A 72,089-nucleotide genomic window follows, 5' to 3' on the forward strand; every position below is an offset into this window, starting at 1 on the left:
ATAATGATATATGACGTAAAGGATACCAACTACTCTTGCGAAGTTGACCTCCAAAATAGCAATTGCTCTTGCGGCGAGTGGCGAATATTCCGCATGCCATGTAAGCATGCATGTGTATGCATTGAGAAGGCTGGTAGATCACTGTACCACTTTACTGATAATTGTTTCCAAACTGAAATGTACAGAGCAACATATGCTAAAACTATTAGTCCAATTCTTGATATCGAGGAGCCCTATAGTGCCTCAGATGAGATTCATATTCTACCCCCAATCAGAAAGACTCGTCCAGGTAGGCCAAAAAAGAAGAGAAGACCTTCGCAAGGAGAGTTAGTACGTCATATAAAATATGGACGTTGCGGAAAGCTTGGGCACAACAGAAGAACTTGTAATGTGGCCATCGACTAAATATTTTGGAGATTAGGTGTAATGTATGGAGATCTGAATTTTTTATTTTTGTCGTAGTCATGTGCTTCTTATTTTGTTGTGGAAGAATTTTGTACAAACAATTGATGTCAATGAATTGAATGGCATAGTTCTCTGGTTGCACCGACACACTCTTACTGTTGATGTTATTGGAGAAATATAAGACACAAACTTCAAAAAATTCAGATGATTGCGTATCTCTATACCGATTGGTAGTAAGCAACCCTTGGCATACCATGGCACACATTTACAATCCATGGCTCAGTATCAGGTTATGCAACTTGTCAGACATAAGTACTTCTCAGCATACAGTAATCCCTAGCACACCGTTTATTTTTAACTACATTTCTATTGCCTTTTTTATGGTCCTCCTCAAAAAAATGGATGATGAGGTCAGACGTAACTCTCCCCTTCCTATGCAGTTCTACCTCATCGCCCGTCGCACTTAAACCAAGAATTAATGCAAAATCGCTCCCTACAAAAGGAACTAAAACCTTACCAAACCAAAAACCCTCCTTCTCGTCATCCCAGAAGGGGAGCAAAGTGTCCAAGACAGGCCTACTCTGTTTAATATATGGAAGACCTAGCAAATGCCCAAAAGGTGTGCCGGTGATCCTAACCTTCTGCTCATGAGACATTAACGGGACTAGGGTGACAATAAAATTGACAAACTGGCTGAAGTAACACCTACCGTTGACCATATTTTTTGAGCCAACAGCAGGTGCTTTGCGTCTAGTCTGAATTGGAGCCATCAAAAATGTCTACAATACAAATATATTCAAGCACTAATTGTGAATAAAATCAACTCAAATATAGAAACATATAATTGAATAAAACATAGACGGGATAATGAATGATTTTAAAAAACTATAACAACGAACAGAAATGGAACCAAATAATCAGGCTTTTTGTAGACAAAAATCTCCATTTTGATATCACAGCGTCTCTTGTCTGATAATTTCTCAAATCCTAAACATTTGCACATTTTTAAAATAAATGCCCTACAATACTATATAACAGTTTCTTGTTAGGAAAAATAATTTGATAAAGAATGATGAAGGGTTTACAAACCGTCGAAGGACTGGCAATACGCCTCGAAGAGGGTTTGGGAAGCAATGTGGAACGAAGCGCTGTCGACCAACTATTCGGGTGAAGTCGCGAGCGTCAAGGAAGGCTTCTGGAGTGGGACTCGACAAAATGTCGTCGACTCAGAACTCTCAGTCGGAGACTTGCCAGAAAATAGAGTCGAGAGAGGAACGGATTAACAGGACAAGGGAGCAAGAGCGATTTGCCGGTGGAAACTTGTTTACGATCTTAGGGTTTGAAACAGGGGACTAAAAATCAACCAAAATCGGTGAGGAAGATGAAAAATTTCGTGGGGAGATAGGATTACAAAAAGGAAAAAATATGAAACCTTAACGATGAGAGCTATTTTCGTGTGAAGAGAAGAGTGAAAAATGGGAAGAGATGAAGCTGAATTGGTTAGAACTTCAGGGCTATTTTCGTCTAAAATGGAAAGCCAGAAATGGGATGGACCGGCTGTTACAAAAAGAGTCAACAGGGACTAAAACTTATAGTCTGGTCCAACACTGGACCGGCCATTAATTACCCCTATAATTTAAGGATTTATATTGTAAATTGCATCTACAATAACTAGTTTTATCATGAAATCAAACAAGTTATGGTTTATGATATAAAACTTTCTTCCATTTAATTCATAACAAGGACTTAAATTTCCTAATGATAATTCACATTAAGAACTTGCTTGCCTACAATCTTTAAGTTACACCAAATCATGTTGCATAACTTAATCCAAATTAAGCATTCATTGCTTCTCAACCCTTTGACAAAAGTCCACATTAAAGCGGGATCTTCTACTGAATGTACATATGTCTATTCTATTGCTAAACTTGCAAAAGTAGTAAGCTTTGAAGCTAATTTATTTCAATTTGATCACAATATTAGAAATAATAAGCCAACATCCCTTTCTTTAATTTAATTGATGTGTTTTGTGTTACTACCACATTCAAACATGAAGAACCTTGAGTTTCGACTAGTTAAAATCTTATGAACATTTATTCTAATGATATTGCATCGCTTATCTTCTTTATTTTAATAAGTGTACAATTTTATGCATAATATCTAAAAGTTCTTCTATTTCAAACTTGAATTCTTGTTATATGTAATGATCCAAAAAACTATCCCAAAAGAGCTAGCTGGAAATTGTTATTTGGATTTCTTAGTCATTGATTATTGCACATAGTAATAGAGTAGACCTGGCCTGGCCTATGGCCCATATGGCAAGGGAATACTACAATGCAGGCCTTTTAGGGCTAAGCACAAGCCAATCATGTTGTTTGCAATTAATTTGTATTTAGATTCTATCATGAGTCTAGCAAGGATGTAGAGGCTTAAATGGTGAGACTGCATTAGGATCTGATTGGCCATGTGTTTAGTCCCATAGTTATTGTGCTCCAAAGAAATTTTAGATACTCGTTGTCCCAAAATGGTTGTGCTCTAGAGAAATCTTAGGTACTTGTGAAAGGCCAAGAAACCAAAATAATACTTTTAGCTTATCCTTTTCGCTGAGGTCTTAGGTCATTAATTAAGTCTAAGGATGAAGAACACAAGTTTATAAATTAAGCTCATTAATATGCAAAAGGAGTATCATCTTTCCTATATTCATACTTGTATTCCACAAGAGACTTAAGATATAAAAAAGAAAAAATCATGGATCATGCCATTTTTACATAAGATTCATCAAATTATGTGAGAGTCAGCCTCAAATATTTAAGCATTACCTTAAAAATATAATGAATACATAAAATTAAGCTTTTAATGTTAGATGGTTCACATTTGTATTAACAAAAATTGATCTAGTTTTGTAGTGATTTTATCTAGTATTGTCCTGATTATTTTAGATCCAATCAAATCTTTTTTAAATATTCAAACTTAACATAATAAGAAAATATATAAAACTACATGACCAATCTTGACCCAAAAAATCCAAGTGAAAATAGGTCAACATTTTTCTTTATACTCTCTTAGATATAAGGTGTGCAAGACATGACTACATATACAAATTAGTCAAGTCATCTAACATAATCTACACACTATGTTAATTGATTTTGGAATGAGGACAAGTTAGATATAATTTTTATTCAAAACAGATTATGTCAGAGCATTTTTTTGGCAGATTGGACTTTTTTATCTTTGTTAACCTCTATGAGATTAAATAGTCCAGATCTAGCATAATTTTAGACCATCGTAAGATTATGTATTGTTTGTTTAGGATGGTTTCATCACATATTGAAATTTTAAAACTAGATATAATAGACCCAGCAACATAATAATGGTGAAGAAACTTGATATTAACCAACCTTTTTACTTATAAATTAAGAAGTATTTTTTTTCTTGTTTTCAAAATTATATAATTTTATTGAATAGAAAAATTTTCTAGTATCTAATATAGGTATTTATATATGGTTACCTATGCATGTTAAACAAAATGTGAAAATCCAAGATAGCTTTAAAGCAAAAAAAAAATTAATTTTCTATCAAAAAAAAGTAAAATAAAAAGTAAAATTATAACTTAATGTTTGCAAATACTAGCTAGCAACACATACCAAGCACATGTGATGTAGTAACACTAGCTAAAATAAACCTTCTTTATCATGAATTAGCATTACAATGACTATACCCTTCGAGTGAAGCATTCGATTATGGCCGCTCATCCTTAAAGGCCGGGTTGAGAAGGAAGAGAGAAGGGTTCCTCATTTTAGAAGGCTATATCAGCAGGAGCCTGTCAATGCCGAGGAGGCCCGCTACCGTGCGAGTGCTGTCGGTGGCTAATTTCTATTTTCCTAAACTTATGAATTAAAAATATTTGAAAATAATTGTACTTGTTGTTTGATCTATAAATAGAATACATAAGTACATTTGTCATGCCTCCGACCCGAGATCGCGAGCCGGGGGTCGTGACAACCGCTGTATACTCGTAGGGAACTCTTCCCACAAGTATATAAGGCATCTTATCGTGATATCAAAATTAGGCAGCCAAAATAATTCAACTAATAATATGCAATCTTTATTTCATTAACTAACACAACTTACAATGTCTTACAAATTTAACATTAGTCTATATGATTTAAATAACTCGGATCTAAGATACTTGCGCGACTGTTCTTCTAATTGCTTTCTCTCATATTGAAAATCTCAGTAGGCTAGTTCTCTAAATCTATAAAAAAAATTAAAAAATCGTATAATGCGCTAAACAGCCTAATAAGTAACGAATACCTTAACTACATAATTTATATAGTAATATAAATACAAATTACAATGAATCGATATAAATACATAATCAATTCTATTTCAAAACACAAATTTATCGAAATCTGTATCTTTCAAATATCCGTTTATATGATCATAAATCTAATTCGAAACAAATCATATTCAACTCAATAGTCTTTAACTACAACTACACTCATATCGTGTGGCTAGGCCAGAAATATAATCACATTTATATCCTGCGGAGTAGGCCAGAATACTACACTTATATCCTATGGAGTGGGCCAGAATACCGCACTTATACTATACGGAGCGGAACAGAATACCGCACTTATATCCTGCGGAGTGAGCCAAAATACGGCACTTACATCCTGCGGAGTGAACCTGAATACCACATTTATACCTTGCAGAGTAGGCCAGAATACCACACTTATACTCTGCCGAGTGGGCCAGAATACCACACTTATACCCTATGGTGGGGCTAGAATTGCCAATGTATAACCTCCAATTGGCAGGGTTCAAAACATAGTCACGCTGAGAGTTTCAAATCTGATGCACATTAAAATTCTTTTTGTAAAATAATAGATGTATCATAATTTAATCAAAATCTGCATATACGATGCAAGAACCGTAAATATAATAATAGTCCGAAAAAATATTACTCCAATTAATTCTAAAAATCCTTCTTAGAGCCTAATAAATACTGGGCTGATCAGAGCTGCATTCTCCTCCCTTGAAACACCCCCTTAGGGATCAGTCCATACCCTCCTCCTGCTGCGCCTCCCTACTGAATCCTCCTAGAATGGAAGAACTACTCCAAAACCCTTATGATGGCGTCCGGCTCCTCAGTCATTTGGCCACTCGCATTTTTGATTCTACTGATCATGTTCCTTTGCCTCCGGATGATGGTCGATTGGTGGAAGAATCTTGTGTTCCGATCCGCTGCTGCAATCCACTGGATCCTGGACTTATGCCTCTACAAAACCTTCTACTGTCTGAGAAGAGAATGGTGACTCGCCAGATGCCTCCTAAGCTCCCCCTGCTCCTCCTCAGTCAGGCCCCCTGCTATTCTTCAAGGGTCTGTAGTTGTGCAATGGTAGTCTCAGCCTCTTTAACTCTTCTGAAGATGTTGCCACCTTCCCTCGACTCCACCTACATAGACTACCTTGGCAATAGCTAGTTTCCGTGACATTCTGTACATGGGATCACCTTGCACATGCCGCTTCCACACCTCCTAAATCATATCCCACGAATGAGGATAGAATAACCATATCTTCTCAAAATAAAAGGACTGTGATGCACAACAGGGGTTGTGGTACTCATCAGGGTGGAGCTGTGGTTCAACGCAATTCAGAGCAGGTGACATATCCGAAACTCCAAGAACCGCTGCACCCAGCTCACTGTAGTGAGGCCCGATCAATTCTCTCCTAGACATGTGCTCCGCTGACTCTGTTGTTGCACCAGGTGAACTACAGACCAGAGAAGCCATAGTCAACCAATCAACTTCCTAGGAGGAAGTTTTGGAACTCCCTAACCTCAATTTTGTTAGAAAAGACCTTCCCACCATGCTTCTTCTTGGGACCGTCGATGTAATTGAAATCCTCTACCACCAAGGTTGGGTACCCTGCTACACCAAACTTGTCACCTCACCCCACAACAACCTCCTCTTCTTGTAATATGTATTGGCATAAACCTCAGACAGGACCCACGAAGGCTCTGCACCTTCAGAAATGACCAGAGTGACCAATTGATGACAATTGTGGAAAGTATTGAGGTTGCATGACCCTACTCTCCATATAACTATAATGCCGCCGGACAGCCCCTGGGACTTCACTGCATAGAACCCGCAGGCCTGGACAAACATTAAAAGCAAGGAACATGCCAACTTTGAGAGTACTAAACAAACTAACCATTCTTTTTTTTTTTTTGAAATAATCAACCAAACAGAACTTAGCTTCGCCACTGCAAGTTCAAAGTAGTACGGTTTGTTCCGCTACAGCAATAAACTAATACAAAAATGATATATTTAAAAAAATTACGAAGCTGAAATCCCTCATAACCACATGACAATGGCTGTTGAGGATGAGCTAATGCCATTGCTTAATCATAAGTTAAATGTGGCTGGCGTCTTTTGACCTGGATGAAAGGGTTTAAAAATGTCTTCAGCTTAGACCAAGCAAATGCTAAATGATTTTATTTGCCCAAAGAAAAGACTATTCTAATGCTTGGGGCCATTGTCTTGCATTCATAAGCTGGAGGAAGCTTCCCAGGCTCGTTTCATTTCTACAGTACTTCCGGCTTGCTGCCGTTTATATGGTCCATTATGGGTTTGGAAAAGGCTATTATATATAATATTGATAATATAATGGGAATAATGGCCCTTATTCACCAACTATTTGTTCAACAAGATAATATATTTAGTTTTAAATTCAAAATTTTGTGCCTAGAAAATAGTTCTCCATTTGATCAAGATTCATAATATTTTTTTCATTCACTTGATAAAGATCTGGACGTATAGAAGTATTATATATCTTTCCATTTTAACCATTATTTTCCTGGTACAATGACAAATAACAACAATTGTATATATTAAATACTTTCTAAAATTTAGACTTATATCCGATTAAATAATCGTTTAGTTTACATTAAAAATTTAAGTTATTTTTAAATGGAGAGGAGGATGTAGCTATTATGTCATTTAAAATTATTTTAGTTAATTTTAAATTTTTTTATAATATGATACTTGGATCCAATTAAAATTAACGGTTTGACGAACATTCTATTAAGTTATAGATTAAAATATCAAATAAAAATAAATATAATAAAAATTAGCAAAAAGAATTTAAATTATTTAGTAAATATATTTATATATAGTTTGCCTAGGGAAAGGAGGGGGGAGGGGAATTAACCCCACCTGCGTAGTAGTCCCCACTCGGCCTCCTTTCCACTAGAAAATATTCGATGCGAGTAGACAATATACTCATATTTTCTCCGATCCGTGGTTGCTCACATGTGAGTATGTCACCCCAGCGCCACCTTAGTGCCAGCTGGACCAAATAGTGGTCCCATCGAGCATGTCTAAGGCAGGAAGCATCCGGTCTCTACATTTAATCGATGTCCGCGCGTTTCGAATCTGGACCGTGCTGGTGAAAACTAAGTTCCATTTTAACCGTGCTATCATCTTGGTGTATATAGTTTAACTCTATCCAACAATTTAAGTTGGGATGATGCAAGCATTTAAGTTAGTTTATTTTTAGCGACCTGCACGCGGTAGGTTTGCTATTTGCTTAACAAAAATTGTCCATCATCTGACGAGATATTCTGATATTACAACATCAGATGATGTCGTGTTTTCACAAATGGATGGCCCGAAATTCTCGCATCAAAACTATCGTATGGTGAGGAGGAATACTGCACAGAATTTGATTCCCCCACAAAAGGTCGATCCCTCCCGCCGTCGCTAGGGACCGCTTCCACCCCACCCTCCATTTCTTTTCCGTAAACAGCAGCAAAAATCCCCATCCACGGCCTTCCGAGCCCCACCGGCCACTCCACACCATCTCATAATCAGCAAATAGAAAAAAGAATCCCCCAAATTTCTCTCCTTTTCGGACGTAGGGTTTCCAGCGATGTGACCCCCCGCCTCCTTCCCCTCCTTTCGGAGCCGCGCCGGCGAGAAGAAACCCTCGAAATTATAGGGCCGGAAGGGCGGATATGTTTGCTCCGTCCGTCGGGGAGATGGCTAGGGACGCGGCGGTCGCTGTGGCGGACGCACAGAGCGCGCTCAAGAAGAAGACGGCGGTGTCGAGGAGCTGGATCCTGTTGGATTGCACCGGGGAAGGGACGATTCTGGATGTCGACAAATATGCCATCATGCACCGGGTTCAGATCCATGCTCGGGATCTGAGGATCTTGGATCCTCTCCTCTCGTACCCTTCCACCATCTTGGGACGGGAGAGGGCCATTGTTCTCAATCTTGAGGTGATTCTTGTACTGAATTACGTTAATTGTTATTTAATTTTATATTTCTGGGGAATTCTTTTAGGTTTTTTGGGGTGCTAATTCGGTTCATTTGCCTTTATATTCGTGGAACCAGCACATCAAGGCAATAATCACAGCAGAAGAGGTATAAATTGAAGCTTATTTTTTTCCATTTATCAATGCAAATTTAATGTTTTGTTGACAAAAGAGCACTTTTCAAAAATCCTTTTTTTTTTTGAAAATTTGCATTTTAGTGGCTATAAATTAACTCTTTTCTTGAGTAAACGTTGCTCTGTAATGTAAAATTCTCTACTTATGGAGAAAAGGAAGTTCTTTAGTTCCAGGAGTCGTTATTTGATACTTACTATGCTAAACTTCACCTTTATAAATACAGAAAAGCATTAACTTGTTGCTACGGGATCCCGAAACCACCAGCCACCCCGACCTAATTCATGATGAGCCTGCCAACTTCTTGGTGAGATGCCTATGGGTAATAACAACCAACATGTCAAGATCCAAATTCGAATGGTTGAACTATTTACTGCACATACCAAGTCTAGACTGAACTACACCCGCCTCTTATGCTCTTGTTGATACCACTATGCTTTCTGAACCCTTTGCTAGTCAATGAGAGCCTATTTTTGTCTTGTTGAACCATGAAAATGGGTCTGTCCTTTTAGCGCTGATGGGATTACCACTATTTCTGGTCCAAAGTGGAGATTTTAGCATCTTTGTTTACTATTCTAGCCTTGTTCGCTTAATTGCTGCATCTTTTCTCGCTGGGCTCAACTGACCAAAGGATAGTAATTAACAGTAAACGGTTGCTTTTTCCAATAAATGTTGGTTATATTTCTTTATGCTATTTGTACAACTAGTTTATGGATGAGTTATCTTGGGGTAGTCAGCCTGGCTCGGAACCTCCGTGCCTATAACTTCGTTTCCCAAAAAATTTGTGCAGTGGAAGATCCTGAATTTGCAACTTTCTACACCAAAAATAGTAAAAATAAAAGAGCAAACAAGCTTAAACGTTAAGTAACAAACTTTATCCATTTAATATGAGGGACATTTTGAACCATATAGCTGGACATAAGAGAAAAGTTGACTTCTTTTTTTTTTCCTTCTTTTGGAAAAATTCAATACTCTTCTGTCTGATGACTTTTTACTGTAGAATTCTAAGTCTGATGTTTTTGGCATTAGGTGTTACTTAGGGATCCTATGGATGAAAATGTTATTCCAATAGTTGAGGAGCTTCGCAGGCGCTTACCTCCTGCAAATGTTCACCAAGTGCTTGGTGATGGGAGAGAGAACTTGAGTGGGCAACATGAGGAAGCTGCGGAGGAAGATGGTATGTTGTTCATGCTTCAATTCCTTGTCAGTTCTGAGTTTGTCAACTTGCATTGATTATAAATATTCCTCCTAGCACTTGCTTATCTGCAAAAATCCTCAACATTTTGCCTCCTCTGTTTCCCTCTCTTTTTTTCACCTCTTCATTAGAAAGCCAGCTAAATAGAAGGTATATGACTCATGATTGTACAGTTTAGTTCACACATGTTCTGTGCCTCATCAAAGACCTCTCCAGAAGATGAACAGGATTGTCAATCTATAGGATGACACAATAAGTTCAATGAATGTCACAATTGAATGTTCCATCACAATGTAATACACTATTTTAACTGCTTTTTGGGAGAACCAAGGCCAAAATATCAAATGTTACCTTGATCAAAGTGCAGCAGCCTATTGATCATTTGTTTTAATACTTTTAGGATAGGACGCAAATGAAAAGAAATGTTGGTACTTGTCATGAGATATAGGAACACACAAGTCTATAAAAGTCTATTTTTAGGTTAATTGTAGCAGGAAGATAGATGCTAGTAGGTGCAAACAAGTCAAGCTAGCTTAGTAGCAGGCTTCTTAGGCTCAGGTTGCCATATAGAATGTCTGATCAAGTTCAGCTTGGATTCAAATGGAGCTTAACAAAGATGTTCAAGCTCAGCTCGCATGAGATCTTTGCTGATCCGATCTTCTTATTTATTTTTGCAAGCCTTTGATGTTCAGGCTTAGCTTTTATCCAAGATTTAGGGTTTTTTTGAGCTAGGCCTGTTTCCTAGCTGAGCGGAGCCCAAACAAGCTGTTACCTAGTTGATCCTATGCTGTTCATGAACAGCTCTGACCATATGTGGTCCTGAGTGCTAGATAGGCAGTTCATATTGCATAAAGATTCGTAGGCTATTGCTGAAGTAAGAATTTTATTAAAAAAATGTGTTTATGTGTTTTTGAGTTTGTCCCTACTGGACTCCACAATGATAGCACCCTTCCTTCTCTTACATTTCATTTCTTCTGTTCCTCTGCCTTAACTATGATCTTGATACTAATTGATGTAACTCTACCTCTTTGTAGTATGCAATTGCATGATCATATTTCATGATTCTCTTCTTGCCTATGGCCTTCTGGGTTTAGTAAAGCACCTATTGAAGTTGCCTCAGCTAGGAATTCAAGGGTTGGTGCTAGTTGAGACTTCATCATTAAAAGTTTCCTTATCTATAAATACTTGATCCATATAGCTGACCCATTACAAGTGAGGATGACTTGTTTGTTCCGATTGTAATTTCCAAAACCAAAAGCCTTTTATGGTTTATTTTAGAAAGTCACAAGAAAGTTTAAGGAAATATATTATGCCTAATATTTTTAAGATCATTTCTATTGGAGATTTATAATTATAAGAAGTATCTGAAGTCATGGTGTTCTAGGTTAAGGGTTAAGTTTTGCCATGGTACAAACTGTAGAAAGGTTATGTATAGGTACCTTTTGGCAGCATTTTTTTTCTACTTTTAGAAATAGAAAACTATATTTTTTTCTTTTTTAAAAAATAAAAATATGCTTGATATGGTCAGTTATTTAAAAACAAACATGACATGGTGGAGACAGTACCATTGCAGCGGAGGCAATGATAGAGACAATGGTGTAGTGGGTGCTACAACGATTATGGTGGTAGTGGCAGCAATGGTTGTGGTGAGGACACGAATGATGTGGCAGAGGTGACGATGATGGTGGTGGTGTGGTGGAGGTGGCGATGGTAGCGATAGTATCCATGATGGTAGTGGTGGCGTGGCTATGGCAGTGGTAGCAGTGGGTAGAAATGGTGGCAATAATGATGGCAGTGGTAGTAGTAGTAGGGGAGGCAATGGTGGTAGTCATGGAGGCGGTATTGGTAGTGGCAGTAAAAACATGAGTATCTTGTTTTGGAAAATATTGAAATAAAAAATTTCTTACTTTCATTTTTTTTAGATATAATGAGAGTGACTTCTAAAAGTAGAAAAATAAAAACAATAGTACCAAACATATTTTTTTCTCAATTTCCATAATTTTATTTTTAAAAATAAAAAATAAGAAATAAAGATGATGCCGAATATGTCCTAAGTTGACTTGGACTCCTTTTATAATTAGGGGTTGTTCATTAAAACATGGTCTATGTAAATGATGAATTTGCAAGTTAATTTTGGGGGAAAAATCAATCAAGTTTTATTTCCTCATGTGTTTTACTCTTGTTCTTCTGTCTTAATATTCCTTGTGCTCATAGGGAAGGTCAAATAGTCATGGTATTGGTCATACTAATCCATTTGTTGACTATTTGTCCATCTCATGTAACCCATACTGTGAGGACCCATGTGCATGTATGTTTAGTCCTGCATAGGGTATGCTCTAGGGAGGTCTTGCCATTATGGATACTTAAGCAAGGCAGAGACCCCTATTAATAACATTTTGGCTGGCATTTTTGAGTGAGGTCCTAGGTTGTTAGAAATTATTTGACCTAGACCATGACCCATATGTAGCTGGGGAGACTGCGGCTTGGGTCCTTCCATGGTAACTACAAGCCAGTCATGATGTTTGTGATTAGGTCTTTCCTAGCAAGGATGCTAAGGCGTAAATGGCCTTGTATAAGGACTCATGCATGCATGTGTTTAATCTCACATTAGGTGTGTGTTGCGGAGGTCTTAGGTACTTGAGCCGGGCCAAGAACCCGAATGAATGACCTTCTAGCTAGCCTTTCCATGTTACATTAGTTGGGGAATTGTATCACTCAATGGTGATGTAGATGAAGAGGTATATCAAGCGTTGAGCTTTTAGGTTAGAAAGAGAAAACTGTTTGCTTTCAAAGGCTATGGTTTGAAAGGCTCATTAGTGCTGCCGCATAAATTGGATACATGCATTGGCAAGCTGGATTTTTGGTACTTATTAAGCATTTTAAGATCATAAATTCTACTTGTATATCCGGACAATATTGTGCTTACAATAGCATAATTTTTTTAAATCTTAAAGCTGCACAGTGGAAGATTTCTTGTCTAGAAGTTTAAAATCAAATGTTTTTGTTCCTTTAGATAATTGCTAACCATAGAAGCTGTCAAATCAAAGAAAAATAACAGTCATCTCCTATAGGAACGATGTGACGCTGGATATTCTATGAAAACATGATATTCATGACTTGACTACATGTGGAAGCTGCTACAACAAAAAAGTCAGTTTCGATGGAAGCGATTTTTCTTTCTATCTAGGGGAGAGCCACTTTAGGTGTTGTGCTTCCATGTTTGGTAAGATTGATACCTCCATGCCCAGGACATCTGATCTTAACATCTATTGTTAATTTTTAGTGAGTACTTGCACAAATTATTCTGGTTATGTTGAGAAATGTCCAAAAGCCTAGAAACTCAACTTGGATTAGATTTCTGTGTCTAATTGAAGACTTGGTTGAGTTTTGATGTAGTTCCCTTGCAATTCAGAGCATTTAAACAATATGAATTTGCTCCAAACCTGGATTAAGAATTGACTTCATCTGGTCAAATTGTTTCTTCTGCTACTTTTTATGATAAATTGCAAAAGAACTTGTGTTAGCTTGATCTATTATTCTTTGAAACAGTCTGTGGAACAGCAGAAATTTGTTGGAAGAAACAGAAAATTAAGTAGAAGAACAGTTTCTGCGGAACAGTACAAATTTGTTGAAAGAAACAGAAAGTTAAGTAGAAGAAGAACAAGGGGCCTGTGGCCTTGTTTTTCTTTTGAAATTCGCATACAACTGAAAAATCACCAGAAAACAGGCCTGAAACAGCTACCTTGCCTTCCTGATTAGATTTCCTCTACTTGGAAACAGATCAGCCAAAAAAAGTCCTAATAAGGCAATACAAATCCTAAATCTACTTCTTTTAAGTAAGATTTGTTATTCATGGTTATTGTAGCATCAGCGAACATTAATACCAGTACTATGGGTCATTGAGTCAACAAATAAAGTTTGAAATCTTCTAATCTGCCTTTGACTCAATAAACCTACTTTATGATTAAACAGTCAGAAATAACAAAAAGAACAATATAAACAAAGAATTAAATCTGAAGATGATTGTAATGATTTGCAGTCCATTAATGCATCAAGTCCCTGGCTAGTCTTGAATTTCAGGACTCAATAAACTAATATAGTAATAACAATACTTCTTAAATAATATATAACCCATTTCTGAAGCCAGTGTTCTGTAGCTCAGTAAAAACTCAGGATTGGACAAAAGTTTCATGGTTCAAATCAACATTTACTTGTCCACAAAGCCATCCGACTTATCTTCTACCATACCCACATTTTCATCCCATTAAAATCTGATACGAATCTACCATTTTACCACTTGTGCACATGTATGCATGTATTTTATGCATGCATGCATGCATCTATGAATATGTATATGTATGTATGCATGTATGCATGCAGAAATTGATTTGGCAGGTTTAGTCACTACCATGGCCAGTGTTGGGATGCAACTCATCATGAAACCTGCTAATTGGGTGCATCTTCTTCCTAATGAGTGGGTTGTGGAGGAATATGAGACGGTTATGCAACATGAATGGCAGGCAGTGATAGGTAACTGTAATGGTGTGGGAGGCAAAGGTGCTTATGAAGGATGGTGGGGATGGACTTATTCATAGTGAATTCATTTGGCAAGTTTAGTCGCCACTATGGCTAGTGTTTGCACACAGTATTGTGGAGCCTGCTGGTTGTGTGCACTTCCCTAGTGAGTAGGTTGTGGATAATGATAGGTAACTGCAATGGTGTGGGTGGCAAAGAAGTTTATGAATGATGATGGGGTGGACCTCTTCATAGTGGATTGCTGACATGGCAAATGGAGGGTGGGAATAAGCCAAGGGAGGTGGCAGCAGTGTCTACAGGGTTGTAATGAATGATAGTGGAGAGGGTGGTTGGGGGGGGTGTGACTGGTGATGTTTGTATGGCTGCCAATAAGAGGGGGCTGAAGATTTTGCATTTTCGAGGTATATAAGTGACTTGGTGGTCAGCATCGTGGTAGTAGTGTATGACAAAACAGGATAGCTAATATAGCAATCAGGATTAATATTCCCTTCCTAATTAGTCTTCAGGGTTGGTGTTATCAACACCTTGTTTCTTTTTTTAATTGATACAGCTATTTTAGATCACTAGAATCAATAATTGATATATTTAATATGTAATTAATTAAAACTTAATCAGCCATTTTATCATAACATGACCTAACTGAGTTGGAGGATTCAGTTTAACCCGAATAAAAATCCAAGTTCTTGATTCAGCCAATGCATAAGTTGGGAATCAGGAAGTGTTAGCCAAACACTGAATCGATTTGAAATTCAATCAATTTGAGTTGACTCAGCCATTCCAAATTCTGATTTGGTAGGAGCTTATTGCATTAAGGTACTAAAGCCATGCTCGCACATGGTGTTCTATTTGCTAAGCATTGTGGTTTTTAAATAGATCCCCATAAAAATGAATATTGTCGTGGACTTTATGATTAAAAAGTCTAGGTTGGGTTACTTCACATCCGCTTCAGGGAATCTTTTCTAGCGGAGGACCTAATCACCTTAATACAGCCAAATCAGGTGTTAAAATGGAGAACCTATGGACTTGCAATCGAAATGTGACTGTGGGCCTACATATTGTCTCCACCACCTTCTTCACCTTGTAGATTATAGTAATGTCCGTTAGTGCAGGTCCGTGTAGCGTGCAGCACATGAACCATAAAATATGTGGCCTCCTGATCATCAACATATCCCCAACAGCCTTGTACTAGGTCCATTATCGGCAACCACGTGCATGACATGCTTCTCCACTATCTGATCAGTTACCTTCTCCATCAAGCTCAGGATGTACAGGGTGTTGTGCACCTTGTCGGAAGTATCAACTAACTTATAAAAGGATGTCTTTTTGCCACAATATATCAAAAAATTAATAATGCTTTGCCTATTGGGTTCTATATGGCCATCATGCATTAATGTCACATTGTGAGAGTCCTACTTGATATGGTACGAGGCGATCCATCTCTCTAGCTCTTCTTTGTTACTATCAAGCATCTCATATAGATATCTTTTGGCCCAAGATGATGAATACTTTGATCGGTTTTCTATATCGAGTTAATAGCATAATAGTAGCAGCTATTGTCTACGGCATTTGTAGGTATTTGGCTATAGTTCTTCACTAAAGCTGATCATGAGCTAGGCTTGGGCACTAAAATTGTCAAATTTTACATTGGCCGGCCCGAAGCTCGATTAAAAATGAATAGAGTTTAGGCCTGAGGCTCGGTCCATGATCAACTCTACTCTTCACTAGTCTTTTTTCCTATCCTTGATGAGTATAGAATCAATCTTTGCTATTTTGAGTCTTTAGTGGGAAAGATACATGAATCTAAGTCATGAATGGTAGTCCTTGCTGGTATATATTTGGGCTTATTTCTCGTCTTGGTAGTAAAAGTCCCAAATATAGATCCTATTTGGTTGCCACCCTTGCTAACTTCCTCTCTCATCGATTGGCTCCTCTTATAGCCTGGATCTGTTTTGACGGATTGGGAATCAGAACCCTCCTCGTACTTAGGGTTGGAAGTGGGCCGGGCCGGGCCGGGCCACACCCCTACACAAGCCCGGCCCGAAATTTTTTTCCGGGCTTCGGGCCGGGCCGAGGTCCGAACAATTTTACAGGAACGAGGCCTGAGCCCGGTCCGAGCCCGGCCCAAGCCCAACGGGCCGGCCCGATTGGTTTTTACTTTCTAGTTGATGTTGGTGGAACACTTGAACATGGATATGGGTTATCTAATGTATGTACATTTTCCAAGTTCAGTTAAGGTCTTCAAGAAAGTGTAGACATTGTACATCTCAGCACAAGCATAAATAATGTGTGGAGGCGTGCATACACATGCTTCGACAAATATGTAGTAGTATTGTAGTAAGGAGCCCGTACCTTTGGATTGCATTGCTGACCAGGACAAAAGTATTGATCAATAAGTATGGGGACCTCCACTGAGGTAAAGTTAATACGCTCAAATGACAGATCACCTGCACGGCTGCATAGAGGACAATTTCACAGAGGTGTATGTGCAAATACAAGTACATGAAAACATACAAGCAAAAATGTCGACAAACAAACAACCTACTCAACTTAAATCAAATATGAGATGGACCAAGTAGGCAATCAGACAGATCATTAACAAAATAGCATCTGATGGTTTGAAGACAACTTGAAAAAAATTCATTCCATGCAACCAACTGCAACGATACAACTGCAACCAAACAAAAGGATTCCATCAAAAACAGGAGGATAAAAAAAAATCATCGGCCTGAAGTCGTTGTTCCCTGCACAATAATATATTCATCATATCCATGTAATAGAGAAACCCCCTGAAGTCGGCTTCAGGCCTGCAGTTCAAAAACATACAACTCTCATAAAATTTTGCAACAAATAACCATGATCCACATGAAAATACTCCATCAACAAACATACTTGATACTTGATACTTTAGGTATGAACTAGATCTGATGAGGGTATTGTCATTCAGTTCTCCCAAATTGCCCACTCCAGGAGTCCAGGGTGTCGTCATCTACATTCAACGTTACAGAACTCGAGCAATTTGCAACTGTTAACACACAAATCAATCATAAATGTTTAAATTATAAGTACAATAAGCAAATAAAAAATATTAGATAAATTTAAAAGATTTATATACCTTCATCATATTGTTCACGAAGCCAATCTTGGGTACAAACTAAGGCTTTTACGGTAGAAGGGCTCAAAGAGCTTCGATACTGATCCACAACTCTACCACCAGTGCTGAATGCCGACTCAGATGAAACAGTGGAGACTGGAATAGCTAGAACATCTCGAGCTATTCTTGATAGTATAGGATAGACTGTTGCATTGCTCTTCCACCAAGCCAAGATGTCAAACTCCTTATTCTCCAAATCAGGAAGCACATCATCATCCAAATAACTATCCAACTCGGATCTTTTAGAGCGTTTTGAAGAACTCTGACTTCTAAATTGAGCAAAATTCATACCAATTTTTTTTTTGGAAGAAACTGAACTTATATCACCTTGTCCACCAAAATTAGATGTTCGCTCACTTGAACTCATAGAGGGCTGCATTCTTGTTGCATCTACATACTCATTATACAATTTAAAAAGACAAGCACGAATATCATCAATCTTTTTCTTGCACTCCTCCAACTCAAATGCCTTTTGATAACAAAACTCTACAAATATCAACTTTGATCTGGAATCCAAAATAGAAACAATTACCAACAAATTATTGCACTGAGACCAATATTTGTTAAACTTCTTTAGCATCTCATTTGTTAATTGCTTCACTGTTTCATCAGTATCGATACTTTCATCCATCAACAAAGCCCTAATTCCCCAAACTTCTTTTAGGTATAAATTGGATGTGGGATACTTACAACCAGAAAATACTTTAGTGGAATCAAGAAAGGCTTCTAAAAATTTAAGAATTATAGAAGCCTTTTTCCGTTCATCATTGGTGGGGCATACACATGAATGCTCAGTTGCATATCTAATAAGAGCATCTTTATAACCAAGTGCATCATGCAACATTTCATAAGTAGAATTCCATCTTGTAGGAACATCTAAAGTGAGTCCTTTTCTAGCAGGAAGTCTCATATGTTGTACAATTTCATTAAATGCTTGCATTCGAGATGGAGATGCAGAAACATATCTAGCAATTTCTCTTATACATTCAATAGCTTCATGAATGATTTTCATTTCATCTTGAACCATAATATTTAATATATGTGCACAACATCTAATATGACTGTACTCCTCACTAAACAACATTGAATAACAAAAGTGATCTCGGAGCTTTCTCATTACAGCATCATTTGTGCTGCAATTATCCAAAGTAATAGCACATATTTTACAATCCAATTCCCATTCAACAAGACATTTTCTTACAGCATCTTCAATTGCAAAGCTGGTGTGAGGGTATGGGAGTTTCTTGAAACTAATAATCTTCTTATGTAGAACAAAATCAGAATCAATATAATGTGCTGTGAAAGAAATGTAACCAATTTTCTGATTAGATGTCCAAATATCAGTAGTGAAACTAACCCGAGAACTTAGGTTCTTGAATACATCCTGCAATTTTTTCCTCTCTTCCTGATATAAAGCCATACAATCATGTTTTACAATCTTACGACCCATAATTTTGAATAATGGCTGAAGAGATCTCATAAAATCCAGAAAAACAGTGTGCTCAACAATACGAAATGGAAGCTCAGCACATATGATAAATTTTGCAAGAATTTTTCTACTCTCTTCTTGATTGAATTTGAAAGCCTTTATCGGATCTTTTGAACTTGGTAGTAAGAGCAACTGATTAGTCGGATTCTTTTGATACTTCTTGCAAACTTTTTCTAGATGGCGTTTTAGATGACTCGTTCCTCCTTTAGTGCTCCCACTTAAAACTTTTTTACAATATTTGCACTTAGCTATTGACCCTTCAGAATTTTTTTCCTCAATAAAGTGATTCCATACCCAAGATCTTTTTCTAGAATTCTTGTCACAATCATTTTCAACAGTATCTTCATTTCCATCATCCTCATCCTTTAAATCTTCAACAATCTCATTTTCACCCATTTTAGAATGAGGCATTAGTAAAAATAATCTGCCCAAATAGAAAAATAAAAATCTTCAATCAGCCAATATAGAGAGGTACTGCAAAATGTAGAGGAAGCCAACTCAAATGTAAAACATACATAAGTGCATTTGTGCAGCCAATATTGAAGATAATACTTTGACAATGCAAGGAATACCAAAACTAACAAACAGCAATAGGAATACCAAAACTAAATAGCCTGGAGCAGTCCAAACATTGTAGGGGCAAGAACTTCAAGGCAGTCTCTGTTTACAAGTTCATCATATCATCATATGTTACATTTCAATGCAGTCAAAACAGAAAAGTATATTAAATTAATTGAATCCAAAACTGAAGAGTTTCAGTTTTGGTTTTGAATTTTTCAGCTGAGTTCATTCTTCAATAGGCAGTAAATCCTGGTGCCCATTACAAATATCAATAGCTAGTTCATAAATCATGATCACTAACATATAAAAAAGTGGAACTCATCTCATCATAACTGTTACTTGTAACACTAGGAATCACTGTTCCATCATAACACATTTTTCTTCCATGCGCTCAGCTTACTCTTCAAAGACTTGTTTTTCCTGAAATTCACCAAGAACCACCACGAAAATCATTACAGAAAGCCAAAAGCTGGACTTTTAATTTTCTTCCCATGAGGAATCAAATGTTTAAAGTTTAAACTTCAAATTGCAATCTAGCCACAATTGCAACTATTGTAACAATTCTCTTCAGCAGGCATCATAATTAAAAGCATGAAAACTTCCAATTGCTATAACATAACAAAGATGATCAACTTGCCAGTTCAACTAAAAATTTACTAACTCATTTGAAAATTGAACCCATAAATAAATAAACAAATAAATAATAACAAAGCACTATAGTCTATAACCACTTATGCAGCAATCTATAGCCATCATATGCATCAACATTCAACAAACAGAGCCGGGTAAGAGGGAGAGAGAGAGAGAAGAGAGAAAGATAGAGAGAGAGAGTTGGGGTGGGGGGAAAGGGGGTGTATGAGGCGTTGGCGGGAGAGAAGAGCGCACGCCGGAGCAGGAGGTGGGAGGTTGGGCATCGGTGACGGTGAGGGGCGAGAAATCCGCTAATCATCCCAGGAAAACATCAAAATCAGAAGTAGGGACCCTAACCTGAGAGCCGCCGACGACGAGCGGAGAAACCCTAGCACTCGACGAGCCGCCGCCGACGAGCCTCCCCCGCTCTCGTCTCGCCTCTGCACTCGACGAGCCGATGACGACGAGCCTCCACGCCTCCACCGGACCCTAGACAATGACGACGACGAGCCTCCACGCCTCCACCGGACCCTAGATGACGACGACGACGGTCGACGAGCCTCTGGCCCTCTGCAAATCGCGATTCGGCAAGACGGCAACCTTGATAAAATCCCCAAATCTCGTAAGCCCTAAACCGGTTACCAACTTTAAGTCTTTAACTTACCCAAATGCAATTCGGGTCGTGATTTTGGGCTTGGTTCGGGCTGGCATTGGGCTCGGGCTTGGTCCGGGCCCGGGCCGGGCCAATGGGAAACCCGAGCCCGGCCCGAAATAAAATTGGGCTTAAGTTTGCAGCCCGAGCCCGGCCCGAAATTCATTGGGTCTAGCCCATAGCCCGGCCCGCAGGCGGCCTGACCCGATGGGCTTCGGGCCGGCCCGATCCCACTTCCAGCCCTACTCGTACTATGAGGGCCCAAACTATGCCTTGTGTCTTGCAACCTCCTCCCTTTGCTCTTGATCATTCAAATTGTCCTGTATAGCAACTTGAATCTGGGCTTCCAGCATGCCATTTGGATCTGACACTTTATAGTTTATAGTCTCGCAGATTCTTGGGGTGATGCGATGGTAGTTCAGTTATCCGATGATCAATCTTTGCTTATTTCTTTACCCTTTTCTTGCCCTCCCTAAAGTCATAAAAGCAAGGTCCGCCATCTTGGTACCGGACTCCGTACCGGTGCCACACTAACACAGTGTCGGTACGGTATGGTACGGAATATTTTTGGCGTACCGACACTCGGTACGCCATCTGTATCGAGTATTGGTACCGAACTAGTACGATGCGATACGCCCGCATTGTCCAGTTCGGACCGGTACGATATACCTTGTATAAAAGTATTTCTTTATCAACTGTTTGATCTTTTATAGACATTTTACATATAGTCATATCAAGGTAGGAACCAGTCAAATGCTGTTTCAATCTCGTTACCTCATCTCCCGTCTACTCTATATCATACCACTTGCACCTCCAATACTACTAGGTTAAGATTAAGACCATGCTCCCAATTGATGTTGATATCCTTATCCTTTTTTCTAAATTCATTTTTGCGAGTTTGACAAACACATTATAAACAATCTCATTCATTACCATATTTTCATGATTTATCATTGAATTAATAATTATTTAATTTATTGAATATTTAAAAATTAGATAATTTACATTCTAATTGAAAAAATGGTGGAATACTTCTAAATTATATAGATAGAATACAAATTCTTCATGTTATATAATCCTTAAATATTTTTAGTTATTTTTAAATAAAAATAATTTTAAATTTTAAATAGTTATTAAAAATTAATTTTAATTTGGACTAATAGAGAACCTACCAAGGTTACTATATACATTTTTTATCCCATGGCTAAATCTTAGTCACAACTTATTTTTAAAATTTATTTAAATTTGATTTTAGGTTTGGGAGTCATAACTATGCCCAAATTTAAATAAACTACTATTAAAATAAGATAGCAAGTAACATGCACACCCCCAAATATGCTATCATTTTTAAATTTTTTCAATATTATTTTATTCATTATTATTTTAAAACCTAAATATATTTTTAATTTAAAACACTATATGATGAATAAAAAATTATGATTTTTTGTTTTCTCTTAGATCTACAACATATCATGAAATTATGCCGAGATACAAAATTTTGACATGATTTGCCTTTGCTTGATTTTACCATTTTTGGCTTATTTTAATCATAAAAACGTGAAAAAGGGGAAGAATGAGGATGACGGAGGGGATTATTCCTGATTTGGCTTAGATTTGGGCTCAAAACTCTCTTCCTTAATTTTCTTCGCAAATGCCACCCTTCTCTTCATGATTTTTGAAGAAAAGAGTGGAGAATGGCATCCTAGGGCTCCCTTCTCTTTTGGTAAGGAGATGCCTTGAATTGACTTGAAGCAAGTCATACCGAGGGAACTAGTCAATTCTACTCGATTTAAAGCAGTTTGGGTTGGTTCAAACCGAGTCCTAACTTAACATGCCAAAGCGATCCAATTTCACTCTGATTCAATTAAGTATGCTGCCAACTAGGCTGTTAGAGTCGGTTTGATAGATGTTGGGGTTAATTGAATGCAATCAACTCCATTTGCTTGACCAAACTTGGCGGTTTTCCTCTTGACTTCTGTGGGGACAATGCAAAGCTCGAGGTTGCATTTTTTTACATTTGCCAGAAAGAAGTGGGAAGCAATGCTATTCTTATAGTGAAATCAAAGGTCTATTAATTACATGCTATGTGAAGAAAAGAAACTCCTACATATCTACACATTAGCTTCAAAGTTGCATTTTGTTTTTCTTCTCTATTGATCTTAAATTAGAATATTGTGTCAGACTAAAGTTTTATCATAATAATCTGTAATCATAACTCAAAAACTCATCTATGCCATAAAAGGACCTCATTAGTCCTAACAATTCATTTCTTAATCTAATCCTGTCATTTCTATAAATTCTGCAATTTTATATTGAAAAGGAAATATATTGTAGATCCAACCACCAAAGTCTGATAATTTTCTGAACATTATTGAAATCTCCCTAGTGGAACACTTATAAGCGTTCTGTTAACAATACTTCCTGTTGAGACTTGTGCTTCTAGATTTCCACTTATGTGACCTGATAGCTAAGTTGAGGTTGCATTTGGCTGTTGTCATTCAAAATTAGCCATGATACTTGATAGAATTATGAGTAAGCAAAGAGCCGATGAGTCATTCATAAAATTCTATTAGGATGGATAAGGCTTGTTAATTGTGGCTACTGTTTATGCTTGGAAATTTGTATGAGTGTAAAATCTGATTAATCTGCAGTATGAATTTCTATTCCTGAAATAGTTTTTTACTCTACAGTTTAGGTACATTTTCTAAAGAATTGAATATCTTATAAAATAAAAAATGCTAGTCCACTTCTGATTCCTTTCTCTAGATATACTACTTTTTGCTTAAGCTCTTATTTGTTCTAATTTTAATGCAATATAGGGTCTCCATTTGAATTTCGGGCCCTCGAAGTTGCTTTAGAAGCAATTTGCAGCTTTCTCGATGCACGTACCACGGAACTTGAGAGTGCTGCTTACCCGGCATTAGATGAACTGACTTCCAAGGTGAGCAAAAACTTGCATCTATGTGGTCCATCCTTTTATGTTTTTAAACAAATATATCAGTAAGCTACCAATCCTGATACTCATGAGGGTTCACTTTTTCTAAGCCACATATCCTCATACAGTCTGTTTGTTTGTTTTGGACAATTATGCCATGGAGGCTAAAATGGAGTAGTTTGTTTTGCATATAGTGATATAAGAAATTGCTTTCAGGCAGGGTCGGCGGAACCATTCCGAATTTGGCGAGAAGGCCATCTTGAGCCGTACCGGTGGCTCACGGGTACGGTTCTGGCAACGGAAACGAAATCCATTGCCAGAGCCAGAGCCAGAGAAGGAAAAGAAAAAAGAGAGTGAGCAAGGAAGAGAGGGAGGGGGAAGAGAGCGGGACGCCAACGGAGGGTCAGTGAAGGCATAGTCCCACATATATTATGATTACATGAAAACTATTAAAAGTAATTACATGTTAATGACTGACCTTGTTGATGGCATGTTGCATGAACATGGACATGAGATTTGAAATCATATTAGCCAGAGTGCCTCATTTGACATGAATAAAGGAGAGAAAGGGGGGGGGGGCTGGCAGGGGCAAGAGCGAGCGAGCGGGGCAGAGAGAGAGAGAGAGAGAGAGAGATGAGGATAGGGAAAAATGAAGTTTCATTAAAATATGTGATTAATTTAAAAAAAAAATATAGAGTCGAAAAATCGAAAGATCATATGAATGAAGCTGTTTTATCTTTTGTATAATTGGAAATTACTTCTTTTGCTGATAAACACTCTTGTTAATAACTGATTCATATTAGCATAATGTTATCACTCTTGATCTCAATCAACTTAGCAGTAGTGAGCTGTTTGACATGAATGATGCAAGGTGTGACACTTGTTGATTGATAATATTGCATTCTTTTTTTTTTGGTTATGAGCTAACTTATTACCAATCTATTTATAACTGTGTGATGATGTCACTCTCTATTTTTAAAGTTTTAGTATAGTACTTATTTGATTTCTATGTTGAAAGGTGTTAAATCTAGTGGTGCAATCTATAATCGATTACTATAGGTATACATTGATTTCATAATAATCAATTATGGTGCGATTGATTAGACACTTCAGCAAATACTCATCATTCTAAAAGACCATCATAGAGGTATGTGAACGCAAAACAGAACATGATAGATATCTTATTAATGAAGCCTAATAATGAAATACTAGTGCAGCAAACTGAAAATAACTACAACAGAACAATAAAAAAAATATTGCCAGTAATCTCGGATTTCAAGGATGTGATAGATGGCAACGATAGTAATGATGATGGGTGGAGATAATGATTGATGAACGAAGAAACGTGGGTTGGGCAAAAGATGGTGATAGAACTAGTCGGATAATTACCTCTGCGAGTTTGGTCCCTCCAATCCAATGAGAATCTTCAGACCGTGCTCCACCAAGATATCGAGATGAAGGACGACGGGTTAAGAAGGTGGCTCCAAGAAAAAATAGGTCAAGAAGTAGGATGAAAGTGGAAGAAAAAGAGTCTCTCAGGGTTCGCGTGAATAGTGTTTTTTTTCTGTGCTATTTTCTGCAGATTTTTGCGTATTTTTGCAGATTTATGTTGTATATTTTTTTTTTCTTTTCTAACTTTCCTTTTCTCTTTTTTCATACATTCAACATGCACAATTCTATTTTCAAGACTATCATCCATCCTCCTCCGTTCCTAGAGATGAGTGATGGCTGTGGGCATTGAAGAAAGGCCAAGGCTCAAGTCATTAAGTGTGGTGGCTTGGGGTTGGGTTAGGCTTCCTATTACATCTAGGTGGACCTTTTTTGCTTGGCAGTCCTAGTACATGACTCGAGTGACAATCCAAGCCTAAACATGGCTTTGGATGAAAAGCACAGAAATAACAAAAAATAAAAATTATATACAAGATAGAGCTTTGAGACTACATCATCTAGTTAATTGATAATGCTTTTTTAGACCTTAAAAAACTGGAGAAACATATCAATCATGAATTATGAAATTGTTGATGTGCTATATATCTTATCATTTTTTGTTAAACTAAGGACATTGGCAGGTTGCATGTCATATATCAAATGCTTTCACAAGAAAAGGAAAAAAAGAGAAATGGTTACTATTATGCCTTTCCAATGATATTGTTGTGAAAATATGTGTCCACACTCCTGAATTTTCTTAACTGTAGATAATTATATCATATTGCACAAAGTTCTTATAATTCCTAGATCCTTAACCAAGTCTTTTGAATAAGAAAAGGCTTCTTCAACGTCATCATGGTGGGTATCATTCAAGAGCTGTATCAGTTGTCTGATACATAAACAAATCCTTGACAATGTTTCTTGTAGTGTTCTTTAGCTGGATGCAAGTCCAGGTAACACTGGTCTATGCAGCATACTTTCCTAATAGGATATCTGAAACCTCCTGAGATATAATAATCGTTTAATGAATTTAGTCCAAAAAGTTTAATTTATGATATCTCAAGCAGCATTTATCACTATGTACCACTGGTTTGCAGTAGCAACCAATAATTATCAAGGAAATTGAGAATCTATGTGGTTTATCAACTGAACATAATGCCTGCAAGTTTTTTATTGTATCTTAATCTGTGTATTCCTATTTATATACTTCCTTTAATATATGACACCTCAGTATAATTTGGGGTCAACCATTTGTTTGTGGGACACTTTGTAATAAAGAAAGAAAAAACATTCTAATTTGCAGACTCAATTTTTCTTCTCTTTGCCTTGTTTGATCCAGATTTTCATTCATTCTCTATCTATTGCTTACTTTCCCAATTAAATGCTATTTCTTCTCTTGGGGAATTGATTATCATTTGCAAACATAATTTGCAGATTAGTAGCCGTAACTTGGACAGAGTTCGGAAGCTGAAGAGTGCAATGACTAGATTGACTGCTCGGGTTCAAAAGGTGTATATTCCACTTTAGCATGTTTGTTCCTCCTGACTTTCACTAGTAACTGCTTCTTGGTATTCTTCTATAGATGAAGAAACAGTTTTTGCTACATCTGTTTGTGGTCGTATAAATATCTACATCATACAACTTTGTTGATGTCTCTAGAGGAGAGGATTTGGGTTGCCTTATCATTGCTTATCTATATTATTACTAGAATAATGCAGCAGTACTCTACCCATCTGTCATTTCTCAGCAGCATTGTCTAATAAACCAATCCCAATGCTCATGAGGTCTTTTGTCTACTGAGGAATGTTGATAAGGCAACATGCATTTCTAGCTCCCATCACTTGGACAAAAAATTTCTGCTAGGTGATTTATCATATCAACAGTGCTAACCAACTATATCTTACTGATTGTTGATCTGCGATTTGTTTTTTTTTCTGGTAAACATGCTTGTCCCACCAATGAATTCATCCAGGAGATCAGAACAAGAAGGTGCAAAACTTATCTAAAATCCCAAGGCTAAAATTTTATTCAAACTAGCAACTACTATCAAAATATAGGAAGTCTTTAAATCTATGCATTTAACACAAGCAATTTTATCAAGTCTCGATCAAAATTCCGCCTAACCAGCATTGACGTCCATAATTCAAGATGAGTTTCAGAGTAGACGAGATATTAAGCCATTTGAAATTCAAATTCAGAAAGGAAAGCTCCAAACTCTTGAACTTGGGCTTCAAAATAATTTTATTCGATTTGACTTTCATGGCCTGTCCTTGAATGGGCTCGTGGCAACTTGTAATTGGTTTAGGATATTCACTTAGAAGTCAATACTGATAGGAGCTATGATAATGAGGATCCATCTATCTAGCTGACTCTAAGAAGGCTTGGATAAGTGTTTAAGTTGTACTCACACATCCACATGTATCTATATGCACCTACATATGTGTATTCTGTTGAGCGGAGCCATACATGTGATTTTCAAAATTTGAGCTATATGAGTTTAGCAACTTGATCTTTGCTTCTTTCCTTGGAAATAAATCTTATGAAGAAGTCCTCAAGCATAATATTTCTTTAATTATATTACACAATGGCTGACCGGTGCTCATTATGATGCTTATGTATATTTTCCTTAGTAAAATTGCATGAGTTCTATCTTCATCGCTTCTTTCTGTTGCTTTATCACCAAGTTTGCTGCCGTTGCCAGGTAAGAGATGAGCTTGAACAATTACTGGATGATGATGATGATATGGCAGATCTTTACCTGTCAAGAAAATTGGCTGGAGCATCCTCCCCTGTCAGTGGTTCTGGTGCTCCCTGCTGGTTTCCTGGTTCACCAACAATAGGGTCAAAGATATCTAGAGCAAGCAGGGCAAGTGCAGCAACAATACATGGAAATGACAATGATGTTGAGGAGCTGGAAATGTTACTAGAGGTCATGAAAACAGTTTTCTAAATCATGCCTGTCCTGAAAACAAAATGAGAGAATGCAAACATGAATGGAAAATCCTGCTTGTCATAAAACAAAACGAGAGAATGCAAACATGAATGGAAATTCCTGCTTGTCATAAGATCTTTTTCTAAATATTACTTCTCTATATTATGCAGGCATACTTCATGCAAATTGATGGCACGTTGAACAGATTGACCACAGTAAGTAATTAATTGAAATATGTGATTTTTATTCAAGTGTTTCTTAATCTGAAATAATTTGTTCCTCAATTGCTTCAAAGTCCATATGGTAAACTCGATATGTATCCACCAATACGTTGTGCTCTCCATGGTAGCACCTCTTCATGATTGATATAATTGGTGTAAATATACATTATGTCTTTCCTGAATGCTGTTGTTGCATTGGTGCTAAACACTAGACTATTGGACTATCAAACAATATACTTAAGGGTTTTTTGCATAGATATCCTTGCAAATATGGATTATTTGTAAGCTCTTATTATGGACCAATTATCTTTTCATGCTTTAGTGGTGCTAATATGAGCAATCCACAGTAAGCTACATGAAGATTTCTCAGGTTGTTTCCGGCCTTTAAATGGTTTAATTGAGTTGGATGATCGCTAAGTTATTAAGATAATGTAACCTATGAACCAATTTTCTGTCATTTAGTGGTGCCAGTATTGATATGCGATCTTGGAAATGAATTGAGTGGGTGTTCAAGGCATTAAGTGAATGTCACTTGATGTGTAACTCTGATGGCAACATTGACATATCATGGACGTAGGCCTTTTTTATTCTGAGAATCATTTTATACAATTGTTGTTTTGGTAGGAGACATATTACACAAAGAAATCATGTGAATTGATGCATCTTTAGCTGAAATTTTATCAATATTTCTTAAAAGAAATAATTCTGTTTCTGTTTTGAATATGCTCGCTACTTTTAGCTTAGATGGTTTACATATAACAGCATGTGATTAAGCTCTGTAATTAATTATGAGCGTGTCATTTCTCATAGTATTTTACTATGAGATGCTGTATATGAAGAAGAAAAGGAGAAGATAAAATACAGAAGAAAATTCTAACAAATGTGATAAGGCTTGGAAGTCGAATATGTGGAGAAGGGGTTGGAGGAGGATAATAAACTACAACAAATGGTAGCTATTAAGGCTGTGTTTGGTTGAGGAATAAAGAAGAGAAAAAGGCTTTGAATCCACTTTTTCAATCTCTTTATAGCCAAACATTCATTTGAGCGTATAGTTTAAACTACATTTTTAGAAGGGCATAATGGGATTTTACAAAAAATGGTACATCATAAATGCTCTTGCTTTTCTTCTCCTAATCCATTTATTGCACTTAAACCAGGAATAACCTATTTCTACGAAATGGTGGAACAATTTTGCCCTCCCTTTTCCCCTCAAAGTTACTCTATTTAACCCAACTACTCCAGATTTTCCATACACCTTCCAAATGCAGCCTAAGATTCTAAAACTGTGGCAAGTGGGAGGATAGTGTTGATCGCTGGAATCATTAAAAAGGCACCTGCAGAACTTTTCTATCAAAGAGGAAGGTACTGGATATTTGATGAGCTCTTAACAAGACATACTAGATTACAGGCTTTGGTAGTAATAATGGAAACTACCACAAACTTATATATATATATATATATATATATATATATATATATATAAAATACATTTGTATATATGTATATATTATATATATAGATAAATTTATATGTATGTGTCTGTGTGTATATATATTGTGTATATGTATATGTATATTGTATATATGTTATATATGTATATGTGTGTATGTTTGTATATACATACATACATATATATATATATATGTATGTATGTATGTATGTATATATATATATGTATGTATGTATGTATGTATATATATATATATATATGTATGTATGTATGTGTGTATATATATATATATGTATGTATGTATGTATGTATGTGTGTATATATATATATATATGTATGTATGTATGTGTGTATATATATATATATATATGTATGTATGTATGTATGTATGTATCTATATATGTATGTATGTATGTATTATATTTTCTTCTTGGTACCCACAAAATTACTGGAGGTAATTTGGAAGCGGCTCCTTAACTATGTTAGCATGATGGAGTTCGTGAGTTCTGTAAAGGTGCAAGGTTCTAAACCCTGGTTTCTGCATCTTAGTTTCTGCAGTTCCAGCAGCCTCTGTTTGAGTTACATATTTTCGGCTAGAAATTAAAGTGTCTTTTCTGTAAAAGAAAAAAGGATCAGCATGCTAGAATGAAAAGAAAACCTACTTACAGGCACACATATTAGACCCTTGAATTATATTGTGTTATATGAGTTTGTTAAGTATGAAGGATCTTTGGACTGGAATTATAAATTAGTCAAATGACATTAAATCTAAAGATGTTAGATATGCGAGCTTCACATAAGTTTAAGTGCTCATTAACATGACAGTCTAAATGTCAATATAATTATGTGAGTATGTGAGGTATAAATTGTAAGTCATGTTAGAAACAAGGAAAAAAAATTGAAAACTGCACCTTTTCCGTGAAACTTGCCAGTCTTTACCTTTAAACTTTGATAGTTTCGTGATATTTCTGCATGATTTGCACAAAGAGATGGTCTACAAAATCTAGTGGAAAAGAATTAGGGAATATACTTCGTACTTCTTCGATTTTTTAACTAGACTGTTTGAAGAGATCTGAGCTTCCATATTACAGAACCTGGCTCTGCTCTTGCAATCCACTGTTTACAAGTTGCAATCTAGTCCATGGAGCTCTCTTCTCTTTCCACTTAAAAATCTCGCATAAGAGCCAAAAAAAATCTAATTCTAAAACCCTGAAGAAATTTGTTTTTTTCTCGAACTTCTAGCAGTCAAATAACCACATCCCTTCAATTTCCTAGACATCTGCATTCTCTGAGTTTAGAGTGGCATTTTGTTTGAAGTGAAGCTGGAATTGATGAGGGTTGCTTCCATGAAACTTTTTGTTATTCCTTTTACAGGTTCATGTTTGTTCTTTCTCCCTTTGTTCATGCTGTTACGTAATCTTTTTCAGTATATATTTTCCCTCTCGAGTGGTGAAGGCACAAAAGCAGTCTCATGTCGTCTTTTGTCAAAATTCTGTCAAGTATTTTACAAGGAAAAGCATGCCCAACACATCCCAATCATTTCGTTATGTTTACATATCCTTCATCATTTCCGCATGTCAGCACCTTCTATATTCTTCAATTTTTATTTTTCAAGTAATAGGCTGAGCACATATGGGCAGAAGAAATAAACAAGATCACGACTGCATTGATAAGTCTGGTCCATCTAATCAAAGTCGGTTCTAGAGATCTATCTACATAGTTGAAGTCAGTTTTACTGATCTTGAGCCACCAGTTTCCTCTTCCTTTTCTAGGCCAAATTTATAAGTTCACTTCTTTTTTAATTTTAAGATACAGCATCATGGTGCACGCCCTGGTCATAAGCATCTTTCCTAACCCATGGTTAGATCTCCATGAGCTGTTGTTTGAGGAGGGAATAAGCTTCATGCATTTCTTTTTTTTTGACTACAGAATTTCTGGTAATTGCTCTTAATTTTCTTTTCAGCTGCGTGAATATATAGATGACACAGAGGACTACATCAATATCCAGGTACTATCTTATTCCTAGCATGCATGAGATGATATCAATAGTCATTAGGACTTGTGACTTATAAAAATAAATGCATGTTCTGAGTCCGCTATAAATTCTTGTGGTTGCAGCTTGACAACCATCGAAATCAATTGATTCAGGTGATGTTTTGAATTTTTCTTTATTCTCATCTACTATAGATTGCAATAAATAATAGAGCGTCTGAATTATACCAGTCGTCAATTCTTATATTGTTCTACTCTTATGTTTTCTCCCCTCTGATTTCTTTGTTTAGTCTTTAATCAATTGGCTGGTTTTAATTTCTTATAATGTTTTTTTTTCCTATACTGTAATTCTAATTGTTTTAATATTATTAATTCTTCTCTTGTATAATGTGGCAGCTGGAGTTGTTTTTAAGTTCAGGCACCGTTTGCCTCTCACTTTATGCACTTGTTGGCGGGATATTTGGAATGAATATCCCATACTCATGGAATGATAGCCATGGATACTTATTCAAATGGGTAAGCATCTAACGATCAGCGAAAAAGAAGGCATGTTTGATGGTGTACATCTATTGCCAATATCTGGCTCACCTTCCTTTTGGATTGCTCAACAGGTGGTCATCATATCAGGACTAGCATGTGCCATTCTTTTCATCGTAATTGTTGCTTATGCTCGCCACAAGGGTCTTGTTGGATCCTGATCATTGCAGAGTTACACGCAGTTAAAGGAGCTAAAATGTCAACCCTCTTCTCCAAACAATCAAGAAGGTAGACACCTGGTATCTCATGCCAAGGTTTATTTACCATCCATTGTAATGACCTGCTCGCCTTGCTGGACCAATCCATCATTATACCACATTCAGAAACATCACCTTTCTGTTGCCTTCTTCATAATTTTACCCACATTCACTAGCCTGTATAATGAGAGTTCCAAGTTTCTGTTGGATTAGCGGATCCAAAGTTGGGGACGGGATTTAGCACTCTTGACCGAAAGCTCCAATTTCCAGTTTTCATGGTCTCAAATCCCTAAACGCAAACTTTACAACTGTTGTTGTATTATTCATTCATAAACATGTCGATTTATGAATTTTCCTTGTCAGATAATTTATTTCAGGATGCCGGTTAAGGCAGCAAATATATATGTTGTATGAATAATTTCAGATATTTTACAGCTAACTGATCAAAGACATGTTAGCAAAATATTTGTGTTTTTTTTTTCTTTGCTACGGTATATTTTTCATTGCTACTGTAAGACAGAATAAAAGAAAAGCTCATGGAAGTGTTTGCTTCTTAACTGCTTCTGGGTTATGCAATATTTTAGTATCAGGACCATATATTGCATTCTTTCCATCTTAAATTTTTCCAAATACTAGATAGCTGTTTTGATACAATATTACATGTTTATATGAAAACATTCTCATGTGCCCAAGTAAGCACATCTAAGATGTGTTTTTTTTTTTTGGGGGGGGGGGGGGGGGGGGAGAGGGAATCAAAAAAAAAAAAAAAAACTAAATTGTTGTATCAATAGTTATATATATCTATATTCTGTTGTTTCAATGAAAAAGCCTACTGGTAAATAACGTATATATGTGCATGAGAAGGATAATGTAATGCGCATTAAGTATGGAAGTTAAAAAGAAAAATTAAGATTTATGAATATGACTTCATTTTAAGGTTGTGTGCTGCATGTGCTGAATATGAATGCTTAAGAGTGGTTTTTAATTTGATGTACTTCTATGATATTTTTAGATTTTATTAATGTTTTAAGTTGGCTTATACATTCTGCGAAAGAGATTAGCTAGATAAAATGTAATATTAAAAAGAGAAGTATATAGTAAAGTAAAATAATTATATAACACTAACCTGAGATTTGTATGCAATGTGACTGCAAAAAGATGTTATTAGAATCTCCAGTGCTAAATACATGAGAAATGAGAGAATCTGAGATATTGAAAGGGGATTGAAGAAGTGGTGAGACAAGATTTCTTGAACCGTAATGTTGAACCATGGGTGAGGCGATAACAAAGAAGGGTTGGATAGAGTCCTCTGACTGTAGAGAGAGAAAAAGGGGGGTGGGGAGAGAGGATTCTATAACGGTCATCCCCTGGCATTGGCTCTTGGAATGGAGTATATCTCGTATTATCATTTCGAAAAGAGCCCAGGTTCTCCAAGTAATCCACCCCTTTATTTCAGGAATTTTAGCCAAAGAGTAGGCATCGTTGGATTGATGCTATAGAACTGGGTTTACCATTCCAATATAGAAATTTTCACTTAGCAAATCATATCCATATCATTTTTTAAGCAGAATAGATATCTTTTACATCTCATCTTACTTTTCACTCTTTATATCTCTATTCCAATCTAATTATTTCCGATTTTGAGATAATTCCAAATCTATCTTCAATTTTCAGAACTCAGTGGGATTTTTCCATCGTTGTAGGCATTAAAGAGAAGGAAATTTTTTGGTGGAATCAATCTGCAATTTGTAGAAATTAGTGCTATTTGAAAATATTTTTAATCATGTTGTCTATTAAAATGAAAAAATAAGCCAGGTAGATATCTCTCAATAATGAAAGATTTCAAAAATAGTTTGAAAAGATTTATAAACTAAACTAGATGATTCGGGTTGCTAAAAAGGAAGGAAAATTTTTTCCCACCTTCAGAAGTCTTCTGATAGTTTTCAAATTGGTCTCAAGTTTCCAAAATCAATGATAGCTGTAAATTATTTTTGAAACTAAACAAAATTAATCCAAGCTACATTAAAAAATGGAGAGATACGTTTTCATTCCCTCAATTTTTATTTCTATATATGATCTTAGGAGAGGCAAATTTCTCTAACTATAGATATATGTTGAATATCATAATTTCAAAAGATTCTTCTAAAATATTTTATTTATATAATATTTTATAAATTTATATATATTGTATTTTTTTTTATCAAATGTGCAATGCACATGCTTTATTGCTAGTAATTAATAAGAGCAAGTGCATCAATATTCCCTCCTTAATTTTGAATCATTAGTATCAATTATGCACATCCGTTCTAGCATTTTATTTGTTGATGAGATCACCTATAGAACAATTACTTTATCTCTTAATTACTTCACAAAATTGTGCAAATATCAATATCAAGCAGCGTACTTCTTACTCAGTAATGAAATCAAACTATTCATGGAATATTGTTTTCCCTTGATCTTGAAAGAAATGATGTCTGCTATAGAAAATAAGTTTAAGGGTGACTAAAACATTAGATCTTTAGGCATAGGGTGTTTTGGCAGATTCACCCCCGAAATCTTCTATATTTGCATATTAATACCTTTATTTTTCCTAAAATCTCCTCTCTTAGTGTATCTTTTTTTTTTATATAAACTCTTGTTTTCTCAAAATAAAAATTTTACTGAGGATTGCCCATGCTTAATCCTAGAGTTTTTCTGAATTTAGAAGTTACTACTTAGTAGGTTTTTATACCAAGGCTCAAACCAATCAAGTCCGTAGTGCCTACCAATTTTGCCGCTCTGCAGCTAGTCCATAAGCAAGGGTTGTAGGTCCATTATCATTCGGCTCTAGTTTGAAAAGACCGAATGAAGTCACTTCAACTCTTGGATTAGAGATGCTAATGAGATGGAAGTCAAAGTGGGGGACCTCTCTACCGCACCTGTTTTTTCCAGATTTTCCAGTGACTCAGTGACTCTTTCCCCTTTCCTTTGCTTGGTCCATCACTCATTCCTGCCCTAGACCTTAGAAGCTGTTTACTCCTTTTTTTTGATCCATGGATGCACTTGCACCTACCTTAGTTTGCCCAACCCTAGTTAGAGCTAAGTAGAGTTCGAAAAAGTCTAGAGCACCCTTAGAGAAAGACCAAACCCTTGTCTCTAACATCTAAATATTGGATCCTTTTAACACCGACCACTAAATGCTTCCTCTCTTTAAGAATTTTGATTTTCATTGTCACCTACGAATTTTTCGTGCTTTATTTAGCTCCCATTTTTTTTTTTTTTGCTGAAAACGGGTGCTTCATACAGTGCATGCACGAATACACCCAATAAGATCAAAATACAACAACTCGCGGAGTGCCAATGGCAGCTCCCCTTCCCTCGACCAAAGGACGTACCCCGAGTGGTGGGCCACGTAGGCAACCATCCAATCGGTCGCCCCATTAGCCTTCCTAAATACATACTTAGCTTGGATGGCCCCCCCATCTCTCATCGTCATCACTATGTCGCGGATCAAGGGGTGGTCTGTGCTCTCACCCCTCGACCCCCTCTGAATCCATCCGATGATAGTGGCCGAGTCGCCCTCTAGAATAATCGAGCTGGCCCGCAGCACCACCCGCGCCTGTCGAAGATCCGCCCAGGCTGCACGCAGCTCTGCTCCCAGAACCGATGTATCAAACAACTGGCAGCCACCTACGGCCACTACCCTGGAGTGCAAGCCCCGTATGACAAAGCCTGCACAGCCCCGCGTACCGCCATCCAGCACCGACCCATCGAAGTTGACCTTGAGGAAGCTCAGGGGTGGGGGCTCCCAGGTGAAAAACACCATCTGAGGAGCTGCCGGAGCAAGGGGGAATCCCAGGTGTCCCGGGCTGTTAAAGGTCTATCTGAAGAAAGGATGGGCCTGATCTCCGTGGCCTGTGCTCGAGCAAGCTCTGCAGCAAACCTCGGTGACACCCTGCGCTTGCCGAGAGTACGAGCATTCCTTGCCAGCCAGATCTGATGTGTTGTGCAAGTTGCTCTGATGCCCTCCTCACGAGTCCGCGAGCTAGCTAGCCACTGCCATATCACCCTAAGAAACTATAGCCGCGCACTTCAGGCCCCCTGCAGGATTCCTGTCCACTGCTATGTCGACCTCGCCCATATACACTGAAAAAGTACGTGGTCCACCGACTCCTCAGCTCCACACGTCCCGCACTCTGCGGGGACCTCCCAGCCACGCCTACTCAGCACTGCTCTCGTCGGAAGGCTGTCCCATAACACCTTCTGTAACAACCCAGGACCTCACCCAAAATGGCTAGCCGGAAGGTATTGTTTGGGTTCCTTGATCCTGTGTGAGTACCCAAGATCTACCCAGCGAATAACTGATGTGGGACTAAACACACGCCCGCACGGGTCCTCACATACTCCCCCCGTTCAAGCCCTGACGTCCTCGTCAAGCTTAGGGTTCAATCCATTCAAATCTAATCACAAACACCACGATCGGTCCATGGTCAACCCCAATGGATCCGTACTGCAGTGTCCCCTAGTCCACATAAGTTATGGGCCGGATCCGCTATGATATCAATTGTAACAATCCAGGACTCACCCAAAATGGCTAGCCGGAAGGTATTGTTTGGGTTCCTTGATCCTGTATAAGTACCCAAAATCTACCCAGCGAATAATCGATGTGGGACTAAACACACGCCCGCACGGGTCCTCACACATTTCATAAGAAGAGAGCTGCCTTCGGGTGAAGTCCGGACCTCCAGATCCAAGTGCAATCCGGCCCCCACTCGTGCTCCGGCTGAATAACACGGGAAAGATCTCCCAGTCTAACGCTGGCCCGGCTCGAGGTGCCCCACAGCCTGACATTTGGCCCCCCACATCCTGGTAACGGAAGGGACTGAATCCTCACAGCTAAGTGTACCCCGAACAACAGCCGGAGTTTGGCCTCGTCCCACTCTGCCAATGTATATCTTCCCACTAAGACTACAAGAAACTTTGGAATGCTCTAGAAGCTAAGTATGAAATGGATGATATCGGTTTAGACCTGTTCATTGTATCTAAGTTCCAAAAGTATATTATGGTGGATTCTAAACCTATTCCATGTCTTCCAAAATCTTCTTTGCAAAACTGAAATGACTAGATACATATTTTTAAAGAGCTATAAGATTCAACTCTTCACTGACTCTTTCCTCATCCCGGCTGAACATCTCGCGAGAGCTAACACATAATAAACGTGATTTAACCCTGATCGAAGTTATTAGTCCCATTAGCATAAAGAAAGAAGACTGACTTAAGCTAAAGCACAAAATAGGAGTATGGACTTATGATCAACTTGATCAAGCCCTAATGGATATACTTAACTCAATTTTATTCAGGTCTTATGTACCCAAAAATTTTTGGATGGAAAGCCTTCCTATCAACTTATCACATTCCGAATAGGGTACCTCTCAAAGGTAGCCCCAGTACCTGCAAAAATATCCAAACAGGCTTCCATGGTTACATGCACATCATACATGCCCCTAACATTATTGTGGGCCCGCACCATATATTTATGCCGTTTGGAATAATATCATCCGATGCTCCTCTTTTTTTGGTGAAAAATAGGTGGGGAGGGGGAGGGACCAGCCCACCCGCGTAACAGCCTCATTACTGGACCCCCCTTCCACTAGGAAATATTCGATACAGGTCGCAGATTTTGCGTACCTTCCCTGACCTGTGGGCTCACCCCACTGGGTTCATCGCCTCACGTGTGGGTACGTCATCCTAGCACCACCTTGATACAAATAGAAGGAAAGCATAACCGCCAACAAGTCGTTCCATGGCCTCTTACTTCGTCCTCCATTTATCTTGGACCGCCTAACTATTTAATTAATAATAAAACATTACCATACGGAGCCCCTTCTCCTCTTCTTATTAATAAAAAACTCATGAATCCGTGCGCTCTAGTTAAGGCGGCAATCCTCCTAATCCTTGTGATACCATGCCTCCTAGGTGTGAATCCCAACTCAATGGTTCTATAAATAACCTTCGGCCCGTCGGTATCAAAACCTCATAAATCTCTCCCATCCGATTCCAGCTCTCTCTCTGTCTTTATCGAAGCTATTGCAAAAAGAAAAAGGTTGTCCTTGGACCCTTCTCACATCGGCTCTCAGGTACCCTATATAATAAGCGAAGAACCCTAGAAGAAAACGAGTTCAAGAACACCCCCCCATACTCAATAAAATCTACCCTACTTCTATATAAAAAGAGGAATTTGGAGGGAAAAGAATCCTTGAAAATCCTGGCACCACGGAACCTATATAAGAGTTTGAGATAGAAAAGTAGATTTTGATGGGTTTTTATCTTTTCATCTTTGTATGCAAACCTTTAGCTGGGGTTTCTTGGATCCGGATTGCGTTTTTTTCCGTGGTTTTCTTCTTATTTTTTAATATGGATTTTGATGGATATCCAAGAAAAAAAAAGGAATGGTTTTGGAAAAGGAGGTGTTTCAATTAAAAGATGATGATAGATATAAATTTCGATCTTGATGGGAGAGTTAATGATGGGTTTTAATTATGTGGATTGCTTTTCTCCGTTGTGTTACTCTTTTCTTGACGTGGATTTCGATGAATATTGGAGCTAAAAAAAGATGGGTTCTGGAAAAAGATTGGATCTTTCATTCTTCCCCTTGCTTTTTGTTAAAAGATAATGATGAATGTTAATTGATTCTTTTCCCTGCTTACAATCTTTAATTGGTTTTATTGATTTTTTCCTCTGTTTTCTTGATATAGATCGGTTGACGGAATTCAAGTTTGTTCCTTACTTTAAAAAAAAATAAGATTGAGCGATTGGATTTGGATTTATTTCTTCTTACGTGTTAGATCTTTAATTGGAATTTGCTCAGTACTTTTTCTTTTTTCTTACCTTGGTTATTTTCTTTCCCTTTTTATCATTGGTTTATAAGTAGAAGATCGATCGATGGGTTTTTTTTTCAAACATATAAAACTTTGGTGTCTGTAGATGGTTTCGGCTGTATTTGTTTTATATCATGGAATCAGCTTTTGTGGTTAGCTTTTCCCGGAGGGAATAATATCAGTTCTCATGCAGATAGGCAGGTGTGGAGTTAGTTCTTGCGTCCTTGCTGTTGAATGATATGAGTTTTGATCTTTGGCTTTGTACTTGCCAGCGAACAGGTGTGGTTACATATGGCACAGTATAATTTGGAAGGATGCCAATCGGTGGATCTTGCAGAGCACCCTTCAGGCATTGTTCCCACCCTTCAGTGAGTCCTTCTGTTAATGCCACAATGTTCTATGAGAACAATAATCCTCAAATTATCAAAGTCACTTGAATTTTTTTCTTGATTTCTTCATTTTCTACCTAAATGATTTTTCACTTATTTTCGGGTAGTCATAATGATCAAGAATTATTCAAAGGCTGATGAATTTGATGATATATTCTCAAATTATACGTGATTGCAGCACCCTCTCTTGAAAGAAAATATACATGACCATGACCTATTCAGTGAACACTGATATAATACAAATTAATGGTTCTAGTTGGTGCTGTTGGTGCTTGTCTTTGTGCTGCTTTTTATGGCTGTCACCTCTATAATTCTTATTATTTTATGAATATATACATACATATCATTTGCATCCTGTCTCTATTATTTTAAAAGAAAGTAATTATCCAAGTATTTTCCAAGCTTTTAGTGAATTTACTGTACTAAATCTTGAAATCGTAATCTTTTTGCTGGGCAAATTGTTTCCAAACATCAACTTCGAGTCATGCTCTGTTTCTTTGAATACCCTTTTTTGAGGGTGGGCTATGTAAATTATGGTTTAATAAACACCTTTAAGAATGTTGGTTCTGTGGAATCATATGCAGAACTTTGTTAAGTTAGGTTCAATATAGTTACTTGGTTTGAAGAAATTTTTTTCTGTAATGTTAATTCTGCTTCAAATTGAAATTTATTTTGTCTACACAGTCTGGAGTGCTGCATGAATTCAACTGAAACTTAAACTGATGTTGAGAGTATACTCAGTTCTGGAAAGCTGGAATTGGAATTTTTGACAAGCATGAAAATACATTATTTTTTATTCATTTTTTGTGGCAATATATGAATCCTGGTTTGTTCTGCTAGGAATATTGTATCAACAGTCAACCTGGGTTGTAAGCTGGACTTGAAGATCATAGCTCTACAAGCCCGTAATGCAGAGTATAATCCTAAGGTATAAAGAAGTAGTCACTTATATTCTTTTTATATATCCTAATATAGTTTTAATCAACCTGTAATCTTTTATATTCCCTTTTGAGAGAAGGGAGGGAGACTCTCTTGCACTATAGTTACCTAGGTCTCAATCCTTTGGTATGTACCACCCAAGAATCAAACCCTCTAGTTGCTAAGAAGAAGGGTATGACCACTGGGTCAAGCCCCAATACCAATTTAATCAACTTGTTGTTTTATATTTAATATACCAGTGAACCCTTTTTTTTTGTTTTAGCGATTTGCTGCTGTTATCATGAGAATAAGAGAGCCGAAAACAACGGCCCTGATATTTGCTTCTGGTAAAATGGTGAGTATAAAGGTGGTTGTCCTTCTATTTCACATTGTACTGTAAATATCACATTACATATTGACACGCAAGAGGACTGTAATCCCATTAAAAGAATTATTCTTTTAGCTAGTTTAGCTTATTCTTGCATTCAAACTATTCTTTTTAATTAGGTATATCATAATGCAATCCCTGTCATATTTGAACTGTCAGAAGAGATGTTTTTAAGATGCATCTTATCATCACCACATTCTTTTCTTTCTTTTGATCAAGTGCATGTCCTTGTGTAATTTATGAAAGCTGCTCTCCATCTTACATATGCATTCTCTCCTTCCATGACGCCTTGCCCATAACTGCCAATGCCTGCATCCCTTTTTCAACCATTCCCTGCCTCCATTGCTTCTCCACAAGTATTGCAAGTAGGCTGGCATTTAACCTTGGCCTGGCCTAGTTTTGCACATGTGGTCTCATAAGTTGAAATAGAGTACCAAACCGTAGCATGCCTCCTCAACCGTAATTTATGTCTGACTAGTGAAAGTAGACCAAATTTGAAGAAAGACTTAGGACAGTTCAAAAATTGGGTGTGATGCAGACCTTACCTTTATGTTGGACCATCCAGATCTTTTGAATAATCAGGTGCAGTGCAGATTTCAGACTTGAAACCAATTTCATTTTTCTTAGCTTTTTTGCTATTTAAAATTGCGATGGAGACACCATCATATGGGTTCAAATTCAGGGTTTTTCCCATGCGGTGAGGGATGCCAACTAGCTGAGCTAAGTGCAGTTGGCTAATCAGTTTGAGTACTTAGCTCGCCCTTGTAATAAAGATGAGGTTGGTGTCTAAGAAAGGGAGGGGGCGATGATGGCTGGGGAGTTGGTATGTGGCAGCTCATCATTGAGATTGGACATCTGATGCATGGTGGCAGATAATGTGCACAATTTGTATAAATTTATGCACGTGATAATTAGCTGCTGTTGTGAGAATATAGAGTTCTAAAGACATTTGACAGAGGATGAGGCTATGGGAAAGTGGACAGATGCAGTTTTGTATATACGTTAGCTGGAGCTGTCTTTTACGTAGGAAATGGAGACCCACTGGGATTACAAGGGAGTAATTATATTACTTAAGCTTGGTGTACTTGTTAAAACAGATGATGTTTTAACTTCTTGTGAATTCCTCCAACCTTTTCAATATTTTGCATACACAATGATTTTATCAATATTTTGTATATGCGAGTAAATATTAACCGGATCATTGTTCACAGGAAAAGCATAATCAGATCGTAAGAAGAATAAGCAATCATGCGACAGTGAAAAACCTTTAAGATCTCAATCTTCTGTCCTCATCGATTTTTAAGCTACATTACATTATCAATTCATTTACTATTAGATAGTACAGTGTCAACAGTATGGATCTTGGTTTGATTAATATTTGAATTATCAAGTATCCTAATCATTTGCTGTTTCCTGAGAGTCTCAGCCCTTTTCTTTTATTTTGGAATTTGATAGGATTACACTGCCTCTTTGTCTGGGGTTGCTGCGCTGTCATTTGAGGATCAAATTATGTTATGTTGCCATTTTGTTCCTCTTGAAGTTCAATAGGCATGGTTCATTTAAATTCACTTCAAAGATGATGGGTAGAAGAGGATATAATTTAAAGGCATTTCTTCCTATCTCCAACTTAGCTTCGTTAGTTTAGTCTATATACTTAAACAATCTCTATATCTCTCTTTTCCCCTACTTATTTTGGACCTTTTAACCTTTTTCAAATTTCTTTTATTACATTTCCACAACCATCACAACTACCACTAATTGCTCCAATGGTAATGGATAGAAGTATTGCCACCACTGCTGCATTATTCTTCATCACCAACCATCATCAACTACCACGATGATGGCCATATGGTTTTGGTGCTTAGATGATGATTGTACTCAAAGTGCAAAGGAACAAAATTTTTGGCTGGGCACTTAACTATTGATCCTCTTCTAGCATTGATGTTAAAAAGAATCATGATATATGTAAGGATGGATTAGAGAAAGAGTACTTAGTTGCAAATTGGCATTTGGGATAGAGGAAAGAAGGATTTCTACCACTTATGATGGCTTCTATGATATATTAGGATCTAAAGAAAGCAAGAGAAAATTTATTGTCAGCGAAGGAAAACCCATGCTGAACCGACCGGTTTAGGGCGTGCCGAATCGGACTACTCAACTATCGTCATGGTTTAGACCATCCATTCAGTTCGATATGCCCTCCCCACAAAATCCTGCTGTTCCAATTGATTCCTCGTCTTCTCCCAGTGCTCATGTCCTCATCTCTCCCCCGCACTTGAGACCTTCGCCTCCCCCATGCTTGGACCTCGATGGTGAAAGGTGTCAAAGGTATGTGTCCTCCCCCCTTCACCTTCTCTCTTTCTCACGCGAGATTAGGGTTATGGTTTCAAGCCCCCCACCCCCGATGATTAGGGCTTTCGAACCCTCTCTCTCCTTCTTCCTCTTCCCCTCCCTTTCCCTCTCTCTCTCTCCCTTCCTTTCCCTCTCCCTCCCCTCGCCTCCCCTCTCTCTCTCTTCCTCTCATTCTCCCTCTCCCTCTCTCTCTCTCTCCCCTGCTCTTCGTTTTGGAATAGGGGAGAGTGGTTTCAAACCTTTTTTTTTTCAAATTTTGAATTGAAGCCGACACTTCTTTGCCATCTTCAGTTCAAAATCTGAAAAAAGGAAATAAATAAACAGGCTGAAATGCCCCTGGCATCGTATGGTACGAGTAACTAGCATGAGCCCTAGTACCGGTTATGGGAACCTTGATTGTCATAGTAGCATGTGGGGAAGATACTAGAAAATATATGTACGATACAATTTTGTTCAATGATGGAGAGTGAATAAAATGTCAACATGATGTATGGAGTTACGAGTCTACCCTATATTTGGAAGAATGTCATTATGGAAGAATTAGGGTGGTTCTTGTTCGATTATTTGGTTCAAGTAAATAATATCCTTAAAGAAGACTCTCCAAGTGTAAGGCATGAGGGCCATGTGAAATTCCGTTTGTGTACTGAAAATTATGGGACAATCTAGCTTAATTGTATTTCGAAATTGTAAACTTGGCTTGGAAATATTGAAACAAAAAGTCCCTTTCCTATTCATCTTCACAACTTATATGATTGTCCTTTGTGATAAGAGCTAATCGCTGACAATAGTCACGTTGATAGGCAGCATTTTTTTCCTCCTTAATGAGCTTGCAGTCTCATAGTTAATGAATAAAAAAGGCTGTACTCTCCTTAATGACAATAGTTATGTAAGTTTGTCATGCCATTATCAGTCATTTCCAAAATCAATGCTTTTGTCTATTTTGAGATCTCACATAATCAGCAAGAAAGGCTGTACACAACGTTTTAGAAGATAATGGATAATATTGTTTTCACACAAAGATTTAGGTATTGGTTTTGTTACATTATCTTGTGGCTGTTCAAGATCATTGGACACTGTTGTTTTAAGCCAAGATAACTTCTTTTTGAAGTAATCAGACTGTATGTTGTAGTACCTACTGATTGGTTGTGATTTGTTAGTTTGTAAAACTGCATCTTTATGCAAAACCTTTGTGGTGGCACTCCCTTGACCATTGCTCCTATTAAATGCTCACTACCAGTTTTAAAACAATTCTTATCATGGAGATCTCATCTTTTTGATTGTTAATCACTATGGGCAATGATAGTGAAATTGATGATGTTCCATTATTTTGGGACTTTCGGTTCCATACATAAGCTCTTGTAAACATAGCACATGTTGAAATTGACTTGGTAAAAATCTTTATATTATGGTCCAACTCTGTTCACATTTTTCTGATATTTAATAAATAAGCCAAATGTCCGATCAAGAAATGATTTTTGGTTTCTTATAGTAGATGACTAGTTGGTAATAGACAATGTACTGTTCGAGATGTGCTTATGAACTATTATGAGAACTATAACAAAGGCATAACTTATTTGGATTGGAAGAACTAGTGAAGATTATATGTGTATTATATTATTTATTGAGGTATAATCGTGAGAAAGGTGTAATCATACCAGAATCAGGGCACTAGATCCCATGAAGGATATTGTGAAAATAAACTGCTGCATAATGGAATATGCAAGTTAAAGCAAGGGAACAGTATTAATTCTTTCACGAATTCTGTCCAAAGATACCTTTAAGTGTGGCATGTTTTATTCTGCATATTAATTTCAAGATTTGCTCAGTTTCTATTTGGCCTCAAAACCCTTTATAAACCTTTTTTCCTGAATCATGTATGTCATAATATGAAGAAATGAATGATGTTGTTATAAGGCAAATAATTGTTTCATCACTCAATATTCTGTCCTTGTTAGTATTTTTCTGTTTTATTCACTGTTTTAGGCAATGGTTATATCAGGCTTTGTGATGATTGCTGATATGGAGTTGAGTGTGATTCAGTGGAAGTTCATGGGGACCAAAATGGATTCACTGTACTCTGACTAATCAGAGTAATAAATGTTAAATTGTTGTTTTTAAACTTGCATTTGCTTGATAGGCTTGCTTTTTTTCCAAGGACTTGGTACAGCTATGTTTTTCCTGGTCTTTGCCAATCACTTATGTTGTTGCCTTGAGGGTCTGTTTGGGAAGTTCCACCAGATCTGGTGGGATCAGCAGGGAAGAGAGCAAGGGGGCAGAGAGAAGGAGGGAGCAAAAGCAGGAGAGGGAGAGCCTGGAAGTCGGTAGGGAAGATTTCCGAGGAGCTTTTTTTTATATTAAAAAAAAAGACCTTTTGAGGGTTTTTTTTTTTTTTATCCGGCAGGTATCAGGCCATGCAAGTTCACTCTCTTTCCTGCTGATCCAGCAGGAACTTTCCAAACAGGCCTTCTATAGCATACTTTTTCCCCAAAAATTATAAACCATTAATCTTGAAGTGTTCTTATATTATTATTGCTCATATGGGCATGGTGTATGTTGATCTAGTAAATAGTGAGTATCACTCAATCAAGTCAACTGAGTTAGTAACTTCAGAAGGTTGAAGTGCACTTATTTTTGTCTTCATAACATGCTTGTACAAAATAGCCAGTTAACATGGGTTGCCTTTTTTTTTTTTGGTGCAACAGCGTCTCACTACATTCGGCCGTGAGTACGCCCAGAATAGTCACAGTACAGAACACGCTTTAGTGCCAATGGCACGTGCTCCAAGACCGCCCATGGGATGGCCTCGGAGTGTTGTGCTGCAAAAGAGGCGACCTAGTCTGCCGCATTGTTCGCCTTCCGAAACACATGCAAAACTTGGAAAGAATCAAACTTCTCCATAAGATGGCAAATAACAAAGACTAGGGGGTGCAAATCTGTCCTGGCATGCCCGCTTCGGATCCAGTCGATCACTATAACCGAATTGCCCTCAAGAAAAACCCACCGTGCACCCAGGTGCACTCTGGCATGGACGAGGCTCTCCTATGCTGCACGCAGCTTCGCCACTACGATAGACTCATCAAAAATGCGCCGTTCTCTAGCTGCAATCAGCCTGGAGTCTTGGTCTCTGATCACAAAATCCATGCCGCATCTGCTGCTGTCCTCTGAGATGCTGTCGTCGAAATTCACCTTGAGAAAACCAAGGGATGGGAGCTACCATCGGTATCATCGCATACCTCGGCGGTGTAGGAGCTAAAGAGGAACCCCAGATGTCCCTGTCATCTCCAGGTGAGCTCTTAGCTGCAGCGCTCACTAGCTCGGCTACATGTGCGGAGGCTCTGTCCACCACTGATTGGGTAGAAACCCCTGCCCTCGAAGATTCTCGCGTTCCTGTCCAGCCATATATGATATGCCACATATGCCCATACCACTCCCCTCTCCGTCATATCAGGCCTCCAAGCTGAGTCTCTCAACTGGTTCAGAAATATCTCCGGAGAAGCAAAGCTCTACTAGTGGGCCAAGGCAAGGCCCCAAACCTGAAGCGCTTGCGGGCAAGTAAACAACATGTGGTTGATGGTCTCCTCCTCCAGGCATCCCTCACAGTCAGTAGGTATGTGGATTCCCCTCCGAGCCAAGAACCCTCTGGTAGGTAGAATACCCCATACCACCCTCCACAGGAAAAGGGCCACCCATGGATGGACTCGTAACCGCCAGATCCAACAGCCCTCCAGCTGACGGGTGGGCTCTAGGTCCACTATAGCCTGGAGATCACTAATTGTAACTCCTGCCCTCTCTGTCGGGCTCCATACTCTCCTATCCGCCGTCCCCTCTAAGGGTAGGGGTGTAGCGAGTATCCTCTCAGCTAGGGCGTTGCCGAGGAGAAGGTGATTCTGATCAGCATCCCATCTGCTCTCTTCCGAAACTAGAAGATCACACACTCTCTACCGACTGTCGCAGCTAGGTTAAACATGGTAGGCCATCCGGATAGCGGCAGTCCGGCCATCCATCTGTCCTCGACAACATCCATGCTGCAACCATCCCCCACTGCCCACGAGATTAAGGGGAGCACCTGTGGGGCTCGTGCACACATCTCGCGCCAAATGTAAGAGCACTGATGCCCTGGTCTAAATGAATCACCGGCACTCTGCTCCCCATACTTGGCTCCATCAGCCTGCTCCATAACCCATCCAGCTCCAGAATGAATCTAACCACATGCCTAGCTGCCAATGCCTCCCGCCTGGTGAGGAAGGAGTGGATGCCCAGACCCCCACTACTCGTCGGCTGACAGAGAACCTCCCAAGCAAGCAAATGGATGCCACCTCCGCATGCTCGCCCACCCCAGATAAATCTCTGAAGCAGTTGCTCCAATGGCCTCAGTAGAGCAATTGAAACAATGGTGTTTGAGAGCAAGTATAAGGGTATAGAACTTAGCACTGACCTGACCAAGGTGACCTTGCCCATCATGGAGAGAGTGCTTGCCTGCCACCCCTCCAAACACTGCCGAAACGTCATCTCCACCCCCGAGCAATGAATTTTGCATAGTTGCTAGCCGATGATGGAAATCTCCAGCTACCGCATGTTGCTATCCTACTCACTAATCCTCAAGATCTCCGAGATGACACCTTTCACCTGAGCTTCGATCTTCGAACTATATCATATGGCTGATTTAGCCAAGTTGACCCGCTGCCGAATGCACTGCAATACTCCATAATTATCCTTCGGAGTGCCTGTGCCGACCTCCTACTCGCACTAGCCATCAGAAAGCAATCGTTAGCAAACAACAAGTGGAAGATCTGGAATGTACCTGCCCTTGGCCTGTAAGGCTCCAACCCATGGGTCTCAGCAGCACTACGGAGAGCTCTGGTTAGAGCGTCTGAACATAGGATGAACAGCAGAGGAGACAGCGGGCATCCCTACCGCAGACCCACTGAGGACTCAAAGAATCGCGTAGGCAAACCATTCACCTAAATGGCATAGGAGGGTGCTCGGATACAACTCATGACCCATCTAGTCCACTGATGATGAAAACCAAAAATCTTTACAGAGAGTGCTAGAAAGTGTCAGTCCATTCTGTCGTATGCTCTCTTATGTCCAACTTGATGCCCATTAGTCTCCGCCTACATGAGGCCTGCCTGAGATCACACAAACTCTTGGGCAATCAGTACATTATCAGAGATGCTCTGTCCTCCGATAAATGCCCTCTGCTCAGGGCTAACCAGCTTAGCCAGTACACCTCCGACTCTCCTCACTAGGATCTTGGCTATGATCTTGTAGAGGATGGTGCAGAGACTAATGGAGCGATAGTGACTCGGCTCCATGGCATCCTGCCTTTTTGAAATCGGGGTAATAAAGGTTCGTTTCTACTCACTAGGCATGGTGGCCGAGTTGAAACACTGAATGACGGCCTCAATCACATCCTGTCTGAGTATGTGCCAGTACCTCCAGAAAAAGAAGGAAAAACCCATCCGACCCTAGGGCTTTGTCCTCAGCCATGGACCAGAGGCTCTTCTGAATCTCTGTTGCTGTCATCGGCCTAATTAGCTCAGTGTTCTCCTCATCTGTGACCCTCCTCGATGGGACAGGTTGGGCGGGCAGCCCTCCGTCCCTGGTCTACTCTGTCCATCTGGACCTGAAGAACTCCAAGACCCTCCTGACCGAGTCTGGATCATTAGTCATCTGACCACTGCTTTCCCTGATGTTGTAGACTCTGTTCCTCTGTCGGTGGATGATAGTGGTCTGATAGAAGAATCTGGTGTTGCGATCTCCCTCCAAAATCCACTGAACCCTCGACTTTTGTCTCCAGAAGGTCTCCTGCTGCCGGAGAAGGAAGTGGTGCATAGTAAGCTGTGCTCGGAGCTCCCCCTGCTCACCCTCAAACAAGCCACTGTTCTGCTCTTCTCTGTCCTGAATTGCTGCAATAGATGCTTCAGCCACTTCAATCTTTCTAAAGATGTTCCCCACCTTAACTCTATTCCACCTCCTTAGGCACCATTTGGTCATCTCCAGCCTGCGTGACACCCTGTATATGGCAATCCCGCATACCAGCATATGCCATGCCTCCCTGACCACCTTCCAGGAGTGTGGATATGAGAGCCAAAATTTTTCAAACCGAAATGGGCCATGTGTTTGAATAGTGGGGGAGGTGCTTACCAACACAGAGCAATAATTCGACGCAATCCGTGGCAGATGGCGTACCTTGAAGTTCGGCCAACACTGAATCCACCCGGTCGTGGCGAACACCCGGTCAAGCCCCTCCCAAATCGTAGCACAGCCCAGCCTGTTGTTGCACCATGTGAATCTTGGTCTTGAGAAACCCAAATCCACTAATCCATTCCCCCTGATGAAGTCCTGAAACTCTCTCACCTCCAATTTGTTAGTAAATGGCTCGCTCCCCTCTTTTTCAGAGGGTTGTCAATACAATTAAAATCACCGGCCACCAGTGTTTCGTAGCCATGATGAATCAAGCAGCTTACCTCCTCCCATAATATCCTTCTCTCACGGAAGTCTGTTCTAGCATATAGTGCAGAGAACACCCAGGGTTGCTCGTTTTCCTCAGATAAAACCATCACTATATTCTGGTTGGATTCATCAAATACATAATCTTACAGCTGTCCAATTGCCATGTCATAATAATACCGCCTGACAACCTCCGAGATTCAACTGCATGAAAACCCCAAGATCTAGGTAGCCTCCTTGCTTGCTATAGGCCTCTACCCAAGAGTCTGGTCTTTAGGAGTATACAGATGGTTGGCTCATGCATGTGCACTAGCCTCTCAAAAGCCGGGCTAAATGACGGTTTTTCTGCACCCCGAGAATTCCATGGAAGGATCTTCATATCAAGTGATTTGAGAGGAAAACGCTACCCTCCCCTAGCTTGGACCCCTCCACATTTGAAGAGCCTTCCCAACCATGGATAGCCCTCTTCAGTTTGTCCACTATGTGCTTGTGAGCATCATCTGTGGGTGTCAAACTTGCAGTCCCGGCGCCTACCTCCGAGATTCAACTGCATGAAAACCCCAAGATCTAGGTAGCCTCCTTCTTGCTTGCTGTAGGCCTCTACCCAAGAGTCTGGTTTTTAGGAGTACACATATGGTTGGCTCATGCATGTGCACTAGCCTCTCAAAAGCCAGGCTAAATGATGGTTTTTCTGTACCCGGGCAATGCCATAGAAGGATCTTCATATCAAGTGATTTGAGAGGGAAACGCTACCCTCCCCTAGCTTGAACCCCTCCACATTTGAAGAGCCTTCCCAGCCATGGATAACCCTCTTCAGTTTGTCCACTATGTGCTTGTGAGCATCCTCTATGGGTGTCAAACTTGTAGTCCCGATGCCTACCTCCTCCTATTCCCCTGCATTGTAAGTTACCTTTCTGTCAACATCCTTGCTAGTCACCCTCTTCTCCCCCACCATCCTCTGTGTCTGCCGCCTCCCCCTCTTAGCTTGGTCACCATGCGGCCATCGCAAGGAGCCAGCCCCCTGATCACCTAGGCCCTTCCCACACCCTTCTACAATTGTTGTCTCCACCCCCTGCTGGCCACTGGAAGCCTTGCCGTCGGCCTCGGCTACACCCTGGAAGAATACCGTTGCCCGACTTTTTCGGGGGTCGCCCCTGCCATCACCGGTTCGCCTTCCTTGAGCAAAGTGCCCTTACCTTCGGGCACTCCCTGCAAGTCCTCTGGCACCGGCTGTTCCTTCATCGCCGGTGTAGAGGTGGAAGAAGACTCGGGGATGGGCTTGGTGGAGTTTGTTGGACACTGCTGCTGGGTGACCGAGGAGGCTTGGTCTGTCTTAGGTAAGCGGTTCTCGGATGCGGATGCGGATTCCCGCCCACCTGCCCGGTTCAGGCCCGCAAATCCGGTCCTGTCGAGGCTTTTCAATGGGCTTTGGGCCCGTTTAGACAGGCCGGGTTCACTGAGGACCAGTGGCTGGTCCGGGCTCGGTAAGGCGTCCGTGGGTCGGCTCAGCACCGGGTTCACTAATGGCCCCTTGCTGGTCCAAAGTATTCAGGGTTTCCACTGCTCGGTTCGATTGGTCCCGCGTAGACCCAAGTCCATCCACACTAAGTTGGATCGGCTCTAACTCAATAGCAAATAGCGGGTCAAAGGAACTTACCTCGACTGGGAAGCTCGAGTCGTCGCCGAGATCGTCCATCACCAATGCTTTTTTTCGGTCCGGCACGGCCACATTCTTCCGCTCGTCGACCCTCGTTGATAGCTCAACCGGGCTCGGCCTGGTTGACGAAGTTTTGGGGCCTTAGTTGTTGACAGGTCGACTCTGGCCCCAACTCAATGGTCATCTTCTTCCTCATCTCCGAGCCGGACGGCTTCGGTTTGCGGGTCCGGCTGGTAACTAGCCATGGCCCATTGGCCGGCTGATTGTTTTGGTCGGGGTAGGCATCGACCAGACTCATTGATGTCCCCCTCTCTCGGGGAGCTGGAGGCAAGGGGCCACAATTCTCCCTGCCATGGCTGAGACATCCACACTTGTAGCAGACTCCCGGCAGGTTTTCGTAGGTGAAGCCCTGCCAGTCTCCGATTTGCCTTGGAGGTAGATCCCAGGCTTCAAGGGTTTTAGGGCATTTATTTTTATTTTAACCCTAGCAAACCCTACCCGCCGCCTGCCGTCCATTGTCGCATCCATTGCCCGAGGGCGTCCGGCCACTTTGGTGATGTCGAAAATCGACTCCTTATCCCAAAACTCGAGTGGGAGAATCGGCATTCGCACCCATGTCACGACCCTATTAACCTCGTGGATGTCGGGCACAAAACTGGGGCACCACCTATCCATGGCGCTACCAGCCAAGGGCCACTCCAAAGCACCGTGTCCCTCTCCTCCTTCTTGAAGCAGATGGCCAGATGCCCTCCGCCAGTGGGAAGCCTTCGACATCGTAGCCAATCCGAGCCCTAATCTGGATTTTCTTCACAATCCGGTCAATCAGGACAGGGCGACCGAGGCTTCGGGCTAGAAGAGTCGTCGCCGACCAGGCTCTCCGGGCCCTGTTGATCCTCTCCGGTGGCAACTCCAAGACCTCCGTGAAGACACTCTTGTTTGCTAGAGTTTCGCTTGAGAGATCTCGTACGAGGTCCACTGGGGTCGCCACGGGGGTGCCTGGGCCACCGGCGACCACAGAGGCTTCTCAGTCGCCGCATGTTGCTGCCGAGCACCATTCCCCCCATCCGCTTTGGCCTCCGCCAGCCTATTCTCCTGCCGATTCTCTGCCGCTCCGCTACTGACCACCATCGGTACCAACCCGATGGCGTAACATGGGCTGCTTGATCTTCACTATTTTTGCGACTCATACATATGGCAGCCCCGTGAAAAATATATTCTTGCTTTTCATTTGAATATTCTGCTTTATCTCTTTACCATATGCTTAAGGTTACTGTAATAATTGTCATTCAGGTTTGTACAGGAGCTAAGAGTGAAGAGCAATCAAAACTAGCTGCAAGAAAGGCAAGCCATTCCTAACTTTAATTATGTGGTAGCCTTGACTGTGAACATAATCAATTTGCTAATGTTCAGTTTGGATGATGTTATTTTGATCTAACATGATGTCTCTTCTTTGCAGTATGCTCGTGTTGTTCAGAAGGTTGGCTTTCAAGCACAGTTCATGGTAAATAAGAGAACAAAGTGATGAATGTCCTCTTTTAAGAGCGTGGACATGCATTCTTGTGTGTTAACATGCATACTCTGCTTTCAAATTGTTGTCTTATAATATCATCAAAACATCTCTGGCGATGTTGAAGTGGTCTTTTTGTTCTCAATTAGGACTTTAAAGTTCAGAATGTTGTTGCCTCTTGTGACGTCAAATTTCCAATAAGGCTAGAACGTCTTGCATTACATCATAACGCATTCTGCAGTGTAAGTTTCTTTGCAATACTCTAGGCTCTATTCACAATTTCAATAGGTTTCTACAATTATGATCTGGTGTTATTTTTCTTTGATTATAGATTTGTATTGGTCCTAATAGTTTGAACCAGAGATCTTTCCTGGCCTGATCTACCGAATGAAGGACCCCAAGATTGTGCTTCTCATATTTGTGTCGGGAAAGATAGTTCTCACAGGAGCCAAGGTATTTAAGTGCCTATTATCAAGTTCGGTCTTTGATATCTTCAAATTGGTTGATGTTTTGGTGGTGGTGTTTTGTGTGGTCAGTCAAGGGATCAAATAAAGAGAGGTTTTGAGCAGATATATCCAGTGGTCTTGGAATACAGAAAAGTCCCACAAATAGGTATTGCCTTGGGCTCATGCATTTGTTGCTCATGTTTGAATGACAAAGTTTTACTTTGTATTACTGTTGGTCTTTTACTCCAATGAATTCTCTGAGCAGGCAACGAAGGTAAGGACTCTAGAGATCCAGTGCCACGGCAATTGACTTGAAGCAGTTGTTTCTGGCTTTTGATCATACTAAGAGCTGACTGTTCTCTGACTTCTGCCATTTTGTCAAGGGGATTGTGAATATGTTGGAAGAAAATTACTGGGTGCAGAATTTAATCGATCATCAATCATATGATTTCTGCCAGATTTCACTTCAGTTTTTGGTTCCTTTTTTCTCATTCTGTATGCTGTACGATACCACTGGGTTAGTGCCGTAATGTTTTTTTCTGGGTACCTTTAAATGAGAATGTTTAGTGGCATTGGCCAAACTTAAGGTTATTTCTTGAGGATGTCATGGCCCCAAGAGCTTTTGGCGTTTGTGCCTTGATACTTTTTAGTCCCTTTAAAGAGAGGCTCAAAGAGAAAAGGAAAAAAAAAAAAAGAAAAAGAAAAAAAGAAAGGAAAGACGGGCGTTTAAGCGGCTGATGTAATAGTTTAAAAGATGAACCATGGTGGAGTCGAGCTTTGAGCTGCATATTGTGGGGACTGATCAAGCTTGAGCTAAGCTTAGTTGTGTCCAATCTTGGTATGAATTATTTAGCCTAGCCTGAATTTTTATGCAAAACCTGAGGTATGAAGTGTGAGCTGGCTATTGTTTGGATTTTTGTTTATTTTTTCAGCTGAGCCCCAAGTTTAGTTTAATCACGTAGTAACACAAGCCTGAGCTGTTCATGATGTTTTGGTACACGATATGAACTTGGGCATTTCAAGTGCATGTTTGCAAATTGGTATCTTTGCAATGAAGGCAGCTGCATGAAATTCGCCAATGCGAGACCAATAATAGTTGTGAGTTTAGATTTCCCAGGAGGACCCAACTAAATCCGAAAGTGTCGTAGGAGCCTACCAAAATTTGCATCTCATGTTTTACCTCATTAATTGGTGGGAGATCCATGCTTACTCATACAAAATTTGCAAAACTAGAGATTTAGAGTTAGATTCTTGGATCGTTTATCTTCAAAAATCTGGATCTAAGTAATTATAGTGCAAGTTGGTCTCCCTTTTTCTTATCTCAAAAAGAATCTTAAAATGTTAGTATTTTATTATTAGTTAATATTCTTATATATAAATGTTATAATTATGTAAGATTGTAAATAAGCTAACTCGTAATCTACAATTGATTTGGTTTGTAATGGTTTTATATATGAAAAAATACATAATATAATGCGATTATTAAAATCTTGATTAATGTTTTTCATTGATGAATTAAAATATTATTACAATTAGTATCACATAGTAAGAGACCTCTTGACCTATTTATAGTGGTTGCTATTTTAGACCTTTAATATATTCCAAAGTTAGTAACTTTCAAATGAATGGATATGATTTTTCATTTTTTAATTGCATTACGATAGAAAGATATTTTAATTTCTTTATCTTTTCTGAAAATTAATGAAGGAATGAATATATACTTACATCTTATAATCTCACATGTTTGAGGTTGGCATCTATGACACATTTTCAAACTCCTATAAATAATTATGATTTATGATCTTACAAAACAATAACATAATATTTTATTATTTTGACAAACATATACACAATTAGGCACATGCACATCTATTATTTTATCATAAATAAAAGAATTGATGTATAGGATATAGTTATTAAGGCCGAAGTGATTATAGCAAGCTCAAATAAACCAAACTTTGTAAAGCTTCACTAACATAACATGGAACATTGGGTTTAATGTGAACTAAAATGGAACCATGTTATGCATACATTTAATAATATTTTAATTCAAATTTTATTAATAGTTTTAGGAGTATTGATATAATTAATTAATATTCCTACTTTATCAATATTAGTAATATTTTGTTATTGTCAATTAACCTACTACAAATATTCTGTTTATATAGAAGAATATCAAATGCAAGCAAAATTAAAAATAGTTGATTATTTACATGAAGATGTACTTTACAAGTCCACAAATTAATTCATAATTAGGCGTAAAAATGCTTATTGAATTAATTGAAACTTATTCCCATTTAATGCTTTTATATATTCACCTTGTTTCACAAATTCTAGAACATTAATATTTTTATCATTCAAAGATGCATAAACTAACTTTATTTACAAATTATTTAGTTTATATTTGAATAACAATAAGATTGTTATTTTTTAAATAAATAATTATTTTTAATGTTTTACATGTGCAATGCACGTGACTCTTTACTAGGAGGGGGAAATTATTGTTTAACGCCCCATCCTGCGTGGCACCAAAATTCTTGTGGGTGTACAATTTGGTGCATCAAGAGTTGAACTTTTGCAGCACAGCGGAAGATCCACTTGGCAGGCAGAAGAGTCTCATGGAAACGGGCGAATGGTTCTACTCGCACGACCTTAGGAGAGGTACGAATTAATGTTTCGGCCTTACGTAACCACCAAAAGAGACCCAAAACATATGACCAAATCCCCTTCTCCAATGTCAAGAGACAACATGGGCCGGCTCAACCCCTTTGAATCATGAGTCGATCTGATAAAAAATGGATCAACCCCAGCTTGCAATAGTGACCTATGGAGTTGGTTTCAGTTGGCATGTCTCCAACACAAAATGTCTAAGGGACATGAAAACCGCATGAAAATAGCATTTGAATCACGGACTTGTTCGACTGCTACGGAGAACATTTGTCAAGTTTAAGCTCATCGGATGAAGCGGTGACATCGATTTGCTTCATCTAATTATCTTTTGAATGTTCTTGCTGTCAATTTTTTGTATTTTCGTTGATTCATACTTTCTAAGCTGTACTTTGTTTTCATTTAAATTTTCATGAATGAAGTAATTGGTTCGCTCTTTCATTTAGAGGTCAAGTTTAAATAACACCTGTACCATTCTTGATCAAGATTTAGTTTATCAATCACAAAACCAGATCTAACTAGATATATTTAGATCTCTTCAAATGCCGAGCAGCCTACATAACCCTAGAGTATTTCGAACAAACTTGTGTCTGGCTTTTAAGCCCGACGGGCTGGACTAGGCCTAAATTTGAGCTTGTCGATTACACGGGTCAGGCTCAGGTTCACATCAACCCAGCTCGAGCCCTCTTCTTTTATTTTGATTACAAGGAGGGCCCAAGCCCTAGCCACCATTGCTTCTTTTCCTCCACTCCTCGCCTCCTCTTGTCTCCCCACCGGTTTGCCCCTTACCTCCTCTTGTCTTATCACCACCAGCCCCTGCAATCCAATCTCTTCTTCCTTGACACTAACACCACTGCTGGGCCGTTGGGCCTTGGCACCGATTGGTGAGATTCAAGCTCGAGCGGAACCTGCCAAGCCATCCCTACTACAGTGACATCACCGAATCTGAGCTTTTTTTTTTTTTTTGTAAGTGTGAATCTAATCCGTTCTTCCTCGAAATCAATGTCGCCGAATCCAAGCTGGGTTTTAGGGTTTCGAGGTGGGAATCCCATCCAATGTCAGTGATGCGAAAGAAGGGCTTCCTTGCAGGATCGAACTCGATCCTTTTCGGTGACCAGGTTGCCGTAGCCTCTGGCTTCTTCGCATCTACTAATTCTTCTGTCCTCCTCTTCATGATGAAATTATCCTTAGCTCATCGCTCCCACTCCCAACCGTGCAGCCAACTTGGTCCAAAAAGCCCAAGGCCCAACTCGAACTATGAGGCTACCGGGCTCGAGTCTGGAAAGTAGGATTTGACTAATGTTGCTGCTGCTGAGCCTGATCCAAACTCTGGCGCAGCCCACCTGATAAACAGGCGTAGGTACATGTATCAAACCTGACCGTTCTATTTCCATTCCACTCTCGTTCTTTTTGGGCTCTCTTGTGGGTGCCCAAGAGGGGAGAGGAAGCGGTCTAAAAAAACCCGTTAACGGGTATCGCTAAAACCGGAGGAATAAACGAGACGACAACTGAGAGGCTACAGAATATATTAATTTTTTAACGAAAAAAGAACAAAGGAGAGGGAGGCATGAACAGGGCCTAAAAGAGGCTCTTTTCTCCATCTTTATCGACCTAAACAAGAAGAGCAAGATTCCCTTTCTTCCTCCTCTTCTTCGCCCACTCTCTGGAGCTCTCCGCGTTCACTCTGTGAGTAAAAAATATCTTTTTTATGCTTTTTTTAATCTTTTTAATGGATCAAAAGAGATTTCTTTTGATATTATGTTCGAGTGTTCTTAGTGTGTTTTTTTGTTGATAGAACTGTTTGGGTTTTGCTGCGGATTCATTGCATTTCCTTTCAACTTATACCTAGACCAACCAGTGGCGGATTTTCCTTCGGATTTTTTTTTTCTTTTTCCTTATAAATTTTCTCGAAAGAAACCCATTTGGGTTTAATCATATATTTCAAGAAAGATATTTTATTCGCTTATAAGTGGAGTTGATATTTCTTAACTTGTGCATGAAGCATCATAAATTTGAGGAAAAAAACGAATTTCTTGGTGCCGTAGGTCTTATTTTGGGCGCCTTTATAGGTCCGTTCTGTGTTTTACTTCTTCTTGATATGTTGGTTTGCTTAGAGGACAGAAAAAGTTTGAGTCTTGGGGGAGAATCGTGTCAAGGGAAAGTTTTCTATGTTAATAAGGGTGTATACTGATTAGTTGTATGAAAGCTCTCATGGACCCATCATTTCTTTGTTGCTTGTTGTTTGTTGTGTGTATAAAAAAAAATTCAATATGATACTGAATAGGAAACAACCTATAAATATCATTCTTTTATGAAAAAACTTAGATACTTTTCTGTTTACTAGATTTTTCTTTCTTTTAAATGCTTTATATTTGTTCTCTTTTAGAGTTTAATCAGAATACGAGTGTTGCTCCCAAGAAGAAAACTATGGCAGAAAATGGGGATAAAGGAATTGATACAGGCTTGGTTACTGCAATCACAAATGGCGAGGATTTGGGTCCCGTTGTTAGGCATGCTTTTGAGTCTGGGAAGCCTGAGGCACTCTTGCACCAACTCAGGACCATTGTGAAGAAGAAGGAAGTTGAGATCGAGGAGTTGTGCAGGCTTCACTATGAGGAATTCATTCTTGCTGTCGATGAGCTGCGTGGTGTTTTGGTTGACGCTGATGAGTTGAAAAGCATGCTATCCAGTGAGAATTTTCAGCTTCAAGAAGTGGCAAGTTCACTTTTGCTGAAGCTTGATGAGCTCCTTGAACTCTACTCAATCAAGAAAAATGTCACAGAGGCCTTGCAGACATTGAAGGTCTGTGTGCAGGTCTCAGATCTATGCATGACATGCAACCGACACATAACAGAAGGCCGGTTTTACCCTGCACTGAAGACTTTGGGCTTGATCGAGAAGGGGACCTTGCAAAATATTCCAGTCAAGGCTTTTCGGAAGGTTATCGAGAAGCAAATACCTGCAATAAAGCTACATATTGAGAAGAAAGTTTGTAGTGAATTCAATGATTGGCTCGTGCATATTAGGAGCATGGCAAAGGAGATTGGGCAGTTGGCTATAGGACAGGCTGCCTCAGCCCGTCAAAAAGAGGAGGAGATGCGTGCTCGCCAAAGAGAAGCAGAACAGCAGAGCCGTTCAGGAGTTGGTGATTGTGTGTACACCTTAGATGTCGAGCATATTGATGAAGATTCAGTGCTAGAATTCGATCTTACCCCCGTGTATCGAGCACATCACATCCACACTTGCCTTGGTATTGAGGAGAAGTTCCGTGATTACTACTACAAGAACCGGCTGATGCAGCTGAATTTGGATTTGCAGATTTCATCAGCACAGCCCTTTCTTGAATCCCATCAACCTTTCTTTGCACAGATTGCTGGATTTTTCATTGTAGAGGATCGGGTTCTACGGACAGCTGGGGGATTGTTGTCAGAGAGCCAGGTCGAGACAATATGGGATACAGCTATTGCCAACATGACATCTGTTCTAGAGGATCAATTCTCTCACATGGATGCTGCAAGTCACCTCCTACTTATCAAAGAGTTTGTCACTCTGCTGGGTGCAACACTTACACGGTATGGATATAGAGTAACACCTTTGATAGAGGTTCTGGATAACAGCAGAGACAAATACCATGAGCTTCTTCTCAATGAATGCCGGAAGCAAATTGCTGACATCCTTGCTCATGACACTTTTGAACAGATGGTGATGAAGAAGGAGTATGAATACAAAATGAATGTCTTGTCATTCCATATTCAGTCTTCAGAGAGCATGCCAGCTTTTCCATATGTAGCAAGCTTCTCTTCATCTGTTCCTGATGCTTGTCGTATTGTGCGCTCCTTCATTGAGGACTCAGTCAGCTTCTTATCATATGGAGGTCACATGAAGTTCTTCGATGTTGTAAAAAAGTATCTGGACAAGCTCTTGATTGATGTGTTGAATAGTGCTTTGCTGAACATTATCCATGGTGGTACCTTAGTTGCATCTCAAGCAATGCAAATTGTGGCCAATGTAGATGTTCTTGTGCATGCTTGTGATTTTTTTCTCTTGCATGCTGCCCAACTCTGTGGTGTCCCAGTACGTGTGGTTGAAAGGCCTCATGCTGGTTTGACTGCTAAGACTGTTCTAAAGGCCTCACAGAATGTTGCCTATAATGCACTGCTGAACTTGGTGAACTCCAAGTTGGATGAGTTTATGGCACTCATGAACAATGTCAATTGGACAACTGATGATGCACCACAACATGCAAATGATTATATTAATGAGGTCCTTATCTACCTTGACAGCATAGTGTCTACTGCTCAGCAGATTTTGTCTTTAGAGTCTGTGTACAAGATTGAAGTGGGCGCACTAAGTCACATCTCTGACTCTATTGTGACAGCTTTTCTTAGTGAGAATGTGAAAAGGTTCACTGTTAGTGCTGTGATGGGCATAGACAATGATCTGAAGTTGTTAGAATCATTCGCAGATGAGAGGTTTGAAAGCACAAGCTTGAGCGAGTTGAAGAAAGAAACCAGTTTTAGAGATTGTTTGGTAGAAGCCAGGCAATTGGTCAACCTTCTACTAAGCAATCAGCCAGAGAACTTCATGAATCCTGTAATAAGGCAGAAAAACTATGGTGCTTTGGACTACAAAAAGGTGGCCACTATTTGTGAAAAATTCAAGGATTCACCAGATAGACTATTCGGGAGCCTCTCAAACCGCAATGCAAAGCAAAATGCTAGGAAGAAGTCAATGGACATGTTAAAAAGAAGGCTGAAAGATTTCAGCTGAAATTGATTATGCTACTTATTCGCTGCAGCACCTTGACTAGTTTGCTTACTGGATTCCATGTAGCTCCATGGCTGCTTCTTATTTATGCTAAGATTTATCTGAAGTGCAAATCATTCTTACTTCATGGCCTGGAAAGGATAGATGTCAACTAGTGGCGATGGAGCGTATAATTTTTAAATTGCTGAGTCTCTATGTTAATATGGTCATTTGGCATATCCTTGGGCATTCATGTCTATTTAAAGAACCATGATTTATGATCAAATGGATGTCCTTTTTGTTTTAGCTGCATATTTACTGACCAGTTGAAATTGTTTTACTGAAATTATAAATGTTCAAGTGGGTAGATGGAAAATAGTGAATAATTCTTTTCTTGGTTATTGTCATCCATTAGTGCAAAAAAATTGTGAATTACTCTGTTGGTTTGGATAGTTACATGATGCAATTCTGGGAAGGGCAACCCATGCATTTCTTATCACAATTTATTTATGCTAGTTGTGGGTTTGAATCCTTGGTGTATGGTTAATTCAGGAAGTGTGGGAGAAAAAACCATGAAGAAATTTCTTCTTTATAGCTTTTCTTCCTTTCTTCAAGTCAACTTTCTCACTATCCAGTGAATTCTTTAACTGATAAAGTCTTACAATTTCGATGCAATTAACACTTTTGAATTTTGGCTACGAACTGGAAATGTGAACATCAGTTTGGCAAGCCTCTAAGGTAGAGAAGGGAATAATATTTTTCTTATATCTTGCTTTTACATTCTGCAACTTATGTTGTTCTATTTTCAAATTGACTCTGTTTCCCTTATCTTTTCTTGACAGTAGAGGTTTGCTGCTGATTAGTGAGATGGTAGAACCAAACAAAAGACGCCGTAGTCTGCTACCAGTAAGAATGAAACTTGATTCTCTGAGGGTTGCCTTGTAAGTAATTAGTTGGTCCATGATATTAGATTAGATAATACTTCATCTGTCTATATAGTAATAAAACTGACTGCTCCAAATCTAAGGTATTTAGTAGATAATTATTTTGCTCTTGAAGTTTCTAAAAAACACAATTCTTGTTAAGTTATTTGTGTTCTTTAGGAACATCATGGTAGGACCGTAGGTAATTTAGTTCTGATGTCCATGCCCATCAACTTCAATAAATAACAAAATTCAGCAGTTTGATGCTAGTGCTTCCTGATAACCTATGCTATTCTGCATGCTTTATCACATGACCATTAAGTGTAGATGAAAAGCTTTATATTAAACCTTTGGAAAGCAAATCCTTTGGTTCTTCTCCATATCAATTGTCTTTTTAACTAAAATTGATTTCAACTATTCATACTTTAAAAAATTTCATGGAGATCATGATTAAGTGTTGGATGCCCGGTCGTTGATGCACTTGATTATTAATTTTTGGAGCTATGGAAATCATATGACTCACCATCTGAAGTCCATATCATGTATCACATCTCTCTCTCTCTAACTTACAAGCCTGGCTAGATTCAGACCATGTTGTCAGGACTTCAGCCGCAAATAGCCACCAGTCCACTTGCTGCCCCCTGAGGGCGCTTCAACCCTCCTCGACGCCACGTCGTTTTATTTTGTCGCAACAACGCTAAAAGGAAACAATAAAAAAACCCTCACACTTCCTTTTTATACTCCCTCTCTTTTATGTCCTCGTCGATTCCGACCTCCCCCTGCTCCTCCTCCTCCACTCCCTGAGACCAATTCGCGCTCCCAATCCTACCCAAAACCCCTTCCTTCCCCTGCTCTGCGCTCTTCTCAACGTTCCACCCCCCGCTTCCCACCATAAAAAATCCCACCTTTCCTCCTCTCCTCTCCTCCGGCCTGCTCGCACTCTCCTCCTCTCCACTGCCTCGTGGTTAATGTGCGCCCTTGACGCCCCCAGACTGCATCCTCCGGCGAGATGATGCGAGACAGTCGTCCAATGGGTGCAAAAGATGGCAAGTGCTGCTTCTGAGACAGGATCCTCTTCAACAGGTGTTCTCAAAGTCAGGCGGGACCTCCTGGAGGCCTGCATGACGTGCCAAATCTGCTACAAGCTTGTCATGGATGCCACCGCTATCTCTGAATGCCTCCATATTTGTGAGTCTCCCACCTCTCTCCCCTGCTTCTCCGATCATGAGCTGTCTTGTTTTTCAAATCTATTTTCTTTTTTTTGATCCTATTGATCGGTGTTTTTGGGGATTTTAGGATGTCAGATTGTTGTTGTTTTGAGTTTGTGATCTCATTTCTCTCATATTGGTGGATTCTACTATTTTTTTCAATTGTTCTTCAGTTTTGTTCGATTCAAGGCTTCATTTTCTCGACCAAAATTGGATAAAAAAAGCTGTTTTTTTTTTTGATGATATATTGTTCCATAACACTTCTGCATAAGCTTACGTGATCACATGCATCGATTTTTTGTTTCTATTCTTCAGTTGGGTTGTATTTGATCTGTCAAGCTGCTACATTTAGGCTTTGAGATTTATCGTGAGTTTTTGGTGGGAAAGGAAAAAAAGAAGTTCCATTCATATGTTGGTTGACAGTTTTTAAAATACATTATCTCAGATGATTTTTTTTTCTGACATAACATTGACTGCAGGATTTCGTTTGACTAGCTTTCTTTTCTCTGTATCAAATATAGATCTGATTATCTCAAGCTTACAGTCATTTTCCATCCCAAATATAGATCAGTATTGTATTTTTTTGATCAGATGATTTTGTTCTATAACCAGCCTCTATAAGTGGTGTCATCGTTGATGAATTTTAGCAAAGATTCAGTAGTTGGTGATCTTCTAAGTGATTTTCGAACATCTGTAGATCTTGAATTATTTGTTGTTTACCAAGAGGGTCTTTCTATGCATTTTGTCACAATGTTCTAATTTTTTTTTCACTTCAAATTAAATAGTTTAAATCAAATCAAATGCCAATTAATATCAATATTTAAACTTCAGTTTTATCTTCTTGTTGAGCTTGGTTAGCATTGCCAATTCATTTGTATCACTGTTCCATTTCAAGAAGTTCTTACAAAGAACATTAGACCAAATATCACAATTGGCTTTGTTATCTTGGTTTTCCTTTGTTCATTATGGATATAAATTGCTAAATATTATAATCAATCTCTCTCTATCACTCTCTGTTTTGTTTTTAATATTAACTTGATGCCATCCTTCAAGAAATTTCTATTACACATTAACAGAAAAATTTTCCTTAAATACGTATGTATATATGTTGTATGCATGTATGTATATGACTCCTTTTATTTCTGTCCTTCAAGCAGTTTGTAGAAAGTGTATATTTGAGAAGCTTACTAATGAGGAGGTAGCTCGTTGCCCCGTATGTAATATTGATCTTGGTTGCAATCCGTTCGCAAAGCTCAGGTAAACCTTTTATCTATTGGCTTGTTGGTGTACTGGCAATTTATGTCATCCTTGTAATGTTAATTGGTGCAGTTACATCCTTTTGTTATTTCGGCTTTCTTCTTTTGCATTAAGCAATGAACTATTGATGTCATTGTCGTTCTACAGGATAAAGTTAATCTAGTTACTTCCCATTAGGCTTTGGTTAATTTGATGATCTGATTATATGAGCTTCATAATGTGAGCTTTGGAGATTAAACTTCTTCTGTAATATTACTGCCATTGCTCTGATGAGTGTTTTGTATACTTTCTTAACTTCTGAGAGTGAAGCAGCGCAAGATCCTCTTCCTCAGGCTCAGCTCAGTTAGAAAAGGGGCCAAGCTCAAACAATTTTGAGTGCTTGGCTTGTTTACCTCAGCATAAACTGCTTGCAGAAGTACAGAAAGTTCATCTAAAGCTTACATGAACTGAGCTTGAACAACTTGTGCTTGGCTCCAGCTCAAACTGAGCTTGAGAACCCTAGAATATACTGAGCCGAGACTGAGCAGCCTGACAGCTCACTCGGCCCCTTTGCACCCCGAAGATAGGAAATGGAATCTAGTACCATGAAAATATTTGATTTCCAAACAAGAAGTAGAATGCCTGCAAAGGAGAATAATAGAACTTAGCTGCCAAAATAGATAAATTAAGTATGGAAGCTCTTAGGAAGCAGTGTGGGTTCGTGATTGCAGGATCCCGAAGCAGGTGTATTAACCTAAGTAGAAGATTCTGTTTACTGTGTTAGAATTTCTACAAATAATGATCACCTGCTTTTCTTCTCCATCAAATAATCTCCAATATAGACTAGAGTGCTGCAAGAATGAAAGTAGTTAGATTCATGATATCATAAGTTACTACAAAATTTGTATCCTTAGATTATCAGATTTTGATCGTCATTCTATTTTTTATTTTTTAATATGGTTAACTACGAGAGATTTGCCTATTTGCTAGCGGATCAAAACATTAATTGAAACCAAAGCAAATTCTATTTCAGCATATTATTTGTAATACTATGATCATAGTTGGAGCAGAAATTCTTTTGATGATCCGGTGGATCAATTCATTAGTCTTGCAGTTGGTCAAGCCAAAGACTGAGTCGACTAAGCAACTGTGTAAGGAGTGGATGATCAATAATTCACAGCAAAAGTGGATATATTCAAATAGATGTTGCTAGACAATAGCACAAAAAACAAGAGACCATCAATGGAACATAGCATAATAAAATATTCGATTAAGACAAACAACAAAACGACTTACTTGTTCTGAGCAAATAAATCATCTTGGCCACCAAATAAATGTTTGGAAAAAGGATTTAGATGATGAATAAGAAATCTATAGTTTTTCCAACTTCTGAGAGAGAGGAGGGGGTAATTCAAGGGGGACAACAAGTTCAGTCATGTTGTGATAGCATAAGGGTCTTGGCCAATAGAGGTTTCCTTTTTCTAGTTTTTTAATAATAAGAGTTTCCTTTCATATACATATATTTTAGAGAGAGAGAGGGGGGGAGAGGGAGGCCTTTTTTATATATTTATTTAAAAAGATAGAAAGAGGGAGAGAGAGAAGCGATTAAGATACGAGAGATTACAAGGAAGATTTTGTGAAAGCTTTTTTGATTGCAGTGTTATTAGTTAGTATGCTTCCAATTAAAAGCAGCCACCATTGGATAAAGATGAGAGAGAGAGAGAGAGAGAGAGAGAGAGAGAGAGAGAGTAGAAAGAAGGGGCCGTAAGTCTAGGAGGTCCACTTGTATTGATCATAAGGGATCGTAAAGAACTCCAAAAATTTAGGGCTGCCATGGTCCCTTATTGCTATGTGATTCCGAATGGAGGTTGCAAGAGTTGTTACAGAATTCACCTTGCTTTATATGTTTCAATCATGGGAAGATCATAAATATGTTATTGTGGCTGTGGGAAAATATGATATCATCAAGGATCAAACTAAAAGTACATTAACTCAGACGATTTTTTTTTTCCGACATAACACTGTCTACAGGATTTCATGTTGTTCATTGGCCATACTCTAAAGGGGCAAAGAGATGGAACTGAAAAGAGCAAACAAAACCAACAGTTGGTGATGGAAATGTTGGCAAAATGAATTGTAAGGCTAAGGATAGCATATTGGAGGATTCAAATGACAAAGGGAAGGTTTTAACCGAGACCGAGTTAAGTCAGGCTAATTTGGGCTTACTATCATGCTGCTGATCACCAAATCCTTTAAGGAGACCAAAAAATTCAAAATACAATCAATAGAAGATTTAGAAGGTCCAGTAAACCCTTTCATAAGTGGTTGAGGTGGAACAATGGCTGGAAAGAGAAGGAAGAACCGCAAAGATTGCTTGTAGGCAATATAAACCAGCATTCCTAGAGGACTTCACATCATTTTTTCTAGGAGAGCTTCAAATCCTTCTATATTGTCAATTTACCAACAAATGAAGTTCTACAGAGGACCCCTTCAAGGGCTTTAGTGGGGTTTTAGTGACATTCCATCCCAACTAGTAGTGAGGTCAATGATTGTCATGGTGTTGGGATCCAATCCATTGATTGGAAAGTTGACAGGTGACACCAATCTACTACTGTAGGTCTTTAAAGTCTTCAACAAAGGTCCCTATAAATCTAAAGAAAATAATTTTTAGTCAATATGTAACCAACATCAAACACAGTTTGAATGATGCATAATTTTGAGTTTAACAATAATGTACATTATAATTGCTACTTTATGTTTGGTTCATACATAGCATTTATATTTAGCCCTTGAATAAAGTTAGGAATGTGCTTTGCACATAGTTAGGCATGTTTCTGTACGCAACAAACCCTGTTCATTATACACATGAATAGGTTAGCGATTGAACATAAAATGGCCATCAAAATAGTCCACATATAGAATTTTTAATCCCGAGGGATTAAACATAAAATGGCAGTCAATCTAAGGAGTGGACCTCAATGATTTCTATACATGATCTGTATACATTCTTGCAATGAATGACAAAACCTATCCTTTCATGTTAAAGTTTCAATAGAACCAATATACTTTGACCGAGAACAAACCTAACCATATATACTTGCTTGAGTTGCTTCAATATTTGTTTTGTTGCTTGCTATCATATTATTGTGATTTATTTATTTATTTAAGTACATAGGCTATATATTACCAATTAATGTTTTTTCTTTCTTTTTCTTTAGTTAAAACAGGGGATCCATCATCAACATAAGCCTTGAGGGCCTAGGGCATCTAAATAGCCCTTGTTATGGTACTTCAAAAGATTACTGCATGTGATCAGATACATATTTTAGAAAAAATAAATGTAACATTCCTTAGCTGCATGTGATCAGATAGCTAGACCTCGATATATGTGAAAAAAATCCTTAAATTATGTATATTTCTGTGTCATATCAACAATTAAAGAAAGAATTTAAATGAGAACACTCCTGAAAAGCTTAAAAATGGCTGCATATAATGAAGTTTTGAAGAAATGGTTTTCAAGAAGTAAATAATATGTATCTGTGTTCAATATGCAAGGTATTAGAATACTTAAATTTCACTTACATGCGATACTAACTAAAATCTAAAGTTGTCGAAACTACACAATGAAACTTATATACTCTAAAATGTGGCCTTATATTCTCATAATCATGATATGTTTAATTTGTATCTTTACTTTCTTTTTTAGAAAACTGAATATGAAATGCAAAAAACCATACATGAACTTGCATGCACAAGCCTTGCATTATTTTGTGTGATAATAGTGGAACGTTTGTGAAAAGATGCAGTTTTAAGTTCCATGCTACTAGATTTTGCGAACAAAGTAGAATAGTACATTCGACTTATCAAGCATTAGATTTGATCTGCTATAGATGCCAAATTTAGTGCATACATATATGTAATTTTGACTAACCTGTAATCCCATCGTGCTCAGTGTGTAAATGTTTCTGTCTGATTGACTGAACTCTCTTGTAACAGGTGGAGATCATGTGCCAAGGACAAACAATGAGCCCAGTGATGACCCTGCAAAATGTAGTCGATTTGTGGTTCCAAACTCTATCATCAAATATAATCCAGGCACCGGTTGGATCTTCAGGCAAGGACCTTGTCATTGTATTAGCTTATCGCTGCAAGGTTCCAGCCTCTTGACTGTGTTATTCTTTCAAATCTCCAAGAACTTCAGTGTCTTTAAGTGCCCCTTACAATTGGGCCCTTGAGCTTCCTAGTTGGTCCGCTTACGCCATTGCTGAGCTGCTGTATGTGCAAACCTTGGTCAATTACAGTCTGTATTTGTGCCATTTTGTAACTGTTAATTTATGTTTACAAATTATCATGTCCAATCATTAGACCATATCTTCATTTGTCATTGTATATGCTCACCAATATGAGCTATTGTTGTTACCCCCAGCAGGGAATTTATAGATCTATTAAGTGATGAATTTGATACTGTTAAGTTTTCTCATAGGTGCCATCTGTAGTCCATGGCTTGAAGTTTCATTTGAAACCATAGATCTAGAAAAAAGAAGCGTCAGTTCTAGTTGCAACCAATCCAAAGCTCCAACTTGAGTCCTTGCATTGTCTAGTTATTTCAACATTTTGCATATCTTCCCTTTTTTAACTTGATCAAGTAAAAACTTCTTCCTTTTCTCTAAAATAAAATTAAAACTTGCAAGTTCTTCAGACGATTCAAAAGCATTACGATGTTAGATTTCAGAATAGATTGCTGACACGGGTTGGCTATGTTAGGGATTAAATTACATTGTCACTTCTACAATCTATTCTTAGATCGTCAATGACCTGGCACCCTATAAATATGATTTTTGGTTTTCTTTTTCTATAGAATGTTGAATGGATGGATTGCCTCCAATCATTTTAGAGAAGTGAGGCATGAATTATCCATATCAAGTACTTGGAAAAGACCTTCCGAGGTTTGAACGTGGGACCTGCTCCATTTGGAAGGGAGGTGAAACCACGAGGTGAATGACATTTGCACTCTATGTGACTCTGAACATTAATTTTTGAAAAATATATTTTTAATTGTGACAGTGCAAAAGTACCAAATTGGTATGGGACGGCATGCAGATGGACAAGTGGGACCTTGGTCTCTCATGTAATTTTAGATGCTTGATTTTTTTATTTTTTGCTGAAACATTTTAGATGCTTGATTGTGCATGATAATTGAGCAGGCAAGGACTAGGTGTTCGTTCATTCGAGATGCTTGATATATAATACGTGATCGCTGGATATTTTTGATAGGAGGTAGAAGCTTTTGCCAAGCTGCTGAAGGCTGTCTTTATAGACAGATGTAGATGGAAGAAGACAAGGGCTAGTTCAAGGGAGCGCATCCCTTTTGAGTCAAATTTCTAGCTTAACAAGTTGAAGATCGTATACCATGTGGTGAGAATAATGGGCTGAAGCCGGCAATCCCAATCGACTTGAGCCCAAGGCCCATTAAGAGCCACAATAGAGGATCACCATCGCGATCCTCTACTCTGGCTTCTTTAGGCATGAGGGGAGCCGAGCTGGGTGCCGTAGCCATGCCATGGCAGCCCCGTTGCCGTTTTGCGATAGCCATGCGGCCGCTTGAGCGGTGGGCGACCACGCTTAACTATTGAGCCTCTCCTCCCTCCTCCTTCTCCTCCATCTCCAGCGATCGGCACCACCCCAGCTTTCCCTTCCCTCTCCTCCTCTCTATTCTTCTTCTTCTTTGTTTAGTTTTCTTCCAATTTTCCCCCATATTACTAATTATATATATATATATATATATATATATATATATATATATATATATGATGATGATGAAGAACACCATTTTGGGCCGTTATTGGGTCGTGCTCACCCAATTTGGGCCCACTTCATTCATTTTTGGTCGTGTTGGGTCCTGTCCATCATGGGCGAGTTCAGGCCCTGTTCACTCTGTTGGGCTGCGTCCATTGTGGGCCGAGTTCGGGCCCTGTTCACTTTGTTGGGCAATATCTATCGTGGGCCGAGTTTGGGCCCTGTTTATTTTATTGGGCTACGCCCATTGTGGGCCGAGTTCAGGCTCTGTTCACATTGTTGGGCCATGTCCATTATGGGTCGTATTCATTTTGGGCTCTGTTCATCCGGTCATATTGCTTTTGGGCCTTGATGGGCCCTATTCATCCATTGTGGCCCTGTTCATCCATTATGGGCCGAGTCCATTCATTTTGGGCCAAGAGAATATATATATATATATATATATATATATATATATATATATATATATATATATATATATATATATATATATATATATTCATTTTGGGCCAAGAGAATATATATATATATATATATATAATAGTCCCTAACTCCTTTTAATTGAGTGGGCTTATACTTTCCCTAATGGTCAACCTAAATCACTCGGATCGAACCCGTGATCAGGATCAAACCAAGATTTGAGCCGAGATTCTCTCTCTACACCTCTTTCTCCCTCTAGACAAGCTAGGTGATCCTAGTGTAAGCCCTGTTCATCTTGTTGTTCGGATTCAAGTTGGCCTAGATTGGAAACCCCAAACTGTCCCGGTACTCGAGTGGTAGATCGATCCAATATTTAGTGCCAGCTAGATTTGGCCACTTTTGATTTTCACCTAATCGTTGACTCCTTGCATGAACCGACCTGAGCAGTTGGGCACAATCACCTAACCAAACTGATCTGGAGGGCATGAGCTCGTTCTTCAGTAGTATTTAATTTTAATTTTTAAAATCATGTTAAAATTAATAATATTTTAATGAAATTAAATAGATGCACCTAACCTGTTTGTCTGAAGTGGAATTTAAAGTGAAAAGAGGTAAGTAATCTAATGCTTCAAAGTATATTTTTTAAAATTTTTGATAAAATTAATAATTAGTTGATTAAATTTTGATATTTATTTTGTGCTTAGTTACGTAGGTCACGCATGTTAATAATAATTTTAAAATTATGTTATATGCTATGAAATCTAAATAATGTTACTGAGCAAGTTATGATAAATTTATTTTGTATGTATATATTCTAAGCATGGCTATGACCTGGCCCCCCGATAGAGATTATTCGTTGGCTTTATCAACTTGTAATTTGTGAAAAATTGGTTCCAACATTGCACCACCGGTGATTAAAATATTGGTATGTGGACATCATTGCCACCGGCGGTTAATAATAGTGGTTTATGATACTTTGTGCATTCTGACCCATGACATTGGGTTATGTGGCCATAGCCTATTGATATTGGGATTTTAGTATCAGTTTTATAAAAAGGATACTAAATTTCGAAAGAAAAATATATTTGTTAACCCCATAGTTTCAACGGTTTACTATTTGATTTTGATGATAACAAACAAATGAATTTAGTTCATTATTATGATTATAGCAAATGAATAAAAATTAGAAATTGAGATTTTTTTTTGAAGGCAGATACTAGAATTATGAACATGTATTAGTATTTTTGGCATAACTTTTTATTAAAATATAATATTAATACAATTTTTGTTGATCTAGAAAGAAGACTTATTTATCTAAAATTTATATTCATTTGAACGTTAGCTATGAGTAATGAGGTCTG

General features: G+C 38.7%; 4 protein-coding genes across 8 annotated transcripts; 3 read left to right on the forward strand and 1 right to left on the reverse strand.

The window, feature by feature from the left end:
• Positions 1-8,159: 8,159 nt before the first annotated feature.
• LOC103716586 (magnesium transporter MRS2-I) lies at positions 8,160-33,317 on the forward strand. Of its 2 annotated transcripts, XM_039128952.1 has the most exons (11): positions 8,160-8,691; positions 8,807-8,836; positions 9,889-10,036; positions 23,893-24,014; positions 26,871-26,945; positions 28,138-28,365; positions 28,539-28,583; positions 32,003-32,047; positions 32,158-32,187; positions 32,428-32,547; positions 32,643-33,317. In XM_039128952.1, exons 1-11 carry the CDS (start codon positions 8,425-8,427, stop codon positions 32,727-32,729), a joined length of 1,197 nt encoding a protein of 398 aa, XP_038984880.1. In that variant the 5' UTR covers positions 8,160-8,424; the 3' UTR covers positions 32,730-33,317. The 2 variants fall into 2 exon arrangements, with proteins under 2 accessions (XP_038984880.1, XP_038984881.1); XM_039128953.1 differs by lacking the exon at positions 8,807-8,836 and having other exon boundaries at positions 8,164-8,691.
• Positions 13,732-20,608, reverse strand: LOC120111575 (zinc finger BED domain-containing protein RICESLEEPER 1-like). Its single transcript, XM_039128951.1, has 2 exons — positions 17,703-20,608; positions 13,732-17,612 (listed from the first exon to the last, which is right to left on the reverse strand). Exons 1-2 carry the CDS (start codon positions 19,639-19,641, stop codon positions 17,527-17,529), a joined length of 2,025 nt encoding a protein of 674 aa, XP_038984879.1. The 5' UTR covers positions 19,642-20,608; the 3' UTR covers positions 13,732-17,526.
• A 5,591-nt stretch (positions 33,318-38,908) lies between the features above and the next one.
• Positions 38,909-54,323, forward strand: LOC103716580 (TATA-box-binding protein 2-like). Of its 3 annotated transcripts, none has more exons than XM_039128954.1 (10): positions 38,909-39,823; positions 39,895-39,990; positions 40,852-40,939; positions 41,213-41,284; positions 53,070-53,120; positions 53,236-53,280; positions 53,436-53,528; positions 53,638-53,739; positions 53,823-53,898; positions 53,998-54,323. In XM_039128954.1, exons 1-10 carry the CDS (start codon positions 39,810-39,812, stop codon positions 54,045-54,047), a joined length of 687 nt encoding a protein of 228 aa, XP_038984882.1. In that variant the 5' UTR covers positions 38,909-39,809; the 3' UTR covers positions 54,048-54,323. The 3 variants fall into 3 exon arrangements, with proteins under 3 accessions (XP_038984882.1, XP_038984883.1, XP_038984884.1); XM_039128955.1 differs by having other exon boundaries at positions 39,902-39,990; XM_039128956.1 differs by lacking the exon at positions 41,213-41,284.
• Positions 54,324-57,373: 3,050 nt separating this feature from the next.
• LOC103716578 (exocyst complex component SEC15A-like) lies at positions 57,374-68,915 on the forward strand. 2 transcript variants are annotated; one of them, XM_008804622.3, is made up of 5 exons: positions 57,374-58,085; positions 58,786-61,883; positions 61,988-63,256; positions 64,434-64,533; positions 68,509-68,915. In XM_008804622.3, the coding sequence occupies exon 2, from the start codon at positions 58,827-58,829 to the stop codon at positions 61,167-61,169; it is 2,343 nt and encodes a 780-aa protein (XP_008802844.3). In that variant the 5' UTR covers positions 57,374-58,085; positions 58,786-58,826; the 3' UTR covers positions 61,170-61,883; positions 61,988-63,256; positions 64,434-64,533; positions 68,509-68,915. The 2 variants fall into 2 exon arrangements, with proteins under 2 accessions (XP_008802844.3, XP_026664053.2); XM_026808252.2 differs by having other exon boundaries at positions 61,988-62,086.
• The last annotated feature ends 3,174 nt before the right edge of the window (positions 68,916-72,089 follow it).

This window comes from Phoenix dactylifera, chromosome 8, assembly GCF_009389715.1.
Source record: "Phoenix dactylifera cultivar Barhee BC4 chromosome 8, palm_55x_up_171113_PBpolish2nd_filt_p, whole genome shotgun sequence".
Classification (NCBI taxonomy): Eukaryota; Viridiplantae; Streptophyta; class Magnoliopsida; order Arecales; family Arecaceae; genus Phoenix; species Phoenix dactylifera.

Excerpts from the sequence above, each read along its gene's own strand:
- LOC120111575 (XM_039128951.1), bottom strand. The coding sequence starts at position 19,641 with ATGCCTCATTCTAAAATGGGTGAAAATGAGATTGTTGAAGATTTAAAG. Across the intron at positions 17,613-17,702 it reads TCGTGAACAATATGATGAAG|TTGCAAATTGCTCGAGTTCT; the intron begins GTATATAAATCT and ends GTGTGTTAACAG.
- LOC103716578 (XM_008804622.3), top strand. The coding sequence starts at position 58,827 with ATGGCAGAAAATGGGGATAAAGGAATTGATACAGGCTTGGTTACTGCA.
- LOC103716586 (XM_039128952.1), top strand. The coding sequence starts at position 8,425 with ATGTTTGCTCCGTCCGTCGGGGAGATGGCTAGGGACGCGGCGGTCGCT. Across the intron at positions 8,692-8,806 it reads CCATTGTTCTCAATCTTGAG|CACATCAAGGCAATAATCAC; the intron begins GTGATTCTTGTA and ends TCGTGGAACCAG. Across the intron at positions 26,946-28,137 it reads TGACTGCTCGGGTTCAAAAG|GTAAGAGATGAGCTTGAACA; the intron begins GTGTATATTCCA and ends TGCCGTTGCCAG.
- LOC103716580 (XM_039128954.1), top strand. Across the intron at positions 39,991-40,851 it reads GGCATTGTTCCCACCCTTCA|GAATATTGTATCAACAGTCA; the intron begins GTGAGTCCTTCT and ends TTGTTCTGCTAG. Across the intron at positions 40,940-41,212 it reads ATGCAGAGTATAATCCTAAG|CGATTTGCTGCTGTTATCAT; the intron begins GTATAAAGAAGT and ends TTTTTGTTTTAG.